General features: G+C 53.2%; 5 protein-coding genes across 12 annotated transcripts; 3 read left to right on the top strand and 2 right to left on the bottom strand.

The window, feature by feature from the left end:
• The first annotated feature begins 4,006 nt into the window (after nucleotides 1–4,006).
• Nucleotides 4,007–7,536, top strand: ODF3 (outer dense fiber of sperm tails 3). Of its 2 annotated transcripts, XM_036861856.1 has the most exons (6): nucleotides 4,007–4,678; nucleotides 4,860–5,060; nucleotides 5,530–5,631; nucleotides 5,775–5,896; nucleotides 6,708–6,848; nucleotides 7,212–7,536. In XM_036861856.1, the coding sequence occupies exons 1-6, from the start codon at nucleotides 4,570–4,572 to the stop codon at nucleotides 7,299–7,301; spliced, it is 765 nt and encodes a 254-aa protein (XP_036717751.1). In that variant the 5' UTR covers nucleotides 4,007–4,569; the 3' UTR covers nucleotides 7,302–7,536. The 2 variants fall into 2 exon arrangements, with proteins under 2 accessions (XP_036717751.1, XP_036717752.1); XM_036861857.1 differs by lacking the exon at nucleotides 6,708–6,848 and having other exon boundaries at nucleotides 4,570–4,678; nucleotides 7,212–7,301.
• A 1,220-nt stretch (nucleotides 7,537–8,756) lies between these two features.
• On the bottom strand, nucleotides 8,757–14,230 carry BET1L (Bet1 golgi vesicular membrane trafficking protein like). Of its 3 annotated transcripts, none has more exons than XM_036860761.1 (4): nucleotides 12,893–14,230; nucleotides 11,632–11,723; nucleotides 11,334–11,390; nucleotides 8,757–11,205 (listed from the first exon to the last, which is right to left on the bottom strand). In XM_036860761.1, exons 1-4 carry the CDS (start codon nucleotides 12,909–12,911, stop codon nucleotides 11,038–11,040), a joined length of 336 nt encoding a protein of 111 aa, XP_036716656.1. In that variant the 5' UTR covers nucleotides 12,912–14,230; the 3' UTR covers nucleotides 8,757–11,037. The 3 variants fall into 3 exon arrangements, with proteins under 3 accessions (XP_036716656.1, XP_036716655.1, XP_036716657.1); XM_036860760.1 differs by having other exon boundaries at nucleotides 8,782–11,205; nucleotides 13,862–14,230; XM_036860762.1 differs by lacking the exon at nucleotides 12,893–14,230 and adding an exon at nucleotides 12,425–12,482 and having other exon boundaries at nucleotides 8,782–11,205.
• RIC8A (RIC8 guanine nucleotide exchange factor A) lies at nucleotides 14,155–20,175 on the top strand. Of its 2 annotated transcripts, none has more exons than XM_036860759.1 (10): nucleotides 14,155–14,231; nucleotides 15,016–15,063; nucleotides 15,150–15,740; nucleotides 16,233–16,324; nucleotides 16,801–16,951; nucleotides 17,821–17,916; nucleotides 18,002–18,146; nucleotides 18,229–18,373; nucleotides 18,791–18,910; nucleotides 19,331–20,175. In XM_036860759.1, the coding sequence occupies exons 3-10, from the start codon at nucleotides 15,348–15,350 to the stop codon at nucleotides 19,449–19,451; spliced, it is 1,263 nt and encodes a 420-aa protein (XP_036716654.1). In that variant the 5' UTR covers nucleotides 14,155–14,231; nucleotides 15,016–15,063; nucleotides 15,150–15,347; the 3' UTR covers nucleotides 19,452–20,175. The 2 variants fall into 2 exon arrangements, with proteins under 2 accessions (XP_036716654.1, XP_036716653.1); XM_036860758.1 differs by lacking the exon at nucleotides 14,155–14,231 and adding an exon at nucleotides 14,526–14,724 and having other exon boundaries at nucleotides 19,331–20,038.
• A 660-nt stretch (nucleotides 20,176–20,835) lies between these two features.
• SIRT3 (sirtuin 3) lies at nucleotides 20,836–38,601 on the bottom strand. Of its 3 annotated transcripts, none has more exons than XM_036862580.1 (7): nucleotides 38,478–38,601; nucleotides 33,670–33,855; nucleotides 33,337–33,569; nucleotides 31,531–31,631; nucleotides 24,833–24,994; nucleotides 22,915–23,124; nucleotides 20,836–21,343 (listed from the first exon to the last, which is right to left on the bottom strand). In XM_036862580.1, the coding sequence occupies exons 1-7, from the start codon at nucleotides 38,558–38,560 to the stop codon at nucleotides 21,314–21,316; spliced, it is 1,005 nt and encodes a 334-aa protein (XP_036718475.1). In that variant the 5' UTR covers nucleotides 38,561–38,601; the 3' UTR covers nucleotides 20,836–21,313. The 3 variants fall into 3 exon arrangements, with proteins under 3 accessions (XP_036718475.1, XP_036718477.1, XP_036718476.1); XM_036862582.1 differs by lacking the exon at nucleotides 38,478–38,601 and adding an exon at nucleotides 35,115–35,129 and having other exon boundaries at nucleotides 20,838–21,343; XM_036862581.1 differs by lacking the exon at nucleotides 22,915–23,124 and having other exon boundaries at nucleotides 20,838–21,343.
• Nucleotides 38,602–39,732: 1,131 nt separating this feature from the next.
• On the top strand, nucleotides 39,733–50,198 carry PSMD13 (proteasome 26S subunit, non-ATPase 13). 2 transcript variants are annotated; one of them, XM_036861433.1, is made up of 13 exons: nucleotides 39,734–39,926; nucleotides 41,358–41,436; nucleotides 43,294–43,328; nucleotides 43,412–43,467; nucleotides 43,699–43,742; nucleotides 43,927–44,013; nucleotides 44,985–45,156; nucleotides 46,202–46,281; nucleotides 46,362–46,487; nucleotides 48,070–48,132; nucleotides 48,723–48,803; nucleotides 49,008–49,124; nucleotides 49,694–50,198. In XM_036861433.1, the coding sequence occupies exons 1-13, from the start codon at nucleotides 39,832–39,834 to the stop codon at nucleotides 49,787–49,789; spliced, it is 1,131 nt and encodes a 376-aa protein (XP_036717328.1). In that variant the 5' UTR covers nucleotides 39,734–39,831; the 3' UTR covers nucleotides 49,790–50,198. The 2 variants fall into 2 exon arrangements, with proteins under 2 accessions (XP_036717329.1, XP_036717328.1); XM_036861434.1 differs by lacking the exon at nucleotides 48,070–48,132 and having other exon boundaries at nucleotides 39,733–39,926; nucleotides 49,694–50,176.
• The last annotated feature ends 7,946 nt before the right edge of the window (nucleotides 50,199–58,144 follow it).

The raw sequence follows: 58,144 nt of genomic DNA, 5'->3' as shown, positions 1-58,144 counted from the left end.
TTGAAATCATATCAAACCAATACACAGCACTCTGCAGACGGGAGAAAAATGCAGAGGAAGGGGAATAAATGCTGGGCAGACGGTCTCCACTGGGGCCGGAGGGATTCCGAAGGGCAGATATCCAGGCCCTGCCCCCGGGACCCTGCTTCCATGGGTCTGGACTATGTCACAGCCCAGGGACAGCACCTTTAAACAACTCTGCAGGTGACCCAGCAAGCAGCCAGAGGACCACTAAGTTAAAGAAGATGATGGGTCCATCAAAGCACGATCAGAGCAAGGCCTGTCCCACTGACCAGAACCCCTTGGGCCCTTGGGGACAGGGAGGGGCTCAAATTTGCCGGAAGCAGTCTCACCCATGAAGCCACATTGTTTTGTTACAGATGACCTCATTACAAGTTATTTCTCCTATGTTCTTGGAATTATGAGTATAAGTAGGTTGTATCATCCATGGATTTCATTTCATGCTAGCAAAGGGGACTACAGACTATTTGTTATAAACAGACACCCAAGTGGATGAGAAGCTCCGAGTGCCCAGAGGACACAGGACAAGGGTCTGGGGTCTGTGACGGACTCGGGGACAGCTGGGGGCAAGTGAGGGGCAGGGTGACAAGCAGAGGCCGCGTAACCAATCCGGACAAGGTTGATCTGGAGATGTCAGTACTGAATGAGGAGCCCCCGGGGGCCAGGCAGGGCCTGAAACCCTGGATCCTCACCGGGACCCTGTGGCGAGTGGGCCTGTCCTGCAGGATGCCATTGGCCACCAGGTGGCAGCATGGGACAGGAGAAGAGGGCCCGTGGCGCGAGGGCCGGGACTGCAGCACTGCTCTGGGGGCGGTCTGCTTATGGGCCCAGGTGCTGCAGCCCCCTTCCTCCATCATAGCACTGGACTGCCTCCCCCAGATCCTAGACCTCCCCAGGCTGGATGACCACAGAAGGAAGCTGAGTCAGACCGCAGCCCCTCCTCACTTCCTGCAAGTGACCGGGTACTCCCACCGGGTCCCGGAGACGGCCCAGCTCCTCGCCCCTCAGTCACTCCCGGGCCCACCCTCCATCCCCTGGAGGCTGCTGCCCACCTCGGGCCTTCCGTGGCCCTGGGCCCACCTCCTACCGCCCAGATCTGCAGACGCCAGGAAGTCCCTCACCCCTGCCCCAGGGGAGACCTCCAGGCTGTCTCGGGGATCAGAGCCCAGCGCTGGCCCACAAAGCACGCTGAGTGGAGGGGGGATTCCTACCCCAAAAGAAAGGCCTGGGCCTCGCCCAAGAGCCGGGCCCTCTCAGCCACAGCCAAGCGAGGCCAGAGGCCCTCAGCATCCCCAGGCACACCACCCTTCCTTGCTGACCAGGCTCACGTCGCCCCCTTGCCTCTGTCCACTCGCTCCAAACGTCTGCCGAGCACCCCTCGCACAGCACCCCAGGCCCCTTGCTGCTTGGCACCCACTGCAGGGCAGGGGGAGAGGACACACCCTCGGCTGCCCCACCGGCGCTCTCACTGGCCGGGTCCTGATGCGCAGGTCGGACCCGCCCCCAGGACAGGTGCCTGGGAGGCATAAAGCAGGCCACGGCAGCTCCTGAGGAACCTCCGCTTCCGCCGCGAAGGGCAGCAGCGCCCTCCTGCTACTGGCACTCACCCTGCTCTGCACCTGTGCTGAGTCTGCGCGCTGACAGGTGCTCCCAGCACATTCGGGGGGCTGGTGTCGGGGGGAAACGGGCGGGAACATGGGAAGCTAGAAATCCAGGCACTGGGCCCAGCAGTGATTGGCGCCCACCTTCCCGGGCACCCCAACCCACCTCCATCACAGAACACAGACGTGGGCAATGACCCTGGTGCCCTCGGCGACCCCAGTCCCCAGGAAACCCTACCCCAACCCCAGCCCAGCTCAACCTCTCTCCGAGCCCCTGTGTCACCACCAATCGCAATGTCACCAACCCAGCCCAGCCCAGGCTGACCCTGACCCCGATCCAAGCTCCAGGTCAGCCAGCCTCACACGGAGGGGAAATTCCCACTGAGTCAGAGGCTTGGCTTTCCTTCCTCAGTGACGCTAGGGAACCCAGGGCGGAAGGCAGCTGACGCTAGGGCGGCGGGAGGGTCTGCGGGCAGGTGGAGCTGGGGGGTGTTTTGGAGGAAGGTCTGGGGCAGGTGAGGTGGACGTTGATGGGGAAAGCCTGGAGGCGGCTGCGGTTAGAGGTGGGAGGTCTGCGGGTGGAGCCCTGGCCTGGCCTCATCTCACCCCAACGCAGGGCTGGCCATGGGGGAGGACCACAACGAGTCTTTCATCGACTTCCTGCAAACGCTGCTGGTGGGGTCCGCAGAGGAGCTCTATGAGGGGCCCCTGGGCAAGTACGACGTCAGTGCAGATGCCAAGGCAGCGGTGACCGAGCTCAAGTCCTGCATAGATGGCCTGCAGCCCATGCACAAGGCGGAGCTGGTCAAGCTGCTGGTACCGTGGCCAGGGGGGCACCCCATTCCCTAAAGGCCTGCAGCCCTAGCAGCACCCACAGTCCTACCCCTCAGGCCCTCCACCAAATGCCATAGCCCCTCATCACCCACCCAGTGCAGCAACCCCGTACCCCAGCACCCCACAGACACCCTGACCTGCCTCAGCCAGCAGGCGTGGGCATCCCAGACCTCACTGCCTGCAGAGCAGCCCTCAGCCGCCCCTACATGCACATACATGCATCCGCACACGCTCACACCTGACACACACACAAATGCAAACACACATGCGCACACCCCGCTTCCCCAGCTGCTGGGAGGGGCCTGGCGGCAATGTGCCAGAGCCCACCATCCCCCCAGAGGCTGGCCTGGGCCTGCTTGCCTGACGGAGCTGTGGCTCTCTAGTTACTGATCACCGGGCACGGGAACCCCAGGCCTCCTGGCCCACACGTGTCTGCCTTCCAGGGGCAAGCCCTGGGCAGTCAGGACGATGCCTAGTGGACCCCAGATGTGGCTCCAAGCAGCCGTAGGACCAGCCGCACAAGCAACCATGACGACGACACCCCTACCACTTCCCTATGCATGAATTTATCCTCAAGCCATCCAGTCAATAAAGCCCCCTGCGGCTCAGGCTCTGGCTCCTGTCTCTCCCCAGCCTCAGGCACACAACTACAGGCGCACACATAGGGTCATGTGAGCCGGGCACACACGTATAAGTCACCCCACATAGAGGGCAGACCCACCAATGGAAATCCAGGCAGACGCCCTTGTAGGCAGGTGGACAAAGCAAGACAGACAGGTAGGCAAGACATGTGGATGCAGGGAGGCATCAGGACACAAGAAGGCCTGCGGAGGCAGAGGCTGGGGGCAGGGGCTCAGAACGGGGAGGGGCAAAGGGCCCCCAGAGAGAGGAAGTGGCCAGGGCTGGGGGAAAGGGCTGGGTGCGGGTGCTCATCATCTTGAGACAATAAATGTGCACAATATACACATGACACGGGTCCAGGGGATTGAGAAGTCACCCAAGGAAAGAGACGGAGCCCCGGCCGGAGCCCCAAGAAGAACATGCTAATGAAGACACTCAGGGTCCGACGGGTGGGCACAGCCAGCATGGCGCAGGAGGGAGAGCAGGGTCGGGGGAAGGTCCCTCAGGAGAGCAGCAGCTTCCGATGCCAACTGCTGCCCCCACCCCAAACCAGGGCAGACCCTACTGCTCCCTGGATCCCGTGATCCCCAACAGCCAGAACCTTCTTGTGCCTCAGTTTCGCCAGCTCAGTCCTTCCCCGGGGGCAGGACTGAGGAGGTTCAGCCCTGCCCCTAAGGACCTTACTCCTTGGCCACTCTGGCTCTGGGCCCCATGGCCTCACTGTCCTAGCCCAGGACCTGGCTGTCCCCTTCCTGCCCTCTGCACCTCTGGCCTGCACCCTGCAACGAGGAGCAAAGTCCCGGGTCCCGAGCCAGGCACGGTGGGGAGGGTGGGTCCCACGGGCTGAGGCCATTGTCTCCATCACACAGACAGTGATCTAGAACCCACCACCCCACAGAGCCACATTCTAGAGCTCAGGGGCCGGGACCCTTCCCCAATTCTCAAAGCCCCTAGGGGGAGAGGAGAGAGAGGGAGAGGCCTTCCTCCCCATGCTCCTTTTCTGGAACTCCCTGGCACCGAGGCCGGTGCGCCGGGATCGCCTCTGAGAAGGCTCGGTCCGTAAGTTGCTCCGAGCAGTGCTCCTGGACTAAGGAGGTGAGGGCCCCTCCAGAGCGGACCCCTCCCCACCCCACGGCACAGTCTTATCCAAGAAGCTGCCCACCTTTGCCCGCTGCTCCTTGCCCAGTCATGCCCAGGGTCCTCTGAGCAGGAAGAACCTGCGCAGACCCCCTTAGAGCCGTTGCGGGTGGTCCATGAGCGCTGAAGGAGACGCTCTCACGGGCTTGCCCACAGGCTCTGACGCTCCTCCGCTCGGCGGGTTGGTGCGGCAGAATCTCCCGCTGCTCTTAAGTCTGGGCCTCAGCTCGAGACCCCACTGAGGAGGCTGCGGCCTGCAGTTCTGCCCCTCAGTGGGGGCAAAGGCAGTGCTGGGGGTGGAGGGCCCAGGCCTCCTGGCACCTGGTCACCCTCCCATCCATGGACAGAGCCAGTCATGGCGCAGGAGGTATGGGTGGGCACCTGGAGGCCCCATCGCCCCCGGGGACCCATCATGGCCCTCTACAGCAGCCCTGGACCCAAGTACCTGATTCCACCCACCACAGGTAAGCGCTTGGGAGCCTGGGAGGGGGCAGTGCGGGGGCAGGAGCCAGGTCTGGGGTGGGCCCGGGGACGGCCAGGGCTCATCCCTGACTCCCAGCCCATCAACCCCTCTGGGGTCAATGGGGGGTCGGGGGGAGAAGGGCAGGGTCTGGCTCCAAGCTGCTCAGAGCCCCTGCCCCACAGGCTTTGTGAAGCACACGCCCAACAAGCTGCGTGCACCGGCCTACAGCTTCCATGGGGCCCCCATGCTCCTGGCAGAGAACTGCTCCCCGGGGCCCCGCTACAGCGTGAACCCCAAGATACTGAGGACTGGCAAGGACCTCGGCCCCGCCTACTCCATCCTGGGGCGCTACTGCACTAAGACCACGCTGACCCCCGGCCCTGGTGAGGGACTCTGGCCCTGCCGCAGCCCCGCCCAACCCTGCTGGTGGTCACTGCAGGCCTGGCGGGGCCAGGGTGTGAGGGGTACAGCCGTCCTCACCCTCCTGACCCACCTTTCTCCTCATGAAGGGGTACCACCAGGCCTGGAGGTGGAGCTGTGACCCCAGTGCAGCCTCTGAGACCCTAGTGCCCTACTCTGACCTGGGCCTTCCTTGGCCGAAGTCACCGCACCAGGCCCAAGTCAGACTTGCCCTCCTTCTCAAAGCAGCCCCTGCCTCCCCCCACCCCTGCAGCCAGCATTTCCATCGTGGACACCCCTGCGCAATCCCGGTCGCCACTCACTGGGGCCCAGAGGCCCCACGCCTGCAACGTCGGGGGTCTTCCTAGAACTGCCTGAGCAGGGCGGGGCACCTGTTTGGATCTGTTGGGTGGTCTGCTCCCAGCACCCACACCGTTCCTCCCCCACCCCCAGGCGACTACTCTCCAGAGAAATCTACCAAGCATGTGTTCGACTTGGCGCCCAGCCACTCCATTTCTGCCCGAACCAAGACCTTCCGAGTGGACAGCACCCCAGGTCCGCCGCAGCCCCGATGGCCCGTGGCTGACCGGGTCGAGGATCCCGGGCAGGGTGGGTGAGGGGGGCTGGCCTGATGGGGGTGGAGACTCTGGGCACAGGATTCCGTCCAGCCTGAGACTCGGTGCTTGTGCCCCCCACAGGCCCCGCTGCCTACATGCTGCCCGTGGTGATGGGGCCTCACACTGTCGGCAAGGCCTCCCGGCCCGCCTTCTCCATCAAGGGCCGCAGCAAGCTGGGCAGCTTCAGCGACGACCTGTACAAGGCAAGGGTCGCCCGGCTGGGGCAGAGCACTGCTTAGCCCCTAGAGAGATGGCCCATCGGGCCCCTTCCCCCAGAACCTAGGACCCAGCAGCCTGACCCCCATCCTCCCGAAGCCCCTCAGCTCCTTCATCCTCTAGGAGCCTGCCACACGTCTGTCCCCCCCGCCACTGGCCTACATCCCAGAGGTGAGGAGGGGCAGACAGTGGACGAGGACGCAGAGGCCGAGCCTCGGCATGGAGACTGATGGTGCTGAGGAGAGGCGGACAGGGACGGCTGTGTGGGGTGCTGCTTGAAGGGCGAGGGGCAGTCTGAGATGGGGTGGCATGCAGGAGGAAGCTGAGGAGAGGAGAAAAATAAGCTGTGACGTATTTTGGGGAGGAGGGTTCTGGCTGCAGAAACAGCCAGTGCAAAGGCCCTGAGGTGCTTGTGTACCCGGGGGCTTGGGGAGCCTGGGGAGACTGGCAAGGTGGCATCACAGCACCGCTGACCTCACCAGCCCAAGGTCCTTGAGTCCCCAGCTGGGAAGAGTCCTCTCTCACACTCATGGAAGGGACAAGTCTGGGGCTGGCGCAGACTGGGGTGTCATTGCCACGGCGAGGCTGAAGGGAAGGTGACATCCCACATAGAGAAGGGCCCCACAGCACTGGGGTACTGTCACATGGTGTGGCCATCGTTTGGAGACAGAAGAGTCCCCTGACACACAGACACACAGTGACTTGGGGCCTGAAACCCACTGTCTGATGCCGGCCCCTGCCCTCTGGGGTCGCACGCCCTGGCAGGCCGAGCCTGTCTGAGCCTCTTTCACCTCCCAGACCCCAGGTCCCGCAGCCTACCGCCAGACCAATGTCCAGGTGACTAAGTTCAAGGCTCCACAGTACACCATGGCTGCCCGAGTGGAGCCCCCGGGGGACAAGACCCTCAAGCCAGGACCAGGAGCCCACAGCCCTGAGAAGGTCTGGCAAGAGCACGGCCCGGAGGGGTGGGGTGGGGACGGGCGGGGTGACACGACACGGCTGCAGGGGTCAGGCCGGGGCGGGCCTGTAAGCCTGCAGGGGTCGCGGGGGCCAGGCAGCACCAGAACACTGCACATTCCGCACCAGCCTTGCCCAGTCGGCGGGCTCCCCAGACACTGGTGACGGCGAGTGCTGCTGAGTGCCACCACATGCCAGGCTCCGTGGCCAAGCCTGGCAGTGTGGACCTCCTGCTGGTCACCGTGGCCCGGGGCTTAGGGGGTACAGCAGCCCCGGCCCCAGTGAGGGCAGAGCCTGCGGGGTGGGGGCAGGGGTGCCGACTCCTCACAGCCTCTCCTCTCCCAGGTGACAGTGACCAAGCCCTGCGCCCCCATCGTCACCTTTGGCATCAAACATTCTGACTACATGACACCCCTGGTGGTGGACGTGGAATAGCCCTGGCTCCACCCCACCCGTCACGCCAAGCCTCTGCACATCACGTGCCCCCAACAACAGATTCCCTGAGCTGAGGGCTTTGGGCGGCTCCTCTACCAGCTGGGCTGCAGCCGGCCTGGCCCTGCAGGGCAGAGCATGCTTGCTTGGACAATTGTGACCAGCTATTTTTTCTATGCTTTCCCATTTGCTAAACGTGTTTCCTGCTGTGCCCAGATATACAATAAATCACGGATTCCGTTAGCAATGGTTTGCCTTGAGGGAGGATTAAGATTTTCCAGAAAGGGGCCCCCATAGGCGATCATGCCAGCCCATGTCGGGTCCCACCTTAGCTTCCAGGGCCTGGGGTCTGAGCAGAGAGGAGGGCTCAGGAGCACCAGACGCTGCTATGCCTGCCCTTCTGGTTCTGCCTTGAGCGCTGCCCTCCGCGTTTTGTTGCAGCCTCCAAAGACGGTCACCCCTGAATTCGTCCCCTCCCATGTGGTCCTCTCCTTGTGTGACTGACTCTCCCCTGCTGAGACGGGGTCTGTGTCCCTGCCCTGGAATCTAGAGTAGAGCCTGTGGCCGTCCTGAATAAAGTGATGCTATGTGACTTCTGAAGCCAGGCCGTGCAACATACAAAGAAAACAGCTTCTTCCTGGATGTCCCTCCTCTCTTTGCTCGCCTTCACACGAGCCACCATGTTGTAAGGAAGCTCAGCACACGGCGATACGGTGAAGCCCGCTGGGCCCTCAGCTCACACCAGCGACGACCTACAGACGCGTGTGAGCCTTCTGCAGGTGGCAGCGCCAGCCTCTCGTCTCCGAAAGGAGGCCTTAACATCCTAGAGCAGAGACAACTGTCTCCGCCGTGCCCGTCTCAAGTTCCAGCAGTAACCATGAGACGTAAACTATTACTGCAACTTTAAGTGACTACATTTGAAGGTGATCTGTTAAACATCAAAGGTAATACGGGAAGCATAAGATCTGGGCAGGGAAGGGGGTGTCTGAGCTGGGATGAAGAGGCGCATTTCCAGAGGGTGCCCTGGAGTCCAAGGCCAGCCTTGAGGAATGAAGTCTAACCTTCACCCTAGCCCTGGGCAGGCAGCCCTGTCACCCCGTGGGACTGCGGGCTGCAGCTGTACAAAGCACAGTACAGCTGCTGACCCTCACTCAGCTGTGACCGTGTCAGGCTACTTATTCTACATACCTCACGTTTATTCCTTTAATCCTGATGAGGTAATGCTATCATCTTCCCCATCTGAGTCACAGAAACTTGCACAAAGGAAGGTCCAGCGGCAGGAAGTGGCAAGCTCATGTCTGCCCGCCTGAGGGGATGAGTGAGGAGGGGAGAAGGGACCCAGGAGAAGGAAAGAAGCAGAGTCGAGACCATTGGTGCCCACGGCCAGTTTATGAACCAGAGTCAGTTCCAGACAAAACTATCTGAAGCCCCCAAGGAAATGAAAACACCAAAGGCTATGTGTTTACTTCATCACGAAGCTGTTTATTCCAAATTTTTATTGCTAAATGTCTTGTCCTTGAATTATGGGATAGAGCCTGGCAGTTCCTCCTCACCTGGCACAGAGGGAGGCTCCAAGTCCTTCTGTTTTATGGTCTCCGGGATCAGCATCGGCAAACCCCACTTACCCACAGGATTAGGTGCTCAGTGTACAGGGCTGAGCAGGAGCGTGAAGGCCCCACAGGAAACCCTGCTGACACGGCGGCAGCAGGGCTGCCATGCTCCCTTCAGGAGTTCATCTAACACGATGAGAGTAAGAAGCAAGAAGGCAAACCAGAAAGAAACTAAAACCCAGACCCCCACATAGCTGGAAGGGCTGCAAAGAGCCGTGGAGGTGGAGAAGCGGGGAGGCACAGACAGAGACCTGAGGAGAGAACACAGCAACCGGTGTGCCACCCTGAATGCAAACTCTGAATTCCTGGTCTGCCTTGGCAAGACGAGGGGGCACGCCACATAAAAGCACCTGGGGGGTGATGGTTGCCATGGCCGAGCCACGTTCTCAGGAAGCAAGGTTAGCAGGCCCAGAAAAGGTGGGGGCCGCGGAGCTCAGGCCTGGGTGTATCTGCAGGGCCTGCGGCGACCAGATGGAGACGCTGCACAGGCAGCAGCTATTGAGCTCGGTGACCAGAGGACAAGTCCCCGTGACAAGGTTCCATGTGAGATGAGCAGGCGAAGCCAAAGCCGCAGTACACAGGACGAGGGGCGTCAAGGCAAGACCACAGAGGCCCGTGAAGGAACGTCCAGGAGAAGAGGGAAACAGCCAAGCCCCAGAGACTCGGAGACAAGTAAGGCAGTCTCACCGGGGGAGACACAAGCACACACGGGGGGGAGACAGCGCGCTCAGGTCACAGGCACAGCGGCAGGGAGAGGGCACCCGGGCAAGCGTGCGAGGAGCAGCCGGGCCTGCTGGGTGGAGAGCAAGGGGACGAGGAGCCGGAGCCGCAGTACCAGAGGCGAGGCGCCCAGGGCCCGAGACCAGCAACGTGGGGCGGCAGGAGCCTATCGGCCCCGGGCTGTGGCTGCCATGTGGTCACGCACGGCAGGAGCGTGCGGGGAGGGGGACAGGGGGCCAACGGTCCTCAGGGAGTGAGCGGGGCCGACCAGGAAACCAGAAGGTCGGAACAAGGGCAGGGAAGGACACACGGCCGATGATTCGTTTTTTACAAGTGTTTTTTGTGATGACAAGGATACTGGGGTCTCAGTGGGGTAAGAAGCCACTGGTCTGGCTGGGCCTGTGGTTCAGTTCGAGGTTCGAGTGAGCAGGGGACTGACCAAGTGGGCGCTGAGGGCCCAGGGAGAGGTGGGCAGACACCGCAGTGGAAGGGCCGGGCTTGGTGGAAACTGCCCACTGACCCTCAGAAACTGACCTACAGATCCTATGAAGGGCCCTTACTTGGAAGCCTCCTGTCTATACCCACAAAAGTCCCTCCTCACACCCTGCCTGACTCTGAAATGCCAGATGGACTTGTTTCTAGAGATCTGGTCTCCTGCAAATAGATCTCTGGTGCTGGATAGATCTTGAATCGTGAGAAAATATCACTTTCTGCACCTGGATACATGGCTGGGAGATCACCAGAATGCGAGCCCCATGCTTTCAGCGAAGGCTGCAGTTCCCTCCTCCATCCACAACCCCTGCCCTTCCCTGAGGGTCGGGCTTCAGCTGTGGGACTGGAAGGCAGGAAGAGGCCTCTCGGCAGGACCCTTGACTCTCACTGGTCCGCGGATGCCCAGCAGCTCTGGGCAGGAGCAACTGCCATCTCTGGGTTGAGAACACTCGGTTGAAGGTGACAGCGATGATCTGAGGTTCACCGCCACACCCCCTTCCTGTGTCAGCTCCAGGCATCTCAAATACCAGACGTGGCCTTATCCAGACAAGAACAGCGTAGGAGAGCCTTGAGATGTTCAGAAACTCGAGGGCCGGGTAAGAGCTGCTGCTCACAGGTGGCCGTGTCCAGGATTCCCAGCTGCTCTGCTTGGACCTGACTCTGCTGGGGCTTCTAGCACCCAAGGTGGCAGAGGAAGTGGGCCTTGGCTACCCCATGAAGATGGGCCCCTTGCACACACGGGACCAGCTAACACAAGCTCACTGGGTCAGAGGCTCCCAGCCACACAGGAACAAGATTCCTAAGCCACAATCATCGTTTCAAAGGAGTATTCTGTCGTTAAGTCCTCTGGCCCAGGACGCCAGGCAGAGGCGGACCGTGCTTGCCCGAGGCACCGGCAGAAGCCAGCTCCCACTGGCTCACGTCCTTGCCCTCGACAGCAGGTAGGAGAGGATGAAGAAGACCACAATCAGGCCCATGGCCATACCACACAGAAGCTTCCGGTTGTCTCGCCCAGACCGCGCCATTGTGGAAAAGCGCTTCACGCTCCCCGTGAGGAGGCCCGTCACACTCGTGAAGTCCGTGTCCTGAGGAAGGAATCCCATCATCATCTCACAGGGGCGGCGACTGCACAACACACACACAGGTGGGGGCCCGCACAGCAGGTGGTGGGAAGCAGAGGCGACCGTGACACTCGCAAACCACAGACCCTTACCATGCCGTCCAGGTACTGGTTCTGGTCTTCCACGTCCCTATCAATGTCCAGAGCCAGCTGGTCAGAACACAGAAGAGGCAGGGTCAGGCCAGGGCAAACACAGTGTACAGCACCTGACCCCCAGCAAGACCAGCAGAGATCAGGAGATCCAAATGCCACCTGGGCCTCACACAGGTGAGTGTGCCACAGACGGGACAAGGACGACGGAACTACCTGAAACCCTTCCAGGTCTTCACCCTCCCTCTGACACCCCCTCCAGGACGCTATGTGCAGGCAAAAGGAGAGGACCACCACTGACCGATTTGAGCCTGGTGACCTTGGAGGCCAAGCTGTCAGCCATCCGCTTGTTATCCCGGTCTAGAACCTCCTCCACAGCGCCGGGGCTCTGAGCTGCAAGAAAAGACAGAGGTGAGCATCCCCTGGACGCCTGCACCTCAGCCCTTTGTGGCCTCAGGGCTCGCGCTCCAATCCCATCTGGCCCAGTCGGGTGTCCGGAGGTACTGGGCCCTCCTGAGTCTGTTGAGCAGGTCCCACCCTAACCCAGCATCCAGCACGTGGACTCCGCACACAAGACAGGCTGTAGAAACAAGTGTGCGTGAGCACAAGTCCTGCGTGCGCATCCGGGCTGGGACGCGTGGGCACCTCCAAAGGGCTCAGTCCAACCAGCACTTTCTGACATTCCGTGACAGAACCCGCACCATCCCTCCATGGATGCCACCAGCGACGTACACAGAACCTGTTCTCAGAGAAAACCAGTGAACTCTGGTAAAGCCTTAGGAAAGCCTTAGTAACAAAGCTTGAGACTGATCCCAAGAGCAGGGCCTAGGTCTGCTCACTTCTGCACCCCACACAGGGCCTTGTATGACGCCCAGAGCATGGTGTTTGCTGAGACCAGGCCCACGACAGGGGCTGGGCCTGGTGACCTAAAATTACCATCCTATCAGGTGGGTGACAACTGCCTCCCCCAAAGTTCAGAGTGCACGTTTGCCTTGGCCCAGATGCCTCAATGAGACTTATCTAATAGGAGCACAGCCCTAAGAACCACGAATGTGTACAGACCCCAAAATTAGAGACGTTGGTGTCCTACCAACCCCTTGTATCCATTCATTCCTTAAAGGTCACAACAACCCAGCGAAACAAGCATCAGCATTCCACTTGGCAGATGAGAAGAGGGGCTCCCAGGGGGCAAGTAGGGCACCCCGAGCCCGAGTCCCTACGCGGCCTGCTTGGGCCCTCTCATCACGCGCAGCCCCCACTCCGAGGGGGCTAGCCTCCGGGACCCGTCGACCAGGCGGCCCGGCCGAGGTCCCGGACAGAACCATCTCGCAGGGGTGGGGACTGCGGGCCTCCGGACCCCGCAGCTTCACGGAGCAGCTGGGCAGCAGCGCCCACAGGGCCCCAGGGACTCCTCCGCCGCCCCGCCCTGTCTCCGCCCGCCCGCAGGGTCTCCCCGACGAGGCCACCCAGCGGGGCGGGGGCAGGCAAAGGCGGCTCCTGCGGGCAGCGGCGTCGGTTCCGGCGGGCCCCGCCGCCATCCGCCTCGGCTCTCCCGCGCTCACCCCGAGCCCAGTCCGCCATCCCGTCCAGCTCCGACCCGGCGCTCCGTTGCCGGCTCGGCCACAACCTCCTCTGACGTGGCACACTCGCCGGAAGTGGCTTCCGGTCCCGTCCCTTCCGCCTCAGGCCCTCCGACTTCCGGCCGAGGTCCAGGCCGCGGGCGTGCGGCAGTGGGAAGGAAAGGACCTGACGTTTCTTTCACAGCTTGGCTTGGGGGTGGGGCGAGCCCTTTGCTCTTGAGACCCCTGGGCGGTTAGTGTCTTTAGTGGCAATTAGGGTGCCGACAAACACTCCCGCAGCCATTCCCGCATAAGGCGGCTTCAGGTCCTAACTGTGAAGAGCTCACGGGCCCTTTCCCAGGCGAGAGAAGCTCCTCGCCGCGACCCTGCCCGGGTCCTGAGGCCCGACGCGGCCCGCCCCGGCTGCGGTGCGGCTAAGAAGCAGACTCGGTGCGAAGGCCGGCTCCAGTTACTGCCGGCGGGACAAAGTGGAGATCAGTGCCTAGAAAGTGCCTGGAACGAGCGAGCAGCGCAGAAGTCGCAGGAGTGAAGCACTCCGAAGAGAACAAGAAACCAGGAAGAGGAGTGGGAGCGTAAGGGGAGTGGGGACGGTAGGAGCCAGTGCTTCTTGACTTTGCACCCGGGCACTGACGAGGGGCCTGACACAAAGTAGATGCTCAACAAAGCCTTCTTGCCCAGTGGATGGACTGTAAGTTAGCACCCAACGTAATGGAGCATTTGCTGTGTGTCATTTAGTCCTCCTGACGATCCACTGAAATGGGAACTTTTATCATCTCTGCTTTTCAAGTAGTAAACTGAGTCCAGGCCAGACCAGCAGGTGCGCCTGCTTAAACAGCAAGGAAGTCACCGCACATGACCAGGCTTTGCCTTCATCCTGACCTCCCCTCCCCACTCTCCCCTTCTCTCAGCCACAACAATGACGTTTCTATTTCCCACCACGGCCATTCCCACCTTTGCACTGGCCACTCCTTCTGCCTTCCATGACCTTCTTTCAGATCCTTTCCTGGTTCACTTCTTACCAACCGGTCTCAGCAAAAATGGCACTTCTTCAGGTCTCCCTGCAGTCTATCAAGCCCCTTTTCTTATTCGATCACAGCACTATGCCTAAAGTCGTCTCGTTTGCCCGTTTTTCTTGGTCTTCACCTCTGGCACATAAGCTGCACGAAGGCAGGGACCTTTGGGTCCTGTTCACCCGCATCCCGGCTAATCGCATGCAGTAGGCACTCAAACGCCTGTTTAGAAACCAAGTGGTCCCGGGGTTGCAAAATCCTTTCCACCTCGTCTTTCTCCTGGACATCTCATTCGTTCTGTGCATCAAGAGGTGTGTTGGTGTTCGTGTGATGGAGTGGTGGGGGGCTGAGGTCCTCTCCTACAGGGAATTCCGGCCCAAGAAGCGAAGCTCACCGCTCGGTTCAGGGGCGATTCGGGCCCAGAGGTCGGACGATCACCGAGTCGGATCTTGAAACCCAAGCTCACTTGGCGGCAAAGCCTTCGAGTCCTAGGGGGCTGTTCCAGGGCTCGCCACTTTAAGGCGCGCGCAGCCCAGACTACGGCGCTCACAGCCGGTCCCGGCCTCCCCCGCGCGCCTCCCAGGCCCCGCCCCGCGGTGCCGCGCAAGCGCGGTCGCGGCCACCCCCGTGCGCCGAGCCTGGGCGGGGCGGGCAGACGCGGGCCCGGAACCGAGAAGCGAGGTGCCTCCCGCTTTCCCGGCGCCGGGTCCCGGGGCCGCCATGGAGCCCCGGGCGGTTGCGGATGCCGTGGAGACGGGGGAGGAGGACGTAGTTATGGAGGCTCTGCGCGCATACAACCAGGAGGTGAGCGGGAGTTGTGGACGCGGGACGTGCAGGGAGGAGGTGGGGCCGGGTGGGGTCCGCACGCGTGGCCGGCGGCGGGGGCGTGAGTGGCGAGCGTGGCGAGGGGCTGAGGGTGGAAGGGAGCGCGGCGGGGAGGAGCGCCGAGTCTCTGAGGAGCTGCTGGGGGGCTGGTGTGTGGGGCTGGGGCGCCATCTGTTCCGAGCGGTGCCTGCGGCCTCAGGTCCCTATCCACGGAGCCCGGGTTCTGCCGCGGTGGGCCTGCGCCTTCCGAGCCTCTGGGTCTCTTTGCAGAACTGCCAGAGCTTCACGTTTGATGATGCCCAACAGGAGGACAGGAAGGTGGGTGCTCACCGAAGGGTAGAGGCGCAGGGACGGGTGGCCCAGGTAGAGGAGCCTGGTGGAACCGCTCTTCTCCCTGCCCGCAGAGACTGGCGGAGCTGCTGGTTTCGGCCCTGGAGCCGGGCCTGCCACCTTCCCGCCGCACCATCTGGCTGCAGAGCGTCCGCATCCTGTCTAGGGACCGCAGCTGCCTGGACTCGTTCACCAGCCGCCGGAGCCTGCAGGCACTGGCCTGCTACGCTGGCATCTCCGCCTCCCCGGGCTCGGTCCCCGAACCCCTGGACATGGATGTTGTGCTTGAGTCCCTTAAATGCCTGTGCAACCTCGTGTTAAGCAGCCCCGTGGCACAGGTGCTGGCGGCAGAGGCGGGGCTCGTGGTGAGGCTCGCAGAGCGAGTGCGACTGTACCGCCAGCGCAGCTTCCCGCACGACGTGCAGTTCTTCGACTTGCGCCTCCTCTTCTTGCTAACGGCACTTCGCGCCGACGTGCGCCAGCAGCTGTTTCAGGAGCTGCAGGGAGTGCACCTGCTGACCGAAGCGCTGGAGCTGACGCTGGGAATGACCCCTGGAGAGAGGCCCCCTGAGCTCCTGCCTCCCCAGGAGACTGAGCGCGCCATGGAGATCCTCAAAGTGCTCTTCAACATCACCTTCGACTCCATCAAGAGGGAAGTGGATGAGGTGAGGACTGATGCAGCCTGTGGGCGGGGTAGAACAGCTTGGAGGTTTCTTGGACGTGCTGCTTTGCCAGGTCCCTTCAAATTTCTCCACGTCAGACCAGGAGGATCTCTTAGCCTGTCAAGAGAAGGCAGGGAGATGCCCATCCGGGACAGGGCCCTCAAGGAAGTTTTCTCAGGGAGTTGGAGAGCATAACTGGCTCTTGCAGCTTGGCAGGAGGGCTGTTTGGTGCGGGAAGGCTGTGAGAGATTCATCACCATGCGTCTGAGAGCATCGGCCTAAAGCGCAGAGCAGCTCCAGGGGATCCGTCAACGTTCTTAGTCAGGAGAGTGCTCGTAAGGTCGCGTGGGAGAGGACAGGCACCCAGGGGTGCAGTAGAGGAGGTGTGTAGTTAGTGCACGTGGTCTTGCAGTGGGCCAGACGGGAGAATCTCAGCTGGCAGCGGTGGGGGCGAGTGGGGCTCGCTCTCACAGGAATCCCTTTCTCTTTGGTCAGGAAGACACTGCCCTTTACCGGCACCTGGGGACCCTTCTGCGGCACTGCGTGATGGTTGCTGCTGCTGGAGACCGCACAGAGGAGTTCCACGGGTGAGGGTGGTGCCTGTGGTGTGGGGGGCGTTCTGCTCGCAGGTCTACCTGGTGGTTCCTAGCTCTAGAGAGTCTTCTTTCAGCTGGGTGAGACAGACGTCAGTGTGTTTCCGGGGAGCTCCAGCACTTATGGTACACGGCTAGGAGAAGAGCTGTGAGTCCGGGGACAGGAACGTGCCAGTGGGCTTTGGGTAGCGTCACGGACGGCATGGCATCTGTAAGGCAGCGTGCTTATTCACTTCCATTCTTGCTGACCTGTGCGTAGGCAGGTTCTGATTTTTGACTACGTTGCTTCGACCCAGATGTGTGGTAGGTTGGGCGTTTGCAGGGAGTGCCCCCCTCAGCTCTGGTACCTGGTGCTGTTGCTGAGGCCCCTGACGCTGGTTCATATCATCTTGGCGCCAGCAGGCGGTGGCAAGGGTTGTACCTGTGCTAGGGGATTGGATTTACCAAGTGCTCCTTTCATCTGTCTCCAGGCACACAGTGAACCTCCTGGGGAACTTGCCCCTCAAATGTCTGGACGTTCTTCTCACCCTGGAACCCCACGAAGGCTCTTTGGAGTTCCTGGGAGTGAACATGGATGTGATTGGCGTTCTGCTGAGCTTCCTGGAGAAGCGTCTGCACCAGGTGGGCAGGGGGACCTGCTGTGGCTGTGGTCCAGGCCTTCCCGAGCAGCTGTGGTCGCTGGTTTTCGTAGTCCACGCTGGGAAGTGGAGAGCAGCTCCCCAGTGTGAGGTGGGGGACGCTCCAGCTCCTCCGTGGTGCGGCCACGCAGGAGGCCGGAGCCTCCTCCCTGAGAAGTACGTGCAAACGAGTTTCCAGAGTCTAGCCAAGTACTCATTTTTCAGATCTCTTTGTGGGTCTTCGAGTGGTCCTGAGAAGCCCGCCCACCCGTAGTCCCTGCTTGTGACCCTAGACTCGAAGTGCCCCTGAGCGCGAGCAGCCCTTGGTCACGCACATCCGCTGTGCCTTGGCGTCCCTAAGGGGACCCGCGGGACCTTCCAGCCAGAGGCTGCCTGACTCCTGCGGCTGCACCACAGGGCACTGAGCAGCCAGCGCTCTAACCCGCCCCTCTGGAGTTTGCAGCCATACCATGTGGGCTAAAGAGTGTGGCAGACTAGGATTCAGTAGAGCCCCGGGGAATCCACGCTGCCTGCGTGCGCTGGGAGCTGGCTTGTGTGCTGCTGGTCTGCTAACAGCTTGAAACACTCTGTTTTCCCCACCATTCTGGTGCAAAGGGAGGGAAGTTAGGCTCAAAGCAGTTGAGTGATTGGCCTCAAGTTGCAGGGCACGCGAATGGCCCCGAGTTGGGGTCCACGCCTGTGCTTTTCGAAGCTCACACAGACACCCACTGCCCTCCCTTAGCCCCTCAGCTGGGGCCCCTGTGGCCAGGCCTCGCCCCGAACGCCCCCTGCCAGGACCGTGTGGCGCACGTGCCTAGCTCCCCTGGCCTCGAGTCAGATGGGCACAGCCCAGTGACGGAGGCTCCTCTGCAGACGCACAGGCTGAAGGAGAGCGTGGCCCCCGCGCTGAGCGTGCTGACGGAGTGTGCCCGCGTGCACCGCCCCGCCAGGAAGTTCCTGAAGGCCCAGGTACGGGGCGGAGGGGCCGCGGCCAGGCCCTGGTCAGAGACCCTGGTGGTTCCAGGCCCGGGCTCAGGGACGACTACCTCCCCAGGTGCTGCCCCCGCTGCGGGACGTGAGGACCCGGCCCGAGGTGGGGGAGCTGTTGCGGAACAAGCTGGTTCGCCTCATGACGCACCTGGACACCGACGTGAAGAGGGTGGCCGCCGAGTTCCTGTTTGTCTTGTGCTCGGAGAGCGGTGAGTCGGGGGGCAGCCCCTCACCCGCCCCTCCCCGGCCCCCCCGCCACGTTTGCACGCTGAGCTCTGCCCTGCCCTGCAGTGCCCCGATTCATCAAGTACACAGGCTACGGGAACGCTGCCGGCCTCCTGGCGGCTAGGGGCCTCATGGCAGGGGGCCGGCCTGAGGGCCAGTACTCGGAGGACGAGGACACGGACACAGACGAGTACAAGGAAGCCAAGGCCAGGTGGGTGCCCCCCGCATCCTCGGGCTGCCCTCACTCGGCCCCCATTCCTATTCCCACAGCCATCTGGGCCCGTAGGGTGGGCAGGACAGGTGACCAGCAGGTGAGACCTTACAGAATCAGGCCGCTGTTCCCAAGTGACACGTCTTCTGACATCAGGGTGTTTTGTTGCGAACACGGGCTGAAGGGGGCCGAGTGGCGCGGGGGACCAGGTGGTCCAGGTGGCAGGAGCTGGTTACCTGCTGCTCCAGGAGGGGGGGCTCTTCTGCAGGTGCCTCGCCTTCCCCGCACCCAGGAAAATGGGTTTCCTGCCGTTACAAGCCCAAGCAGGAAGATGAGGAACTTCTCCCACCCAACACAGCGCTCTTTTGTCCTGGAAAGTCTCTAACGCGTTCCCTTGCGGCCTCTCTTGTGAAACAGCATAAACCCCGTGACGGGGAGAGTAGAGGAGAAGCCACCCGACCCCACGGAGGGCATGACGGAGGAACAGAAGGAACACGAGGCCATGAAGCTGGTGACCATGTTTGACAGGCTCTCCAGGTACGTGGCCTGGCAGCGGGGGCCCAGCGCCGGGACGAAGGAGGAGGGCCCACGTCCTGTCTTGCGAGCCGCAGGAAGTGGGACCAGAGTGGGGTTTAGGTTCTGGCAGGGCTGCGTTACTCATGTTTGAAATCACCTGTCTTGGAGGAAATTCTCTAGCCAGGGGTTAGGACTGAGATCAGTATTATGTCTATTTTTACAGTTGATGAAAACTGAGGTCCAGAGAAATTAAGACACTGCCTAAGGTCTCAGAGCTTCGGTAGCGGTTAGGATTTAGGCCTGACTGAAACAGTTCCCACCCAGGCTTCCCCAGTAAACAGGAGCAGCTTGGTGGAACAGAAGGTCGCAGCCAGGGGTGAGCAGGACCCCTGCCCCACCCGCCAGGCCCCTCCCCGTCCCTAGCACGCCTTTTCCCCGCAGGCACAGAGTCATCCAGCCCATGGGGATGAGTCCCCGGGGTCAGCTCACATCCCTGCAGGACGCCATGTGCGAGACCATGGAGGCACAGCTCTCCTCGGACCCTGACTCGGACCCTGACTGAGAACGGCTGCTCTTCTGCTGCCCTTCAGAACTGGTGCTGCTTCCAGAGAAGTCCTTGGGGCCAGGACCTGGAGAAGCCACATCCCTCCCTCCAACTTGGAGACCCTTTTCTCTTTACTCCCAGAGTTCTATTCGTGATTTGCCTTTGGTCCATTTTCTTCTCTTTAGGGCTGCGAGGGTCTTGTCCTACAAACTCTGGGAACTCAGCCTTGGTTTCCGCAAATGAAGTGGTTTCTTTTATGTGTGCCTGAGGGCAGGGCTTAACTGAAGGCAAAATGTACATGGGTTTGGGAGGGCGGGAGCTGAGTGTGGGCGCAGGCAGACACAGCACATCCACAGCTGGCGTGCAGGCCCAGAGCTGGTGCTGGGCAAGCACCACATTTCACAGGGGAAAGAACCTGCTGGAACTTTATATGCTCATGCCAGAAACACGCTTCCAAGGTATGATCTGCTGTTTTTGTCCCCACTGAGTGCAGGGCTGGTAGCCTCTTGCATTCTCGGTCCTGGCTCAGTGCCCAAGTTCTCTGGTTGTGACAGTTGAGTCTCAATCCTTCCCACTGGTTTCAACCATAAATACATGAAGGAAAATGTCTCTCCTGAACCGTGAGTCTAGATTTCTATCATGCACCACAGAGCTTCACGGAAACATTATTCTGGAATAAAGAGTTCCAGGCAAGAACGTTTGTGTGTGAATATATGTGCAAGACACCAAGTAAAGGCACGTTAAGTAGAAATAGAATTGTGTTTTTCTTACAATCCAGCACTTTTCCGAGATGACCACGCGTGTCTTGTTCTTGAAGAGTGAGGCCACCAGGTCTCCTGAGGGGGTCTGTCAGTGAAATCTGCTCCAGCCCAGGGGCCCAGTGGGGAAGACAAGACGCCAGGAAGGAGGGGGCACTGGGGTCAGGGGCCGGGCCTTGGGGCAACCCCAGAAGAGGCCTGTACAAAAGCAGGAAGATCACATTGTGCTCTGCCCAAACAGCAGTGTGGCCTGAGCACAGGTCAGGGAGCCAGGCAAGGTTTCCAAATGAGTAATGCCTTCTGTCTTAGAGCAGCATTGCTGGAAGAAGGCCTGGTGGGGGAGAGTAGAGACAGGAAGCTGCTGGAATGGTCTGGAACAGATGAGGAGTTTCTAGGGGTTGATGTGAAAAGCATCGGGGTTGAGTGAACAGGATGGGATGACCTTCATGAGGGGTGCTGGGTGCTTTGAAGGTCCCGTGGACCTGAGCTGGAAGAGGGCACTATGCCCATCTCCGAGATGAATCAGGGACAAATGTTCTCAGTCCTCGGGTTGTTTCAGTAGAGGAAAGACACCCACAGACTCCCAAGCTCCCCTTTCCACGTTCATCTTCCCTTTTAGGAGACAAAAATGAAGGGATGCCCAGTTTCTCTATTACAGTTTACTTCATGCCAGAAATGAAGGACAATCTCTCCAAATAAACCTACTAAAGAGGCCAACATGCTAGAAAACCCTAGTGCATTACCTGGGACCCAGGCCCACACTTGGGGTGTGACTGGGGCTGCTCGACCCAAGTGGACAGATGCTGAACCTGGCCTTCAGATGGAGTCCAGTCTGGGGTTCCAGGTTGTCTGAGTTCAAGAGGTTCACCATCAGAAGAACGCTTGTGGCATTAAGAGCTTCAGCAAAAAGTCAGGCCAGGCAGCTCCTGCACATCTGTGGCTGGGGTGGCCCTGAGTGCACAGACTCTCATGACCTGGGAAAACACTCCAGGGGCAGCCTCAGGTCGCATGTCCTGGTTCAGCCAAAATTTGTAAACGTGCCCGAGCTGTTCTTCAGGCAGAGGGCTCATCAGAAATGGGCAGTGACTCCCGTATAGCCATTTCTGGTGTGAGGAGCAGCCCTCACTCTCCTAATTTGTCCCAACCATCAGTCTGGAACACAAAGGAGAGAGGAAACTGGTTATCTGAAAACATACCTGGGCACATCTCAGGGCCTGGAATTGAATTATTTCCTAAAACGGAAGCTTTTCTGTCTGCAAATGCTGCTGTTCAGCCAAGTTAAGACGACGCCAGCAGGGCTGGGCAAAACTGGGTGGCTAAATGGAGGGCCTCGCTCAAGTGACCAGTCCAGATGTACTCAAGTACACTCACTGCTTGGGAGAGTAATCCAACCCAGACTTCAGCTCATCCCTTAGTGTTTATTCTTGGACAGCAACTCTTTTAAAATAAGTAAACCCCTAAAATCATAACTTTACACAAATTTCTGTGGAACTAGAAAATAGCACAGGTCAAATCCTATAGGACTATAATTCCAAAAGTCCACAGAGGCTACTTGACTTTGTCTTGCTGTTATATGGAAGCAGGAAGTCAGCCACAGAAAGGCTCCTGTGTAAGCTGCCAGGCGGATCTGACCAAGATCTCTACTCCCCTGTGAGCAAGGCATGGGCTACGGTTCCTCTCGAGGTGTAAAGTGTAAGCATCCGTGTTAGCCGGACTCTGCTTCCACTAAGTGACCCAGCAACGTGACTTTAACATTTGATGGTCTTTATTTCCTCCATATAATGAGATGAGAAACAGCACCGTCCTACATCTTATCCCTAAGAGCCAAACTCTGGATTCAAAGGCAATGATGTCTAATATCATGAAAACAATATAACTGCAAAGTCTTATATCTTTAAAAAGCCTCATATTCTTCTTGCTTTGGTTCAGATTGGTAAGAAATCAGGCTGTAGCCAGAGGCTGGGGGCTTTTGCCAGTGGAGGTGAGAGGAAAGGGCTGACTCATGGCCCTGAGTCCTGAAGCAGTCACGGCCAAAGGGTGGAGAGGTTTCCCAAGACAGCAAGAACATAAATTACAGCATTCTGGTGAAGTCCACTTTCAGCAGTGTTATACCTGGCTGTAATCATAAATAATCCTCTGAGACAGCTGGACTTCAAATGCTTAATGCTGCCCCCTGTAGAAAATAACCCCTCACATCAAGGCTACACATGCTAACTGATTCTCGTGGGAAACTGCATTTTCTGTAACTTCACTTGTTTATAGGAGGCTTGACATCTAGAGAGAGCAAGGCTCTCTGACTTTCTACACTCAGCAGATGATACGTCAACTCCTCTCACGCCGATTATCTCCTAAAAGCATCATCCCACACAGGTTCAGAGAACTTCAGAATCACATCTTATCCTGGAGTCTCCTTTAGTTTAGGGTACGAAGACAGCTGAAGTGTGACGACTGCAGAACGACAGCCCTGTCTGCCTAGACCCTCATCTCCACTCTGCCCCTCAGCAGGCACGAAGCATCAGTTTCTTCATCTCTAAACAGAGGTATTAAGAATCACAGCACCCGATTCATAAGCACACAGGTGGCGCCAAACAGTGCCTGGTACAGGATTAACAGCAATATTACCTATTACTGTTACTGTTTTAGCCAAAGAGGGCGCCACTCCAGGTTGACCAGACCCCAGAGCAGAAGAGATGGCCCCTCCCGTGACTCTCAGCGGCCCCTACCTTTCCAGTTTCCCGCTGGATGAGGTCCCGCATCTCCTCCGTCCAGCCCAGAAGCTCCACCAGCCTCGTCACACCGTGAACCACGTCCCCCAGCTGGACCACATCCCTGCCCCGAGGATGCCTAGCCAAGGACCCCACCAAGTCCCGGTTGATGAGCAATCGGGGCACCGAGCTCCGCACGGCCTCAGACAAGCTGGCGAAAGGTTCCACCTGAAAAATTGCCCAAACGTGAGGAGCGCAGCGCCCGCCCTCCCCAGGCCTCAGGACCGCTCTGCCACAGCCCCTGCAGCCCTGGAGGGACAGCACAGACTGACAGTGAGACCTCGGATACGGAGAAAGCCCAGCATCCGTGTCATTTCTTCAGTAGCGCTCCCACCGCTGGGTCTCGATGCCCTTGTTCCCCCCGACCCCAGCCTCCCTCTCATCCACGTCCCCTTTCTCTTCCGACATCTCCTGGGTCCTGTGGGCCTCCCTGCTAAAGTTCATGCACACCATCTTCCCTGCCCTCCTCATCCACACTCACCAGTGACATGACAGCTCATCTATCTGGTCTCGCTCCCTGAGAGCAAGGGCCCGGCGCCTCACAGAGGGACCACCACTGAGGGGTTCCTCACACACACACTGCAGCAGGGCCTGGCACACAGCAGGCAGGTTCACTGAAAAAACACACAGCTCTGGGCCCCTGACTGGCTGGGGCCCCAGGCACAGGTCTTTCTGGCCCCGCTGCCCCTTGGTGCCTGCATCCAATCAGGCACAGCCCATTTCAGGGTCTCATCACGTCCTTTAGAAGTCTCCTGAGCTGCAAATCCAGACACATCTCCCAGGCACCTCAACCACACGTGTGCAGGACTGAACTCCGCATCCCTGATCCAGATTCCTCCTCCCCAGCAAAGGCCCTGACCCCACGAAGAGGCAGACGCCTCTCTCTTCGGTCCGCAAAGTGACGCCAGCCCCCGAGTCCAGCCGTTCCCTCCCTGCCGCCTCTCGCGGCCCCGCAGTCTGACTGCTCAGCCTCCTGGACATCTGCTCACTTCAGCCCGTCCCCAGGTCTCTCTGACCCCGAGGACGACCAGCTACATCCCTGGTTTCACTGCTTCTACACAAGGTCGGTCTCGGTGATACGATCTGGGAGACCTGCTCCCGCCTCACGTCTCCCACACGCCTTCCCCTTGCTCATCGTGCCCGCCTGCCCTCTGGACACCTCCCCTTGCGCACCGTGCCCACCTGCCCTCTGGACACCTCCCCTTGCGCACCGTGCCCGCCTGCCCTCTGGACACCTCCCCTTGCGCACCGTGCCCGCCTGCCCTCTGCACACCTCCCCTTGCGCACCGTGCCCGCCTGCCCTCTGCACACCTCCCCTTGCGCACCGTGCCCGCCTGCCCTCTGGACACCTCCCCTTGCGCACCGTGCCCGCCTGCCCTCTGGACACCTCCCCTTGCGCACCGTGCCCGCCTGCCCTCTGCACACCTCCCCTTGCGCATCGTGCCCGCCTGCACTCTGGACACCTCCCCTTGCGCACCGTGCCCGCCTGCACTCTGGACACCTCCCCTTGCGCACCGTGCCCGCCTGCCCTCTGGACACCTCCCCTTGCGCACCGTGCCCGCCTGCACTCTGCACACCTCCCCTTGCGCATCGTGCCCGCCTGCACTCTGGACACCTCCCCTTGCGCACCGTGCCCGCCTGCCCTCTGCACACCTCCCCTTGCGCACCGTGCCCGCCTGCACTCTGGACACCCCAACACTGAGCGTTTCCCTGCTCCCCACGCTAGGCCTGGAACACCTCTGCCTCCTCGCATGCTGAATCCACCCATCTTCCAAAGGTGTGGCCCCAGAGTGTCTGTCCCACCAGCCCCACCTCCTCTGCCTCGTCCCGCCAGCCTCCTCGCCACGTCTGTGCACCACAAGGCCTGCTGACAAACCTCCAGAGAGGTCCCAAGGATGAGCAGCAGGTCCGCCGCGGGGAGGTCAGCCAGATGCAGCAGGAACCTGTGGGGCAGCATCTCCCCAAAGAACACGATGTCGGGCTTCACGACGCCAGTGCAGACCGGGCAGCGTGGGACCCTGTCCACCATCACGTCGGCCTGGGGTGACACAGAGAGAAAGTGGGCCCAAGGAAGCTGTCACAACACACTTCAAAAGGAAAAGGCAAAAACAACTTCTTATTGAGAAACTGTCAAACATTCCACAGCTGAGACAGTAGTACAGTGAAGCCCCCTGTATATAATGAACCCAGCTTCAGCAATTATTGACACTCCGCCAGTTTCACATAGCACCCCAGAATTTGGGGAGGTTGCAGCATTTGAAAGCAGATCCTGGACACCATACGATATCCAACACATTGAACACTACGCTCTGCACCTGGGGTGCTTATCAGAGATATGCGGGTGCTGAGGAAACACAGCTGACCTTGGAACACAGGGGTCAGGGGCACCAACCCTCCGCACAACTGAAAATCTATACAGAACTTAGAGTCAGCCCTGTGTACAGATGGTTCCTCGGTATCTGTGGTTCCGCATCTGTGATTCAACCAACCATGGATCAAGTAGTCCTGGAGTACACATTTATTGAAAAAAAATCCACATATGAGTGGACCCACACAGTTCAAACCCGTGTTCAAAGGTCAACTGTACTGATTATATAGTCCTCAGAAGTACTCTGTAGGCATTTGGCCTACAACAGGCATTATCCAATGAAAATGACAGTATAAATTTGTCCCTGATTTTAGCTGAAGTGATCCTGACATCATCACCTTAGCCCTGAAGACATTCAGGTCGGCTTCAACTCACTGGCTGGAGTTATGAGTCACAACATTTTCCACAGACCTCCTCCTTGCAGGCCAAGGTGAAGCAGATGTAAGCTATTATTATATCCTGCTACACTTGGATTCATGCTTGGGCTAGACATTAGAGGAGGAAACTAAGGAAAAAGACACCTGGCTTCTAAGATAAACCTTTACAGCTACTGGGATTTGTTTTTGCAGGCTGAACCCAGTAAGGACCAGCAGAAACAACAGACAAAAGAAATGGACTAGTCAAGGACTTCAGATATTAGCAGATACAGATTAAAAACTCTAGTATGTGTAAATTTTTTAAAAGACAGGCTTGAAATATCTATTGGAGATAGAAAGCTATACAAAATAATGTCGTGGATTTGAAAAAGAACCAGATAGAACTTCCAGTAATAAAAAGTAGAGTATCGAAAATTAAAGCTCAGTGGAAGGGCTTTATCCTCTATGACAGAATAGAATATCGATAAACTGGAAAGTAGATCAGGAGAAAAACTCAGAATGCAGCACAAAGAGGAGCAAGATGGGATGCAGAGAAGAGCCGCCAAGGGCTGCGGACAGTGTGAACCAGTCTCAGAGATGTTTAACCCAAGGTCCACAGAGAGAGGACAGGACACGGTGGGGCAGTCACTGTCTGAAGGGATCATGACTGAGGATTTTTCAGCAAAAATGAAAGATATCAAACCTCAGATTCAGAAAGCGCTACAATTTTTAAGCAGAATAAATAAAAGGAAATCCATATGGAGACATACCATAGTAAAGTGCAAAACTCCAAAGAGAAAAGTTTTTTAAAATATGCAGAGAATAGATAGCAACAGACTGATTCTAAAGTTGATATGGAAAGCAAAAGACTCAGAATAGCCAACACAATCTGGAAAAAGATGATCGATGAAAGATAAATATGGTAAGTCAGGCTTCATTAAAATTAAAAACTTCTCCCCTGTGAAAGACAATGTCAAGAGGATGAGATGACAAGTCACAGACTGGGAGAAAACATGCAAAAGACACATCTCATAAAGAAGGGTTATCCAAAATGCACAAAGAATTCTTAAAATTCAACAATAAGAAAATGGGCAACCCAGTTAAAAAATGAGCCCAAGACCTCACCAAAGAAGATATACAGATGGTAAATGAGCATATGAAACAAGTTCAACATCATATGTCACTAGGAAATTGCAAATTAAACAATGATATTCCACTCCACACCTATTAAGAACAGCCAAAATCAGAACACTGACAACACCAAGTGCTTATGAGGATGTGGAGCAACAGGAACTCACATTCACTGCTGCTGGGAATGCAAAAGGGGGCAGCCGCTCTGGAAGAACAAACTAAACATAGTCTTACCATAGGATTCAGCAATCACGCTCCTTGGTATTTACCCAAAGGAACTGAGAACTTATGTCCACATAAAAACCTGCACATGGATGTTTAGAGCAACTTTATTCATAATTGCCAAAACTTGGAAGCAATCAAGATGTCCTTTAGTAGGTGAATGGATAAACAAACTGTGTTACATCCAGCAAATGGAATATTAGCCTAAAAAAAAAAAAAGAAAGTGCTTATCAGGCCATGAAAAGACATGGAGGAACCTTAAATACATAATGTTAAGTGAAAGAAGCCAGTGAGAAAAGGCTGCATATTGTATGATTCCAGCTCTGTGACATTCTGGAAAGGGCAAAACTATGGAGACAACAAAAAGATCCGTGATTGCCAACCTAAATGTCCATCAGCAGGGGAATGGATAAAGAAGATGTGGTACATATACACAATGGAATATTACTCAGCCATAAAAAATAACAAAATAATGCCATTTGCAGCAACATGGATGGACCTAGAGATTACCATACTAAGTGAAGGAAGTCAGACAGAGAAAGACATATATATGATATCACTCATATGTGGAATCTAATTTTTTTTTAATGATACAAACGAACTTATTTACAAAACAGAAACAGACTCACAGATTTCAAAAACAAACTTATGGTTACCAAAGGGGAAACATGGTAGGGAGGGATAAATTAGGAGCCTGGGATTAACATATACACACTACTATATACCAACAAGGACCTACTGTATAGCACAGGGAACTCTACTCAATATTCTGTAATAACCTATATGGGAAAAGAATCTGAAAAAGAATGAATATATGTATATGTATAACTGAATCACTTTGCTGTACACCTGAAACTAACACAACACTGTAAATCAACTACACTCCAATAGAATTTTTTTTAAAATCAGTGGTTGCTAAGGGTTGGGGGCAGGAAGGGAATAGGGTTGACTGATTAGTGGATACAGGGTTTTCCTTTGGGGTGACGAAAATATTTTGGAATTAGATAGAGATGGCAGTTGCACAACACAGTGAATGTACTAAATACCAATAAACTGTACACTTTAAAATGGTTAATTTTATGTTATGTGAATTTCACCTCAATAAAAAATAAAAGACAGGATCCTCTGCCACGTCGATATTTCAGAATTTCATCTTTATTTAAGATTTTCCACTCTATCTTACTCTACTTTAAAAAACCCATTCTAGGGCTTCCCTGGTGGCGCAGTGGCTGAGAGTCTGCCTGCCAATGCAGGGGACACGGGTTCGAGCCCTGGTCTGGGAGGATCCCACATGCCGCAGAGCAACTAGGCCCGTGAGCCACAATTACTGAGCCTGCGCGTCTGGAGCCTGTGCTCCGCAACAAGGGAGGCCGCGATAATGAGAGGCCCGCGCACCACAATGAAGAGTGGCCCCCGCTTGCCGTGGCTGGAGAGAGCCCCCGCACAGAGGCGAAGACCCAACACAGCCATAAATAAATTTAAAAAAAAAAAAACCCATTCTAGGGACTTCCCCAGTGGTCCAGTGGTTAAGAATCCACCTTCCACAAGAATATACAACGGAGAAAAGACAGTCTCTTCAATAAGTAGTGCTGGGAAAACTGGACAGCTACACGTAAAAGAATGAAATTAGAACACTCCCTAACACCATACACAAAAATAAACTCAAAATGGATTAAAGACCTAAATGTAAGACTGGACACTATAAAACTCTTAGCGGAAAACATAGGCAGAACACTCTTTGACATAAATCACAGCAAGATCTTTTTTGACCCACCTCCTAGAATAATGGAAACAAAAACAAAAATAAACAAATGGGACCTAATGAAACTTAAAAGCTTTTGCACAGCAAAGGAAACCATAAACAAGACGAAAAGACAAGCCTCAGAATGGGAGAGAATATTTGCAAACAAATCAACAGACAAAGGATTAATCTCCAAAATATACAAAGAGCTCATGCAACTCAATATCAAAAAAACAAACAACCCAATCCAAAAATGGGCGGAAGACCTGACCTAAATATATATTTCTCCAAAGAAGACATACAGATGGCCAAGAGGCACATGAAAAGATGCTCAACATCACTAATTATGAGAGAAACGCAAATCAAAACTACAAGGAGGTATCACCTCACACCAGTCAGAATAGCCATCATCAAAAAATCTACAAACAATAAATGATGGAGAAGGTGTGGAGAAAAGGGAACCCTCTTGCACTGTTGGTGGGAATGTAAATTGATACAGCCACTATGGAGAACAGTATGGAGGTTCCTTAAAAAACTAAAAATAGAACTACCATATGACCCAGCAATCCCACTACTGGGCATATACCCAGAGAAAACCATAATTCAAAAAAATATGTGTACCCCAATGTTCACTGCAGCACTATTTACAATAGCCAGGACATGGAAGCAACCTAAATGTCCATCAACAGACAAATGGATAAAGAAGATGTGGTACATATATACAATGCAATATTACTCAGCCGTAAAAAGGAACGAAATTGGGTCATTTGTAGAGATGTGGATGGACTTAGAGACTGTCATACAGAGTGAAGGAAGTCAGAAAAAGAAAAACAAATATCATATGTTAACGCATATATGTGGAACCTAGAAAAATGGTACAGATGAACCAGTTTGCAAGGCAGAAATAGAGACACAGACGTAGAGAACAAACGTATGGACACCAAGGCAGAGGTGGTGGTGGTGGTGGGATGAATTGGGAGACTGGGATTGACATGTATACACTGATGTGGATAAAATAGATAACTAACGAGAACCTGCTGTATAGCACAGGGAACTCCACTTTGCTGTACAGTAGAAACTAACACAACACTGTAAAACAACTATATGCCCCCACCAAAAACAATCCACCTTCCAATGCAGGGGATGTGGGTTTGATCCCTGTTTGGGGAACTAAGATCCCACATGCCTGCGTGCCACAACTACTGAGCCCGCGCACTCTAGAGCCCACACACCACAACTAGAGAGACGCTCCCATGCCACAATAAAGAGCCCGCGTGCCACAGCTAAGACCCGACGCAGCCAAATAAATAAATAAATAAATAATTTTTAAAAATAAATAAATAAAATAAAATTAAAATGTTTAAAAAAAACCCATTCTAGGATAAAGAAGATGTGGTGTATATAGATATATACAATGGAATGTTACTCAGCCATTTAAAAGACTGAAATAATGCCATTTGCAGCCACATGGATAGACCTAGAGATGATCATACTAAGCAAAGTAAGTCAGAAAGAGAAAGACAAATATCACAGGATATCACTTATACGTGGAATCTAAAATACCACACAAATGAACATATCTACGAAACAGAAACAGACTCACAGACATAGAGAACAGACTTGTGGTTGCCAAGGGGTAGGGAGGTGTGGGAGGGATGGACTGGGAGTGTGGGATTAGCAAATGCAAACTATTATATATAGGATGGATAAACTACAAGGGCCTACAGTATAGCACAGGGAACTATATTCAATATCCTGTGATAAACCATAATGGAAAAGAATATGAAAAAGAATATATATATGTATAACTGGTCACTCTGCTGTACAGCAGAAATTAAACACAACATTGTAAAGGAATTATACTTCAACAAAATTTAAAAAAAAAAAAACCATTCTATTCCCAAATATTCCCAGAAGTACACAGAGGTGTAAACATGGGTATCGTTACTGTATTATTTTTAATAGTAAAAAATCACAAACATCATAAAATATCCCACAACAGGTGAATTGCTAAACGGAATGCTCTATAGTTACTAAAAACAGTAAGTAGAGCTGTAGTTATTGACACAAAATATCCATGAAATTTTGCTCAGTGACAAAGCATGTTGCACAACATTAATCTTAATGATCCCATTAATGAAAAAAAATTGTAACTGTGTGTGGGTGTAAGTACCCAGAAATGTGCATGTATGTTTGTATATACATATTTTTCTTTTTTTAAGGCCTGGAACATCATACACCAAACTGTTAAAAGCGGGCTACAGGAACTGGATGAAAGCAGATTCATTTTTCCCTACATATTTCTCTATTGCCTTATTTTTTTTTAAAATCTGCAAAGAGCCTATGGCCCAATAAGTTTATATTTACAGGTACTGGGAGTTAGGACTTGCACATTTTTAAAAAATTGAAGTACAGTTGGTTTACAATATTGTGTTAGTTTCAGGTGTACAGCAAAGTGATTCGGTTATACATGTATATATATATATGTATGTATACATATTCTTTTTTTATTCTTTTCCCTTATAGGTTATTAAAGCTATTGAATGTACGTTCCCTATGCTACGGTAAATCCTTGTTGTTCGTATTGCCTTAATTTTTTACAAGTACATATTACTTTTCTAATTTAAAAATGAAAACATTTTCATAGTATTACTGTTCTGTTGTCCTACCGACATGATGCTTATGAAACACCACTTCTCCAGCTTACTCCCAGTGAGAAAGGCAGAAGGGACAGAACTGTCAGTGTGACAACTCACCCAAAAGTCCTCCCCTGGGAAGGGTCTTCGGCAGACGGTGCAGGTGGCAGAGGCAAAGGATCCGTGAGCTTCAACGAGCTTTGAGGCAGGGATGCCAGACGCTGAAATTCAAACCAAAGCTAAGTGCTGCTGCCCCCAGCTTGGGCGCAAGCCCCTTAGTGTAACCTCTGGGCTCAGCAGGTCCTCCAGGAGTCACAGCCCTTGGTGTGACTTGAAAGCCTGATGTCCCCGCCTCTGTCACCTACAAACGAAACCCCACTGATCAGAATAAGCTCAGGGGTGAGGCTCCAACATGGAGCCGAATCACAGGTAAAACAAAGCCTGTGAAAACACAGTGGAAAAAACATTTGATTAAGTCCAGATAAAATTACACCCAATACTAAGAAAGACATTTTCTATGCTACACACACTGAGTAAAAGTGAGAAAATACTATAAATACATGTCCAAAAACCTGTAGAAAAACAGACAAAAGGTAACTTATCATGAAGTTTTTGTTATCACCACCAGCTTTGGAAGGCTGTGGGTACACAGACCTGGTCCTAGCTGCAGTGGTTTCCCACTGTCCTCACTGTACATACGCCGAGGCTCACAGCCACACACTCCCGCCTTCCCACAAGGCCCGCCCTGCTGCAACTCCAGGAGAGAGATTGTCCCCACGGGGTATTCGCTGCTGCCTATGTGGTTCCAAGCTGTAGAGTCCTTCTAGCAAAGAAACATTTTCCTGGAGTCGAGAGAACTCCATTTTTCAAATCACAACACATCCACAGCCTGGCTGAGCTGCTGCTGGCTTGCTGAGAGCTGCCTGTCAGCGTCACTGCACGTAAGAAGAGGCCCCAGCAACTGCTTCTCTAGGGTGCACGGCCAGAGGTCAGTATGACAGTATGACCCATGAATCACTGGTTGTGGCCACCACCAAGACAGTCAAGAAATCACCACACGCTGAGTCTGATGATCTTAAGGAATTATTAGTGATTCCTTTGTGTGATAATGATATCACGGTTGTGTTTTAAAAGTCTTTCTCCTCTAAAGATATCCATTGCTGGATTTATGTATTAAATTTATGACGAGAGGGATCTGCTTCATAATAGCTGGGGGTGAGAGAGAAGGTGGGGGTAGGACACAGATTAAACAGGACCAGCCAGGACGAGGTGACGAGAACATGAGGATTCATTACATTCTTCTCTTCACTTTTGTGTGCTCAGAAAATCCCGTAATGAAAACTTTAAAAAAGAAATCATCAGGGGACTTCACTTGTGGTCCAGTGGTTAAGAATCCACCTTCCAATGCAGAGGACGTGGGTTGTTTGATCCCTGGTCGGGGACCGAATATCCCACATGCCGCGGGGCAACTAAGCCCACGTGCCACGACTAGAGAGCCTGTGTAGCGCAACTACTGAGGCCACGTGCTCTGGAGCCCGTGCGCCACAACTAGAGAGAAGCCCACGCACCGCAACAAAGATCCTGCGTGCCGCAACTAAGACCTGATGCAGCCAAATAAATAAATAAATCAACATTTGAAAATATATACATATAAAGAGAAAAGAAATCATCGGCTCAGAAGCTCCCAATGTCAACTTTAGTTCTATCCCAAACTCACAGCCCGGAAAATGGGTCCACAATGAGGTCCCAACAGTGATACTTAAACACACAGAGGACAGTTTTTTGGGGGGACAAAGGCAAAACTCTTTGGCTCAAAATCAGTCACAAGGATGGGGAATAAGCACTAGGCCTCAGCCCTACCTAGAAACAGGCACGTGAGCCTTCCCTGCAAGAGCGAGAAGATGTGAGACGGGACGGAGGTCTCACCTCTCTCAAGCCCGTCGATGTTCTGTGTGTACAGCCGCAGAAGCAGCCCCTTGTCATGGAGCAGTCGCAGGAAGTAGTGAGTGGCATTAGGCCTATAGTTCCCAGGGTACAGCTCCTTGGCAAAAGTGAAAAACGGCTTGGGATCGCGAAAGAAAAATGAGAGCTCAAAAATGGCCTCGGGGTAGGGGATCTTGTACTGCTGGAGGTTGCTGTAGTAGCCGGTCCCTGGAGATCTGCAGAGAGAAGCAAGAGGCTCTGAGCCCTTCAGGAGAGAGCCGGGAAGTGGAGTGAGCCCCAGGCAGCCAGGGAGGGGCACGGGGACTGCACGGGCACCTGAAGTCCGGGACGCCGCTGGGTGTGCTGATGCCGGCCCCCACCATGACCACCACCCTCTGGCAGGCTCCGGTTTTAATCAGCTCGGCAACGTCCTGCAGGAGAAACTTCGGACTGTGGCCTCCACTTCCAGAGACACTTGAGGCACCGGCAGAAAAAGATATGGGCCTTCCTGCACCTGCAATACTGACAGGAAAAGGACAGCAGCCAGGTAACCGATGAGAACCCAGTCCATGCTAGCAAGCAGTGTCCCCCTCCCGCAGACCCGCCACTGAGAATGACCACACACCTCCCTGCTGCCCCCGAACGACCACCTTTCTTATCACGGATAAAATACAAACTCAGAAATCAAGACGTATTTCAGGTTAGCGGGAACTGTGCAAATAAGGAAAGTATCATTTCACAGTTCCTGTTATCGAAGGCTAGCTAGCGCTGAAGGCTCAAGCTGGAGCCGGGGTCTCGGGGGACACTCTCTGCAGAGCCATACGCCCTAACATACCTGGGATGTGACAAATACTCAGTGACATTTAAAGAAAGTTAAACGTCTCCGACCTTACACCAAATATTACCAGGATGATAAGTGGGTTCAAGAGACCATTCCAAAAACGAACATTCATATCCTAACAGTGAGGGATTCAAACTGCTGCAGAGACTTCAACGTTCGCAGCTATTCAGGAGGCTGTTCATAGTACATGGCAGCCAGACAAATCACATAACCCAGGCAAGGCAGTGGGCATACTGGACCTCGGGGGTCTCCCTGCAAGACTCTAGAAGGCTTCTCGGGTCATCTCCAGAAACCAGGAGCTGAGACACTCACAACAAGTTTAACTGTTAGGAGTATGAGATGGTCTTCCACAAGAAAAGAGAGCAAGACACACAATAAACAAATCACAGGCTTCGGACAGGCATCAGGACTCGGTAAGTGACTCCAAACGCAGGAAAGCACCAGGAAGAAGACAAGGGCAACACAGCCAGCATAGAGCCTGGAGCGGCACCTGGAAAACGTCCCACTGAAGCAAGTCGGCAGCCACTGGGGGCGCGCAGGCTGGAGCCGAGTGTGGGCCTGAAGGCCTTCTGGGTTTACTGATCTGCTCTCAGGGCTCTCATCTGGCAGCTGCCTGAGCTGTACAACTTCATCACCTCCTGGTATCATTCTGGCAGCTCGCCCAGAGTTCAAGACGGCCAGCCCCACCACACGGGGCACCTTCCTCACGCCCCAAGGGCTGGCAGCTACCACACGCGTCCTCCAGGAGGAGGGCCTGATGACCCGCCTCCAGGACATCGCCCTCGGTGTAGACCCCTCCACCCTGACAGGAAAAGAGATTAAACAAACGGAAATGACAACCCTCCCCAAATGATTGATAAATCTAAAGTGAATACAGACATAAAAACAGGAAACAGAGTATTTCTTTTACTCATTTGTGATACGAGCAAGAAATATGCACCCTAAAAGCACATCTTTAGATACAGGTCAGGACAATCCAGAGCTTATCTGCCAGGAGTGTGACCCCAACTCACTCCCTTGTTTGCTCTGTCTTTGGTTTTTCTCTTGTTCCTGCAAAATCTGCACAGACCCACCTGCTTACACACTGCTGGTGAGGCTTTCCCGGACGCCCTCTGCCCCCCAGAGCGCCCTAACATCTTAGCACAACACACCCCGCCCCAGTGATGGCCTCAACCCCGCTACCCCTCTCACAGACCCCTCCTTTCCTGGTTCTTGTGTACACCCTAAACCCAGCTCCTTTGCCTGAAAAGGCCTTTTCCCACCTCAGCATGTCCACAGTCTCCCAGAGTCAAGGCCACCTCCTTCACGAAGCCACTGCTGAACCCAGTGAGAAGTCACTTCGCCCGCCCCTGAAAGGTGACAGTACTGGCTCCCCCTCCTCCCTTTCGGGTGCCTGGCACCCCTTCCCTTCCTGCACTCCCACACTCCGCTCTGGGGTAAATGACAGCGCCACTCGGGGGCTTGCTGGTCACTCAGTCCATTTGTGGTGCCTCTCCGGACACACAAAGCACCATCTTGCTTTTCCAAAGAACAGACCTCAGAAAGGTGTGTAATGAGAAAGACGAACGTGGCGAGGGAAGGCAGGGCCGAGGGCACCAAAAGGAGCGTCAGAGCCCTAGCTCACCGCCTGTCTCATCAAGTCACTCAAGCACCCTGAGCCTCAGCTGCTGAAGCTAAAAGCAAGGGAGCCAGAGACGATTCCTACAGTCTTCTGAAAAAAATCCATAGCTGTAAACCTCCCAGCAGCAAGTACAGGAAATACATGCAGCAGGGAAAACAATGCTTCCCCACTCCTCCCCAGGCTCTTGCAGAGATGCCCCTAGATTCTGAAGAAAGTTCTGCTGCATCAAAGACTTGCATAAAAGCACCTGTCAAGGCAGCTCTTCTGAGTGCAAGTCAATGAAATCTCCAAAGGGGGTTTTCCAATGAAAACCAGTCAGATGGTTAGGAAGGAAAGAGAAGGTTCTGGCTCCAACTACAGCTATTAAATGCCCCCCTGCACACAGCATCAACAACATCTATTCACCTAAGGTCCTCACCCAAACATTTACTGAGCTCCTCCTAAATGCAAATTATTATGAGAAATACAAAAGGAATGAGAGGGAAGTTGCGATACTGTGAGTTATAATAAATATATATTTTGGTCTCTGTCCCAGAACCCTCTGAATTTCCTAAGAGCAATGGGAGCATCTTTTGTTACAATATTTGGTCTTTTGGCCTCAGTTCCTAAAATCACTTCAGAGCCGTGAAGGTGAAATGGGTGTCTTGTTATTCATAACAAGCCTCTTACACCTACACTGAGTTTATGTTAATGAGGTGACTATTGGAAATCCCCTAAGGATGGGGATATTGTTGCCAGGGGAACCGACCACAATTAGAGGGTTGGAGCCTCCATGGAAACCCAAAAGGAGGGGGTTCAGAGAGCTGCCAGGTCGGTGAACCAGAAAACTTCCAGGTGCCAGGCCCTGAACTCCACAGGGACAGAAGCTCCTGTATTGAGAACCCTTCCAAACCTCGCCCTATATACATGTCTCTTCATCTGGCTGTTCATTCATATCCTTTAATATCCCTTATAATAAACCCGCGATCTAGTAAGTAAACTGGTTTCCTGAATTCTGTGAGCCACTCTAGCAAGTGAATCCAGCCAGAGGAGGGGGTCGTGGGAACCTCCGATTTGCAGTCAGTTCGTCAGAAGGACAGGTGAACCTGCATTGGCAGCTGAAGTGGTGTCAGTCTTGTGGGACTGAGCCCTTAACCTGTGGAAGCTGGTGCTATCTCCAGGCTGACAGAGCCAGAATTCAGTTAAATTTGACACCCGGTCGGTGTCTGTGGAAAAGTGGAGAGCTGCTTGCTGGTGTTGAAAAAATACCCATGTTGTAGAAGTCATTACCATTGTTGAGTGCCTACTTGGGTGCAAGGTATTACTCAGGGTACTTGATGGGTATTTCTCATCTACATAAGTAAAACGTCTGTCACTGAAAAACACATGGCAGAATTTTACCGAATGTCTAGAATATGCTGAATGACTTAAAGTATATTATGCTACATGGAATGAGATCTACTGGGAGTAGGGGTACTCTGAGGGGCATGCATGGATGCTAACTAGGAAAGGGAAACAAAGGACAATTTCTTATAAGAGCCCTAAAATACAAACTGGAAAGGCACAAATTCCAACGTGTAGACAGCCTATGCAAACGGACTGCTCCGCACAGGCACCCTCAAGCCTTCTGCTTGATGGCGGGGGCAGCGGGGTGGGAGGAGTGGGAGCCGGATTTACTGAATGATGGCGGTCTCCTGATCAGCACCTGGTAGACCAGGTCACTATTTAGCCATGCCCCACACACACAACTGCCTGCAGATTCTGAAACTGGAATAAGCTCCATGGAGGCAACAGTTTGTCTGACCCCTGCTCCATCCTCGCATCTAGAACAGTCTGGTAGATAATGAGTCCAATTAAAAGTTTCTTGGATGAAAGAAAGACTCCTCCTTGGTATTTCTTTATTAAACTCTTCGATATTTTTGGTAGTTGTGTAAGAAGGCATTAAATGAACGTACCGTTATTTACGTAAACACTTGACCATTAGTGGGCATTTAAGTTAGTTTCCTAACTACTCTGATTAGCAACTATGGGCCTTAAGATTTTTCCACTTGTAGGTTCAGTTCCTAGACAAGGACTCAAAATGTGCAATTATTGTGTATGAACCTGTGTAGGGGTATGAACATACGCTGGTGGGAGTATTAACTGCACGACCTTTATGTGGGGCAATAAAAAGTAGACGCAGGAGTTCCACTACTAGAAATTTATCCAAAAAGTGAGGTACAAACAAGGTTATTCAACACAGTATTATCTGTAATAACTAAAGATTAGAACCTATTTCAACAAGATACTGGTTAAAGTATGAAACATCCATATAATGGAATTCTACAGATTAGTATAAAAGACTCAGAAAACATTTATGTTTAGAATGGAAGTAACTCCAAGACATGTTAAGTAAAAAAGGACAGGTACAGAATAGAATCTAACTAAAAAGGGGGCGGGATGTCAAGAATGAACAAGTAATGTTGCTTATACACGCCCAAAATACCCCGGGAAGAAACGAGAAACCAATGCCATGGGTGTCTCCGGAACACCCTTCAGAGCCGCGTGAGCAGGGACCTGCCATTTTCAGGTCCTCCAATCGTCCCGCCGACCACGCAGGGGTAAGCCTGACTCCCCCGCTCGCCAGAGGGGATCAGTCTCCGCCCTGGGCCCCGCCCGCCACCCCCGCCGCCACCACCCCCGCCGCCGCCACCCGGAACAAACCGAGGCCGGCGGGTCCAGGGCCGCGCACCTCCCAGGCCCCAAAGCCTGAGGGCGGGAACAACTGAACAAGCCCACAACGCCATGTTCCTCCGCAGCCCGCAGCGTCAGGTGCCCAGGGGTCACGTGCGCGCTCCGCCCCCGAGCGCGCCCCGCACCCGAAAGTCCCTCCCCTGCAAGCCCTTATCACACCCTCGCGCTCTCTTTCCCCGCCTCCAGCGCGCCCCGCCCCTCTCCGTGCACCCTCGCCCCGCCCCCGCAAGCCCTTACCACACCCTTGCGCTCTTTCCCCGCCCCCCAGCGCGCCCCGCCCCTCTCGGTGCACCCTCGCCCCGCCCCCGCAAGCCCTTACCACACCCTTGCGCTCTCTTTCCCCGCCCCCCAGCGCGCCCCGCCCCTCTCGGGGCACCCTCGCCCCGCCCCAGCGCGTCCTTACCACACCCTTGCGCCCTCTTTCCCCGCCCCCCAGCGCGCCCCGCCCCTCTCGGGGCACCCTCGCCCCGCCCCAGCGCGTCCTTACCACACCCTTGCGCCCTCTTTCCCCGCCCCCCAGCGCGCCCCGCCCCTCTCGGTGCACCCTCGCCCCGCCCCCGCAAGCCCTTACCACACCCTTGCGCTCTCTTTCCCCGCCCCCCAGCGCGCCCCGCCCCTCTCGGTGCACCCTTGCCCCGCCCCAGCGCGTCCTTACCACACCCTTGCGCTCTCTTTCCCCGCCTCCAGCGCGCCCTGCCCCTCTCGGTGCGCCCTCGCTCCGCCCCCGCAAGCCTTTACCACAGCCTCGCGCTCTCTTTCCCGGCCCCGGCAGCCCAGGTGGAGGTGGACGCAAGGTGGGGCCGCTTTCCTTGTCTGATGATCTCCCTCCTCTGGTACCCAAGACCAAACCAGGAACCTGCATTTCTCTACCCTCGCTCCCGCCTTTTTTCAGTTGAGATGGCGATGGTAACTAACACTTCGGGAGTGCTTTCTATGGACAGGCATCATATTTACACTTAGTCCTCGCAAGCCACTACTAGGAAGGTAGTATTGTTATCATCCCACTTGAATCGGGAACATTGGGTCACAAAGGCCGAGGCCACACAGCCAGTCGATGGCTGGTTCGACCCAGGCGCCCGTACTCTTCAACGCCACAGTAGCACGGCCAGCTGCCAGGGGATTCCGGTACAAACCCTGAGGAGAACTCTGCCCGAAGGAACTAGGCGCGGTTACCATGACAACCAGCGGGCGCCCCACGTCGCGTATGGCGTTCCCGGCCTGCCCCGCGCGACGCGGCGCCGGAAGTGAGTGAGCACTTCTGGCAGCCCTACCCCGCGGCCCGGCCGTCTCCGCAGTACCGCTGTCCCGGGGTCTTCCTCCCGTCATGAAGGACGTACCCGGCTTCTTACAGCAGAGCCAGAGCTCCGGGCCCGGCCAGGCCGCCGTGTGGCACCGTCTGGAGGAGCTCTACACGAAGAAGTGAGCGCCGAGCCAAGGGGACCCGGGCGTCCTGCGATAGGAGAGCGACACGGAGTGGGGACGGGGGGGGGGGCCGGGACCTTGATGGACTGAGGGCGCTCAGACCCGTGTGGAGAGAGTGGGGACAGGCTAGACCGAGGAGGTGCGCTGAGGAACCCGGAAGGCAGGGCCGACGAGGGAGAGGGGTGACATCCCGCAAGGACCGAGGAGGAGAGCCGTAGGCTGGGTTTTGGGATCTAGGGTTCACTGCCTTCCAGACCGAGGGGCTGTGACTGAGGCTTCGAAACTCCCCTTCCTTCTGGTCTTAACGAAAACGGTTCAGGGCTGTGATTTTAGCTCTTGATTCCAGTCAAACAAGCAAAACACCCTTTCGGGGTCAGGCTGCCATACATTTTGTATTACAGATACCGGTGTCTTGTACTTAGCTTTGTCATAGTGGCACTGTACCTACAGTTATCTTTCTCGGCAGTCTGGAACAGATAAACCAGAGGCCAGTGCAGTTTTGTGGGTTTTTCCCCTGTTGATTCTGCCTCTGGTTACACGGTGGGGTGCAACCACTTCTCCCCTCTCCCATGGCCCATACTTTTTATTGCATTTCATGTTGGGCTTTGTGCCCCTAGAGAGATCTCAGAGTTTGGTTTTGCTTAGAAACAGGGTGAATTTCAGAACAATTAAATTCTCAGTTGCTAAGCAATAACCTCTTTTTAAATGAATAGAATGAGTTGCTGGCATTGGTTTAGTGATGTTCCATGGAAAAATACACCTCTTGTAATACCTCCCTGTTAAGAGCCCTAGCCTTTAGCGAAGTGCCTCTCACATGGACGTTCAGTATGTGTTTTCATGATGTTCAGCAGCCTTCTGCTATTAGCAGTTTTTGAGAGAAAATTCTTAGTTTTTGGCAAATAATTGCGTGTGTAGTACTTTGTATTTTTCAGAGCATTTTATTTGCACCCTTAGAAATTAGCCTTTGGTTTCAAATGTGCTATGTCATTGTTCTAGAGGCTTTCTGTATTAGCTCATTCAGTCCTTCATCCTGTTTAAAGATGAGGAAGCTGAAGCTCAGTTTAAGCTCCTTCCCTGAGATACTTAACTAATAGGTAGAAGAGCCAGGATTTCAAATTAGGTATGTATGATCCCAGAGTTCTTGTTTCCAGTCAAGCCTCTCAATAACCCTTTGAGGTAGTCTGGAAAGGTGTTCTCCATTTATAGCTGAGGAAACTGAGTCTTAGAGAGGTTAAGTGATCTCAAGGTGACATAACCATTGAGTAGCAGAGCCAGGGAAAGAACTCAGCTTTAAAAAGCATCTGCTTTAGCATTCTTGTATTACACAGTAGAGACTGGTTAGTATTTGTTATTTGATAGGACCATCAAGGGTGAAGATGTCTGTGACTGATGCTAGGTTATAGGTCTTAAGAGCCTTGTGTTTTTCAGGTTGTGGCATCAGCTGACACTTCAGGTGCTTGATTTTGTGCAGGACCCATGCTTTGCCCAAGGAGATGGTCTCATTAAGGTAAATGATTTGCCATGCTAGGTCAGAGTATATAAATGTGTTCAAGTACTTTTTAATAGGTGGGCTTTACAATAGTAATATATATAACAATAAGCTTATTCAGCCACCTCTTTTTGTCAGGTGCCGTTTGTTCTGAGTGCTTTACACATTTACTCATTCACTCCTTGTAACAACGTTGGGAGATAAGTACTACTGCTGTCCTATTTCTCTCCTATTTTTTTTTTGATGTAGAGGCAGACACCAAGAGCTTAAGTGACTGGCCATAGATCACAGCTAATAAGTGACAGAAGAGGATTCAAACACAGACATTCTGGCTTCTTCTGAAATCCCAACCTAAAATGCTCTCTCTTACCATGCCCCTGTATCTTATTGTTTATAGATTTTTTTTTTTTTAATTTATTTGGCTACGCTGGGTTTTAGTTGGGGCACGAGGGATCTTCGTTGCCACGTGCGAGATCTAGTTGCAGCATGCGGGCTCTTAGCTGCGGCATTCGGGATCTAGTTCCCTGACCAGGGTTCAAACCCGGGCCCCCTGCATTGGGAACGCGGAGTCTCAACCACTGGACCACAGGGAAGGTGGACAACTGTTATAACTGCCATCACTCCTCTTCCCTCTCCCCCACTGACTCTGCTTGTTTGCCCGAACACTTCGTCCTGGGCAGTGTGGAAGATGTGCTTCCCTGGGGGAAAGGAGGCCTGGAGGGGGAATGCTGCTTAGTATCATGCTGCCTCTGTAATAGAGCACTTCTAGAATTTTGTCAACAGAAAAATACACTCTCTGCCCCAGCCTTTCCCAGATCTCCTGACAAACCCACCCCACCCCAGATTTGTTCACTGGTAGCCTACTCTTCGAAGTCTTTCCTGACATCTCTCCTTGTTGTCTTTCTCTCGGAATCTGGATGAATCAGAGGAACTGATTCATGCATTGGAACTGCAAGCTAGTTCATAATGATAGTTTGAATTATTTGCCCTGAATACATTACTTTATATGTGCTCACAGTGAAGCTTACCACTTTGTTATTCCACCATCTGGGCTTCTAAGATTTTCCTGTGGTTTGTATCTACCAGTTTGACATTGTACTGCTCAAAGCAACTTGTAATCATCTGTAAGCCTGGAGATTTTGCTGGGCATGCTGTCTTTTGGAATATGTGGGAAAATGATAAATTAGAGCTGTCTTAATATTTGTTCCCTAAGGTTCTGTATCATAGTTATGGATAATTCATAATTGTTCATCTCTCTTCTTTGGCTTCTTGTCTTTAAGTCACTTTCTACTCATAGCAGAATATTTGCAACCTCTCTCATTGGCTGATCCAGCTATGTGCTTTTTTCCTTGCTTTTTAACTCACAGTGTTGTCACTTATTTGTTTGCAAGTCTCTCTTTACTAGGCCAGAAGCTCCTTAAAAGCTCAGCTTTTGTCTTATACGTTCTGTGTCTGTAGCGCCTAGCAAAGGGTCTGAGTAAGTGCTCAAATGTTTGCTGCATGGCTAAGATATTTGATAATGGGACGTAATTAGCCTGCAGCCTTCTAACCTCTGTCAGGTTAGTGAACCTTTCAAACTGATAGTCTGTTTTACTCAGCATACTTTGGAGGACGAATAGAGAAGTTGGTCTTCAGGAGATTCTCACAGGGCAGGGTTCTAATTCCCAAAGCCAAAAAAAAAAACCCGTAGCTTTCTTCAGTAATTTATTGGTGATCGTTTATGTGAACTTAGTAAGCCCCAATATGGGTCTTCCGTCATTCAGCAAACATTTATGCAGTGCCTACTGCGTGATGGGCATCATGGTAGTGACTGAAGTTCTGCTTTTGCCGAGTGAAAGACGTCCTGTAACTACTCTCCATGTTTTGGTTCCACAGCTTTATGAAAACTTCATCAGTGAATTTGAACACAGGTAAAACTCTTTTGTCAGTTTTTGTTTTTGAAAATGGATACATTGATATTTGTTGACACTCAAAGATGTGGTTTTTATTTCAGGGTGAATCCTTTGTCCCTGGTAGAAATCATTCTTCATGTAGTTAGACAGATGACTGGTGAGTCTCACTTTGTTTCATAAAGGAACAGATCCTAATGGTAATTTAAATGATCTTGAAGTATAAGTTATTTGAACTTTTGCATTTCGGTAGAAAACGTAAAATTCTAAGTTTTGTATTTTATGGTCTAAACCTAAAGATTATCCCACCTAAAAATGTCCTGGTTGGTAGAAACTAATCTGTAAAGATACTCTGTTGGTGGTTCTTCTGACTTTGTTCTCTCTTTTCTAGATCCTAATGTGGCTCTTACTTTTCTGGAAAAGACTCGTGAGAAGGTAACTGTGAAGTTTGAGCCAGATCTTTTAAAATATGTTTGACTTATAGTTTGTGTCTGTGCTCCCTGTCACAACTCTAGAGACCAGTGTGTCTGTAGTCCTGCAGGTTAAATCAGTGTTCAGATACCTTCCTTGTTAGTCTACTGCCCACAGTTCTGAGGCTCCCTTGTTTCTGATTCTTTAGGTGAAAAGTAGCGATGAGGCAGTGATCCTGTGTAAAACCGCAATTGGAGCTCTAAAATTAAATATCGGGGACCTACAAGTTACAAAGGTGAGATTGCGGCAGTACAGGTTTATCGTTGTTTAAAGTTGTAGGGGGCAAAAATCCTATTTTTCTTGTTTGACACTTTATTTTTAAATAATTTTAAATTACAAGAAAGTTGCAAAAATAGCAAAAGAACTCTCCTCTCCCCTTACCTCAGACTCCCATTGTTAACATTTCACCACTTTGCCTTGTGGTTCTGTGTGTGTGTGGTTTTTTTTTTTCTTTTCAAAACCACTTAAGAATAAGTTGTTGACACGATGCCTGTTGCCCTTAAACGGAGTTCTCCCCTGTGTGACCACAGCACGCCCGTCCAGCAGGAGCCCACACGGCCTCCAGTGGTCCACAGCACGTGGGTTCTCGCCGTTCACCATTGACCCAGCCCTCTCTGCTTCCTAATTATCATTGTTGAAGATTCCTGTCTGTGTTTATGCCTTTCTTACTTTCATTTTAGTGTAATTTTGGGGATAGGTGTGAATATGGATAGCAGACCAGCTTATGTGGTCAGTGCGTCATACAGGCACTCCCGAAGCTCCACACCTTCAACGCTTGATATTTTCAGGCTGCTCAGTTCGTACTGATGTGTTGAGATGAGATGGTATCTCACTGAAAGTGTACTTTACATTTCTTGATTACTGGTGGTTTATTGACCACTCTGCTCATGTCTCCACTTCTATAAATTGCCCGTTTTATCTTTTCTTTTGCCCATTTTTCTGTGTTGCTTATCTTCTCTTGATTTTTAAGAGTTTTTTACTTAGCCTTGGTCATATTCCCCTATGGGTTGCATGTGCTTTAAATATCTTTTCATAGTCTATAGCTTGTCTTTGTTCTTTTATCTGTGTTTTGGATGAACTGAAGTTTTCCATTTTAACGTAGTCAAATTTATCAGTCATTTGTGGCTTTTGCTTTTCATCTTGTCATATGTTACTTGAAAAATGTTTCAAGTTACAAAGAAAGGCAATCTCACTTCCTGTGTGTAGGAAACAATTGAAGATGTTGAAGAAATGCTCAATAACCTCCCTGGGGTGACATCTGTTCACAGTCGTTTCTACGACCTCTCCAGTAAATACTATCAAACAATCGGAAACCACGCATCCTACTACAAAGATGCGCTGCGGTTTCTGGGCTGTGTTGACATCAAGGATCTGCCAGGTAACGTGGCCAAAAAGTCCGTGTCACACGAGGAGCTCACTCACACGACATAGCAGCTGTGACATGCCTAAGGCAGCCGATCTCAGGAACTATTCAGATGTGTTCATTCCTTTTAGAAGAAAGTCCATGTGGTGGGAAGAGTTGTTTAAGCTTCGTTTCTGCATTGTATTTGTCTTCAGCGTTTAATTCAGGTGAAAATGAGGCTCGCGCCTCGTAGCCCCTTTACTGCCCCTTCTCCAGGTCCCTCTGTTCTCTGAGTCAGAGGCCTCTGTGAGCAGGACAGTGATGTGGGTGCCTTAAGCCCTCGCAGGACGGAGGGCACGGTGAGATCCCTGAACCTGGGACTCTTGTCGTAAAAACTGAAATGCTGGACCCAGGGGAATAAATTATGGAATTTTCAAGGGTTTGAGGGTGGAAAGAAAAGTGAGCAGTGACTTTTGGGAAAAGTGCAAGGAATATGTGTTTAGAAAAGAAATTTAGCCAATTTCAGCATATTTTAGATGTTTTTCACAGTATACTGTTGAAGCTAAGGGGACCAGCAACTCCTAAAATTGTTAGTACAGTTTTAATTGCTGCATCTCAAGGAAAATATATTAGAAAAAGCAACAAATGTGGTCAAGAGTATAAGGGAACAAAATATATTGGAAAAAGCAACTAATGTGTCAAGAGAATAAGGGAACAGAGTTCTAGTCAAAAGAGGCTAAATGTGGTGGCTCGGAGATAAATAAGAAGTGGTGCTGCTTCCCATGGCAGGCCAGAGGGATGAGGAGCCCCCCTGCCAGGCAGTAGACAGGCTGAAAATGTCAGTAGATTCATGTATAGTTCGGTAAAAATAAGCAATGAATGCCTTTCCCACAAAAGCCATTTATATGGTTCCAGGTATAACTAAGTCAATCCAGTACTTTAAAAGAGATGCCTAATCTTAGGGCTTTGTCATACAACCATCACACAGAACAGTTTCTTTACATTTTCTGTGAGAGTTCTAAAGCCAGACAGGACTGAGTCTCGTGGCTGGCGTGTAACTGGAGCCGTGTTGTCGCCGCAGTGTCTGAGCAGCAGGAGAGAGCTTTCACGCTGGGCCTGGCGGGACTCCTTGGCGAGGGGGTCTTCAACTTCGGAGAGCTGGTATGTGGACCTGGGGTACAGATTCCTTAACACTGGGGAGACCGTGACTTTCTGTCAGCTGACTGTCTCCGTCCTCACAGCTCATGCACCCCGTGCTGGAGTCGCTGAGGAACACTGACCGGCAGTGGCTGATTGACACCCTCTATGCCTTTAACAGCGGCAACGTAGAGCGATTCCAGACTCTGAAGACCGCCTGGGGCCAGCAGGTCAGCCACCGGCAGGGCTGGCGGAGCCCCCGCGTGGAGCTCGTGTGTCTGCCGTCTGTTGAGTGCCTTCCCTCTACCCGCCACTTTGCTCTCATCGAGCAGGTGGCTCGGTCGCTGATGCGCTGCTGTGGTAGCTCGGTTACTGTGGCCTCGGTTACTGTGGCCTCGGTTACTGTGGTAGCTCGGTTGCTGTGGCCTCAGTTGCTGTGGCCTTGCTCAGGGTCACAAGCAGAGAGAGCTTCGCCTGTGTTGGGTGGAGGGGGTGTCACCGGAAGCTTCCCCAGAGCAGGACTGCTCTGTGTGTGACCTTAGGAATGAGTGGGAAGTAGCTAGTGACGAGTATGGAAGGGCGTGTTTAGCAGAGGGAGAGGAAGCTTTCAGCGTGTCGGCGAAGTGAGATAGGGCACGTGGGGCTAGAGCGAGTGAGTGACGGGAACGGGGAGATCGTGGGGCGGGGAGCGGGGGGAGAGGGGTCTGCATGGGGGAAGGAGCCTGCGTTGAGTGGGACTCAGTGAGGAGAGCACTTGACAAGGATTTGAAGTTTAACAGGAAGGTTACTCTTTTTAAATGAAATTATTAGAAGCAAATAATTACTAAAATGTTAGTGGTGATAGGAATTGTGGTTGTGTTATAGTCTTTATACTTTTCTGGAACTTTCCATCTTCTCAAAGTTCAAGATGAACTTGTAGGACTGACACATAAGGGCACAGAGTAGATAACAATGGGCTGTGAAGAGGCAGAAAGCAGATGCAGCCAGCCTAACGAGGCCTGTGTGTCGGCGTCTCGGGAAGGTGTGCCACTCAGAAAGAAAGACGGCTGGCACGGAGATGTCAGGAGGAGTGGGAACTTGGGAGGTGCTTGCCAGCGGTGTCTGGCCAGGCAGCAAGAGCTCGTGCCGGGGGAGGGGCCCTTTCTGAAGCGCTTGACTCGTCCACGGCCGTAGCAGAGGTGCCGCTGTCAGGGCTGCCCGTGTCGGGGTCTGAGCTACTAAACATTGAATCAGGGAAGCCGCTCTCCACGGTTTGGCTCTGTGCTCAGCAAGTAACCTTTAGACCCAGCTGCAAGGAGGTTGTACAGGTTGTGCAGAGGTGCATTGTGGTTCTCATGACAATGCTGCTTTTCGTGACGGATTACTAACTTGCGCTTTCAGTTCAGAACGAGTGTCCGGAACTTCAGCATTGTGTTCCTCGGCGGCCCCATTGACCCCAAGCTGGCTGAGCAGGCACTGCACCCAGACCCGCTCGGGCATCGGCTGTGCCCTCCCTGCCTTTCCTCGCGCGAGAGTCCTCTTGCAACGCCCACATACACCCCGTGGGCCCGCTCCCTGGTGTTTGTGACAGCAGCACAAGTCTTACCCTGTAAACTCCTTGTCTTGGAAAATCCTTAGGCCTTCAACTAAGCATTAGAAGAAGGCCTTCTCCTAATGATTTCCTGAGAAAAGTGAAGTTCACATCACTTGAAGCGAATAATGAGCCTCAGTGAGCTAAAGTGTTTGGACCTGCCCAGTTTCTTTTCGTCCAGTTGACGGCTGTAGCAAGAATTTCAAAGCCAGGTCAGGTAACTGGTACCGTTCGCTTTGCAGCCTGACTTAGCAGCCAGCGAGGCCCCGCTTCTGAGGAAAATCCAGTTGCTGTGTCTCATGGAGGTAAGCGAGGCCCCGCCCACTTCCAGGCCCTCGGGCGCAGCCGGAGCTGGGCCGCTAGCTCTCCTGGCCCGCACCCTCTCCGGCACCCTTCCTCTGCCTCTGCCCCAACTTGCTTTTTTAGTTTGTGTTCGGCTCTCAGCTTAGATGACGCCGCCTCAGAGAGGCATCCCCCGACCACCTGCGCTGCGGGAGCTGCCCCCTCATTGCACTTGCCGTTCTTTGTCTGCATGCTCATCCGGTTTCCCACACTAGAATTTAAGCTTCTTGAGAAAAGGGACCTTGTGTTTCTAGTTCCCCACGGAATCCCCAGCTCTAGGTACAGCCCTGGCACATGGCAGCCTCAAGTACTTGTTCGGGAAACGAATAGTGACTATTGTAGCAAACTACCATAAAGCGTATTTCACCTTCTTATCTAGGAATTGAAAGCTTAGTGAGATAAGATATATGACTAATATTAAGAAAATTTTAGTATGTGTGGTACTGATAAGATCTGTATTTTCAGAGCAAGTATTGACAGACATATCCTTATCAATCAGTTCTCTGACAATCTTTTTATGGAAAAATAGTTAATAAACAAAACTTTTTTTCAGATGACTTTCACACGACCTGCCAATCATAGACAACTCACTTTTGAAGAAATTGCCAAGAGTGCGAAAATCACCGTGAATGAGGTATAAAGTTCTTAGACTCGGGATGTCGCAGCAGCAAAGCTGCTCCTCGGGGGCAGTCAGGACTCCTGTGTGAGCCTGCTGCCCCCAGACTCAGACCGCAGACAGAAACTGCCCCTTGTTCCCCTTGCGTTTCACGGCTGGCGGGGTCCACAGGCGCGCGCGTGCTGGCACCAGGGTGTCTTACACGATCCCCCCTCTGCACAGGTGGAGCTGCTGGTGATGAAGGCCCTCTCGGTGGGGCTGGTGAGAGGCAGTATTGACGAGGTGGATAAGCGCGTTCACATGACCTGGGTGCAGCCCCGCGTGCTGGATTTGCAGCAGGTGATGTGCTTGAAATACATGGTTCAACTTCGTGGGTGTTTTGGGTTGTATCTGTGCTGCCTTAGTTTCATCTGGATGGAAGCCGTTTAGGAAGAAAGCATCGTTAGACAAGAGATTTCAGAGAATGAATTACTGCTCTAGGGACTATAAGGGCTTTTCAAAGAACCTAATTTAGTGCAAGCTTGAGATTTGAACCCTGCGTTTAAAGCGTATTGTGACAGCAGTGCTGGTCGTGCTGGTGATGCCTTTTAATCTTTAAATTGGTGCTCCGATCAAGTACTTTCCTGGTTCCGTGATCTGAGCTCATATCCATCTTATTTATATTTGCTGGAAATTTAATCCTCTGGATTTCCTCTGTTCTTGCCTGTTTTCTTTCATGCAAGTTTTTCCTCATGTCCTTCTGATAAGAATTGGCTGGGATAATCCCATCTCACACACCCCGCTTTCCCAGCTCTGATGTCCTTTTTATTAATGCTGCCCTAAAGGATTAGCTGGAAATTTAGGACTGCCCCGTCAGGTGCTGTGATTCCCAAGGGCCTTAAGATACGTGTGTCCTGGTTTGCCCTCAGATCAAGGGGATGAAGGACCGCCTGGAGTTCTGGTGCACTGACGTGAAGAGCATGGAGATGCTGGTGGAGCATCAGGCCCACGACATCCTCACCTAGTCTCCCCTGCCCTGCGCTGCCCTGTCTGTGGGGAGGTGTTTCACGGCTGGTAAAACTGGCAGCTGAGAAGACCTGCGTTTAATTGTGGGGGGTGGGGGGTGGGATTCAGTTTGGAGTAGGGACTGTTGTTCGTGCTGTGAAGACTGTCACAGAGGACTGTCATCGATGGGGGCGCCCAGCCACAGGCAGGCGCCTCCTTTGTGGGTGTCTCCGTAGCCTGCAGTGGGGAGGAGCCGCCGGGCTCAGTGACGAGGTAGCAGGAGTGTGGGCCCCCCGCCCCCGGAGTCAGAAGGGGCAGCCCTAGTGTGCAGGGGGCCCACTCCAGGGTTGGCCTCCATTACATCACCTGTGTGAACGTGTTTTCCAACTTGGTTTGAGAATGTTTCTATAACTAATGCCTTGCTCTGTCCTTTTCGTGGTTCTGTCTCCTTAGGCTTAGCGCCCAGGTCAAGCCTACGCCTAAAGTGATGAAAAAGCAGGAGGTGGAGCCTAGGGAGGGCTTGGTGGGGATTTGGCCTTGGTTTTCCTCACCCTCTATTTCTGAGAAAGGGGCATCCCTGCCCACACAGGGCACAGGGCAGAGCCAGAGCGGAGGGCGGTGGGCACGGCGGCCGAGGAAGCGAGTCCTGCCTTTCTTGTCGCTCAGAGAGACGTGGTGTCTATTCCTTCTGACAGGTGTCTACCCCGTTGCCACCTAGCTGGCAGCTTCTGTGGCCTGAGTGCCCGGGCGCTGACAGGAACCAGCCCTCAGACAGCCGGGTGCCGGGCGTCGGGGCGGGCGGTGCGGGGTGGAGATGCACATACACAAAGAATCACCAAGGAAACCTTAGGAGGAAGGATGGGTTTAATCCGATCTTCCAGTCTGTGCCTGGAGCCGTGACTGTGGAGCCTTCATGCTATGGAGCTCTTCTTGTAGCTCTCCAGGTGGTACAGGACCCAGCCTGCAGGAATCAGGAAGCCGAGGAACAACACAGAGAGCCCGATGGCCTGCTCCTGGGTTGAGAAAACACACATGAGTCCACTAGGCCCAGGCTGCCTGCCTCTGAACCTGGGGCCGAACCAGAGCAGCGTGGAGAGCTAGACAGGCTGCCCTGCCCCCTTGGCACCCGTTGGACCCTCGGCCCAGCCGTGTTCACACCGTCTGCCCCAGACAGACTTACCGGGTGTCAGGTGGAGAGGCCTGCGAGGTGTGAGCAGTGACCCCTGCGGTCATGAGGGAGGACAGCCTGCTGGGCTCCAGTCTGTAGGTGGGGCCTCTCATCACAGCCCCACCCCCTGCCCAAGAGCCTGGCCTGTGCCTGGACCTTGAACTCCTTCCCACCAGGCATTACGTGCACCCTCCCTTCTGGTCACCTGCGGACTGCGTGTCAGGCGTGTGTTAAGTTGCTTGGAACAAGTCCAGGGCCCTTTCTCTGAGTGGTGGTCCTGTTTGAAAGCCTGGGAGGGATCCCGTGTGTGTGTGTGTGTGTCTGTGTGTGTGTGTGTGTGTGCGCGCTCACTCACGTGCATACGAGCACACATGCATGCATGTATTCAGAGGCCATCCCACCTGGCACCCTGCATTCTTTCTCAGTGGCTGCACCCTCAGAGCCAGGCTCTGAAGCGCCAGCTATATTTCACCTGCATTGTTTCTTCCTGAAACAGCCTGGACCAGTCGCCCCACCCCTCCCCCAAGTGAATCAGACGCCAGGTTGGAGCCCAGTCCTTCCCTTTGACTTTCACTCCCAGAGGTTTCAGAGCGACGTTGCCAGAACAGCTACAGTAGGCTGTGTTCAGTCCTAGTCTTATGACCTTGGGAGATGACCTTCTAGACTTTGGTTTGTTTATGCTTAAAATAGAGTTGTTGACTCTCCTGGAGCTCCAGGGTCACAGGTTTGCATTTTCACCTGTACTCTCACGGACCCTCAAAGCAGCCCACTCTTCCCCTTTAACGGGTGGTAAACGAGATGCACTGAGCGCCCTCCAAGCCCAGCCGTCAGCACCACTGTTTGCCAGACGGCAAGTAGGGGCCTGAGAACAGAGAGCTTCCCACCCCCCAGCTGACTCTGCAGGCTGCCTTGGGAGTCTGGCCTGCAGGCGATGGCTGGAGGGACCCCTTTATTGGACTTGGGACACTGTTCCAGCCAAGGGACTGAGACCCAGCACCAGGATCCCCTCTACAAGCAGGCCTGAGAGGACACCCCTCTCCCCTCTGTGTCCTGCCCCAAACCCACCTCATCCTGAGAACATCTCAGGACTGCCCACTACCCCTGCCCGGGTCAGGCCACCCCCCCACCCCCGCACCCCCATGCCCCACTGCCTTGGTGGGACCTACCATTGGAGAAGTGGGTGTTCTGGCCGGCTTGGCAGAGATGCGTGCCTTGGGGGCCACCCAGCCCCCCAGGGGTGCTTTCAGCAGCCTGACGGCAGGGGCCAACCTCAGCATGCTTGTGGGGCCGAGCTCCTCCTTAGCCCAGTGAAGTTCCAGTGTGTGCTTGGCGTGGCCTCTGCTCGCTTGCTTGTTGGGGCTTTTTATAGCTCAAGGAGGCAGCCGCAGCTGTCCCCTCCTGTCACAGGGCTTGGCAGAAGGAGACCTGCTTGGAACTGGGAGAGAAGGGGCCTCAGACCAGCAGCCTCCAGGCCCAATCCCTGCTGTGGCCCCTCTCCACCCGATGCTGGTGCCTTAGCCTGGGAGCCCTTCCCTCATGTTTTCATGTGTTTTCAGGTCATGCAGGCCCTGATCAAATGACATCTCCTCAGACGTGTCTTGTTTTAGCTGGTGTGTCAGCCTCACAGGGTCAGGGACTGGTGTGTTCACCACGGAGTCTTTGGGGCCTAGGGCAGGTTTTCAGTCAGTGTTGGATGGATGGATGGGCAGGTGGGCAGCTAGGGGGCTGGGTGGAGCCTTGGCTCTATGCCAGGCATGGGGTTACGTTGGAGGAGTGCAGGGTTGAATCAGACACGACGGGAAACTGCGGGATCACACTCCGCCATCAGAATGACTAAGGTTACCGGTGAGAGTGATGAAGGCCACTTCCCGGAGCGTGCTCCTCAGCTGTCTCCAGACCACATCAGCGTCGGGCCGAGCCCAGGAGCCAGGCGGCAGCAGGACACGACGACCACATCAGTCCGAAGCCCCCAGACTCGGCCACAGTCTCCATCCTCACGAAGGATGATCACACCCTAGTCGGTCTGCCGGCGAATCGGCGATGTGACTACATTCCGCAAGGGACATCGTCTTACCTTGCTCTTCCCCAGAAGCCACACTCGTTCTAAACGCGGGACTCGCTTCTGGGCTCCCAGCCCCGCTTCCAGGGCCCCAGCCTGACTGTCGTCCTGTGACTTGATTTCCCAGGAAGGAGCCAAGTCCTGGGAGGCCGGAGGTGGGAGTGTGTCCTGAATGTTAGTTCCAGCCACGCTGGGCCTCGTTGCCAGCCCCAGGCTGTGGGGGGCTCTCCCCCTCCTCTCGAATAATACCTTCCGCCTGAACCTTTGGTTAGAGCTTTGGGGTCCAGTTGGGGATAAGGCTGTGGATGAGAGGGTCAGTCACGCGGCCTGCGGAGCTTCTTCTTTCACAGGTAAGCCCTCCCGCCCCCTCGCGCAGGCCTGGCTCTGAGGGAGGCCTCCCCCACCCATCCCGGCTTGAGTGGGGTGGGCGGGTAGGCAGGGGGCGGGGGGCGGGCAGCAGAGTGCCCGCTGTGCTCCGGGGCGTCAGCCCCAGTCTAGCAAGCAAGTCCCTGGCCAGCGCAGGGCTGATGGGTGAGGCCCGAGTGAGGACCAGGACCGGAGCTAGGGGCCGCCCCCCAGGGGAGAGAGACTTCGCAGGCCTGTGCTCAGCCTAGCCACGCCAGCTCCAGCCCCGTCACGTCCACCTCCCACCAACCTTTCCAAGCACAGACCTGCCCTGCTCGCCTCCCATCCATGCAGCGTCTGGGGCTCCTACCACCCATGGCGGTCAGCTTCAGGCCACACCCCAGCCGGGTTTTTAGTCCCCAGAACCAAACTCTGCAGATCCCTGCCGCCTGCACCCACACCCAGGCTGCCAGGGGTGGGAAGCCTGGCCCAGCCTCTCCCTCATGCCCACGGCCGTGCTGACCCCCCCCAGAGTGCAGCCCTGTGTACTGGACCAGCCTTCTCCGCTGGGGTCTGCCTTTTCCTGGAAAGAAAACGATGTGCCCCATGGAGAAAGCGGTGGTGGCCAAGTGGCGGTCACGTTGAACAAGGTAGTGAAAGGCCCTGGGGGCGCAGGGTGGGGACGAGCGCCCCTGTAACAGCTGGACAAACTGAGCCACGGAGAGGGAACAGGGCTTGGGGCCAGCCAGGCCTATTCTGGCCTGTCCTGGACAGGTTAGGGTTCGCAAGAGCTCCCCAGGGCTCTGGAGGACAGAAGTGTCCCCCGTTCATCCTCAGCACATATCCATGGACCCAGCTGTGATCTAGATCTAGACCCTAGACCTGTCCCTGCTGCCCATGGGTGGGGAGAGGCGGGGATGGGGGTGTAGACCAGCCACCGTGCACACCCTCCCCTGCAAAGCTGCGAAGCCACATGGAAGGTCTGGGGTGGACACTGTGGGCACGTGGCACCACCCTGTGTCCACACTCGGAACCACAGAAGCTCTTGAAGAAAGGCACTGACCGTGTGGCACAGCCCTCTGCAGCAGGCATTTTTAGCATCAAGGACCCAGAAAAAATGCACACAAATGCAAACATTCGCATCTTATTTTTATCGCATTAGAAATCTATTTTCACCACATAAAACGCAGGTTCTCAAAGTGTGGTCTCTAGACCAGCAGCAGCAGCCTCACCTGGGAACTTGTTAGAAATCAGGAACTCCAGGGTGGTCCCAGTCATCTGTTATAAGAAGTTCCCCCACCCAGGGAATTCTGATGCACAATCAAGTTTGAGAACCATTTTCATGTCATATAAAAACTTTATGCTTCATAACTTCATTCAAAACTAAATGAGCACTTTCCAAAAAATTAAAATCTCATCCAGGTTGCAAAACTCAGCCCCCTCCTTTAATCTACAAAAACACACGTCCACTAAGTACTTCTTAGGTTTTGCAGAAACTGAAGCTCATGGGTAGAGATTCTGTGAGAGGCGGGCTGCCCCCTTCCTCCCCCCTCCCTACTTTGCATGCCCCTCCTCTGAAACTCAGCTTCTACACTCTTCATACGGGACGTGCTCACAGAGAAACACTGGTGCCAGTCGATAGGGCATTTTCACAGTTCTCTTGGTGTGATGGTTAATTTTATGTGTCAGCTTGGCTAGGCCATGACGCCCAATATTTGATCAAACATTGTTCTGGGTGTACCTGTGACGGTGTTTCTGGGGGAGATGAACATTTGGCAGACTGGGTAAAGCAGGTTGCCCTCCAAACTGAGGGTGAGCCTCGCCCAATCGGAGGACTGAAGAGAACAGAGTTGCCCCTCCCATGAGTGAGAGGGACGACTCCTGCCCAACTGCTTCGTCTGGGACTTCAGTCTTTTCTTACCTTCGGACTCAACGGAAACATCAGCCCTTGTAGGGTTTCAAGCCTGCCAGCTCTCAGGACGGAGCTAACAGTCAGGTGTCCTGAGTCCAGCTCTCCAGCTGCAGCTATCAGGACTTCTCAGCCTCCATAATCATGTGAGCCAATTCCTTATAATCAATCTCTATCCATATCTATATCCTGTTAGTTCTGTTTCTCTGGAGAACGCTGACTAATACAACTGTATGCTACGCTTGTCACAATCAGTGAACCAATATTGATACATCATTATTAAGTAAATAAAGTCCATACTTTATTCATATTTCCTCAGTTTCCCGCTGATGTCCTTTTCCTATTCCAGGACCCTATCCAGGGCCCCACATGACAGTCACTCGTCACATCTGCTTAGGCTCCTCTGGGCTATGACAGTTTCGCAGGCTTTCCTTGTCTTTGATGACCTGGACAGTTTTGAAGAGAACTGTTCAGGTATGTCATAGGGTACCCCTCTATTGGAACTTGTCTCCTGTTTTTCTCAGGATTCTCTGGGGTTATGGGGTTTGGGAGGACGACCACAGAGGTAAAGCACCCTTCTCGTCACATCATGTCAAGGGCACAGACTATAAAGGGCACAGACATATCAGTATGGACTCATGGGTATTTGTCTTATGCCTTGGATTATAATCAATACTACTTCATTTTGTTGCTCAAATGTTTCCAGATTTGGTGTTGGGAGTTCTTTCTTTTGGCTTCTGTGTCCCTTTGGCATACCCTTTTCATTGTGGAGTTTTGGGAGGTTTTTTTAAAATTTGTTTTGAACACTTTCTTACTTACTGGCACTGTAAAATGCTCCAGACTCACCTTGTATATTTTCTGCCCCAGTGCTAGAATAAGCCAAGGAACCCTGGTACCTTTTATTGGTGAATGGCACTAGAAACCAGGATCTGGGCACCAGGTAGATATACAACATTATGCACCTGTCAAAATTCATAGAACTTTACAGCACAAAGAGTGAACATTAATGTCTGCAAACTAAAAATACCACTTGGGATGTCAGGGGATCCAAGGACTAATGCAGTATATGTCATGAAAGAATCTAACCATATTACATATGTATGAAAGAATCTCAGGAAAAGGAGTGGGGAAAAGATGGTGACTTAAGTAACTTCAGAAATGAGTGGAGTCTGGGACTTCCCTGGTGGTCCAGTGGTTACGAATCCACCTTCCAATGCAGGTGATGCGGATTCGATCCCTGGTTGGGGAACAAAGATCCCACATGGCGCTTGGCAACTAAGCCCACGTGCCGCAACTGCTGAGCCTGGGCTCCACAACTAGAGAGAAGCCGGCGCCCCGCAATGAGGAGCCCTCACGCCACAACCAAGACCAGACACAGCAAACAATAAATAAATACATAAATAAATATTAAAAAAAAAATGAGTGGAGTCTGTAAGAATAAAGGCAAAAGAAACTGCAAATAAGCACTGTATTTTAGGTTATAAAGTAGTTTCCCATGGGGGAGTGTGTGTGTATGTTTATATATGTTTATATACATATGTTTATATATAATTTTATATAAAATAAATATATAATTTATATATAACATATATATGAGGGTGTATGTATATTTATGTATAATTATATATAAGCCATGCACGTGACAATAGAAAGCTCAGCAGGACACACGGACGAGTAGCGCAGCCAAGACTGCTGGTCGTGCTCCAGATTCCCCGTTCCTGTCTCCCCGGCACCCGGCTAGACTACATTTCCCACTCCTTCCTGCTGTTAGGATTGGCTACGTGATTCTGAGTAGAAGTGAGGTGCATAACTTCCTGATCTGCACGTAACAATTTTCATGCATCAGGTTGTTTCCTACAGCACTCTTTATAGTAGGGGAAATGGGACTAATCCAATGTTTATTCATAGGGCCCTGGTTAAAGCACTTGTGCATCTGTACCACGGGCAACTATGATGAAGGTAAAAAGAATGAGATATATTTATACACACTAGCACGAAAAGAGATCCAAAACATAATGGTTATTAAATGAACAAACCAAGTTAAAAAGCATCATATAAAATCCACACAATGAGATACTACTCAACAATGAAAAGGAACAAACTACCAAGACACAACCACATGGTTGCATCTCACATGCATTGTGCTGAGTGAAAGAACCCAGGCTCAAAAAACTACATACTGTCTCAGGGGTTGGCAAACTGTGGCCTGTGAGTCAAATCCAGCCCATGTCTTGTTTTTGCATGGCAGTGAGTAAAGAATGGTTTTTCTACATGTTAAAGGGTTGTGTAAGAAAAAAAAAAAAAAAGACTATGTGAAAAAACACATTTTAAGATGAAAAATAACAATAATACAGCATATAAAAACTTGTAGTATACAGTTAAATTCATGCCTTGAGCGAAATTTATGGTTTTAAATATACACATTACAAAAGAAGAAAAACTGAAAACAAATGATCCAGGCATTCTCAAGAATTTAGGTGAAAAAGCAGCAAATTAAATTCCAGGAAAGTATGAGTAATAAAATAATAAATATGAGAGCAAAAATTAATAAAAATAGAAAATATGTATACAATAGAAAGGATTAACAAAGCCAAAAATTGAAAAAAAATGTTCTTTTCTTTAAAATAATTAATTGACACACTCCAGGTATAACTGTTCAAAAAAAAAAGAAAGGATACAAATAACCAATTTCGAGAATGAAAAAGGATGAACATAGATATAAAAATCCTCAAAAATATTGGCAAACTAATTTTAAAAAGAATAAAATACCTAGGAATACATTTAACCAAGGACGTGAAATATCTTTACACTGCAAGACGGTGATGAAAGAAATTGAAGAGGACACAAGTTAATGGAAAGATATTCCGTGCTCATGGATGAGAAGGGTTAATTTT

This window comes from Balaenoptera musculus, chromosome 8 (genome assembly GCF_009873245.2).
Source record: "Balaenoptera musculus isolate JJ_BM4_2016_0621 chromosome 8, mBalMus1.pri.v3, whole genome shotgun sequence".
In the NCBI taxonomy this organism is placed as follows: domain Eukaryota; kingdom Metazoa; phylum Chordata; class Mammalia; order Artiodactyla; family Balaenopteridae; genus Balaenoptera; species Balaenoptera musculus.
This window is presented reverse-complemented; position numbering and strand designations above follow the sequence as displayed.

What these genes read in the sequence shown, in the direction of transcription:
- ODF3 (XM_036861856.1), top strand. Translation starts at nt 4,570, where the DNA reads ATGGCGCAGGAGGTATGGGTGGGCACCTGGAGGCCCCATCGCCCCCGG. An exon ending in CCGAGTGGACAGCACCCCAG is followed by an intron (nt 5,632 to 5,774) that starts GTCCGCCGCAGC and finishes TGCCCCCCACAG; the next exon opens with GCCCCGCTGCCTACATGCTG. An exon ending in TCAGCGACGACCTGTACAAG is followed by an intron (nt 5,897 to 6,707) that starts GCAAGGGTCGCC and finishes TTCACCTCCCAG; the next exon opens with ACCCCAGGTCCCGCAGCCTA.
- BET1L (XM_036860760.1), bottom strand. Translation starts at nt 13,892, where the DNA reads ATGGAAGGCAGAAGGAGTGGCCAGTGCAAAG. An exon ending in AAGGAGTGGCCAGTGCAAAG is followed by an intron (nt 11,724 to 13,861) that starts GTGGGAATGGCC and finishes CTTTTCTTGCAG; the next exon opens with CTCAGAGCCCCGGCGCTGTG. An exon ending in AGGTCACCAGGCTCAAATCG is followed by an intron (nt 11,391 to 11,631) that starts GTCAGTGGTGGT and finishes TGTTCTGACCAG; the next exon opens with CTGGCTCTGGACATTGATAG.
- RIC8A (XM_036860758.1), top strand. Translation starts at nt 14,641, where the DNA reads ATGGAGCCCCGGGCGGTTGCGGATGCCGTGGAGACGGGGGAGGAGGAC. An exon ending in TGCGCGCATACAACCAGGAG is followed by an intron (nt 14,725 to 15,015) that starts GTGAGCGGGAGT and finishes GTCTCTTTGCAG; the next exon opens with AACTGCCAGAGCTTCACGTT. An exon ending in TACAAGGAAGCCAAGGCCAG is followed by an intron (nt 18,374 to 18,790) that starts GTGGGTGCCCCC and finishes CTTGTGAAACAG; the next exon opens with CATAAACCCCGTGACGGGGA.
- SIRT3 (XM_036862580.1), bottom strand. Translation starts at nt 38,560, where the DNA reads ATGGCGTTGTGGGCTTGTTCAGTTGTTCCCGCCCTCAGGCTTTGGGGC. An exon ending in CATCGACGGGCTTGAGAGAG is followed by an intron (nt 31,632 to 33,336) that starts GTGAGACCTCCG and finishes TTTGAATTTCAG; the next exon opens with CGTCTGGCATCCCTGCCTCA. An exon ending in TCCTTGGGACCTCTCTGGAG is followed by an intron (nt 23,125 to 24,832) that starts GTTTGTCAGCAG and finishes GCAATTTTTCAG; the next exon opens with GTGGAACCTTTCGCCAGCTT.
- PSMD13 (XM_036861433.1), top strand. Translation starts at nt 39,832, where the DNA reads ATGAAGGACGTACCCGGCTTCTTACAGCAGAGCCAGAGCTCCGGGCCC. An exon ending in GAGGAGCTCTACACGAAGAA is followed by an intron (nt 39,927 to 41,357) that starts GTGAGCGCCGAG and finishes TGTGTTTTTCAG; the next exon opens with GTTGTGGCATCAGCTGACAC. An exon ending in GCGTGCTGGATTTGCAGCAG is followed by an intron (nt 49,125 to 49,693) that starts GTGATGTGCTTG and finishes GTTTGCCCTCAG; the next exon opens with ATCAAGGGGATGAAGGACCG.